Source organism: Trachypithecus francoisi, unplaced genomic scaffold (assembly GCF_009764315.1).
Source record: "Trachypithecus francoisi isolate TF-2019V2 unplaced genomic scaffold, Tfra_2.0 Contig00141, whole genome shotgun sequence".
NCBI lineage: Eukaryota > Metazoa > Chordata > Mammalia > Primates > Cercopithecidae > Trachypithecus > Trachypithecus francoisi.
In genome coordinates this window covers 1-50,826 of record NW_022680489.1, presented here as the reverse complement: position 1 = coordinate 50,826, position 50,826 = coordinate 1, and the positions used below count along the sequence as shown (strand labels likewise).

Below are 50,826 nucleotides of genomic sequence, written 5' to 3'. Positions count from 1 at the left end.
GGAGTTCGAGACCAGCCTGGCCAACATGGTGAAATCCGTCTCTACTAAAAATACAAAAAGTTAGTCAGGCGTGGTAGCAGGCACATGTAATCCCAGCTGCTTGGGAGGCTGAGGCAGGAGAATCGCTTGAACTTGGGAGGCGGAGGTTGCAGTGAGTTGAGACAGTGCCATTGCACTACAGCCTGGGCAACAAGAACGAAACTCCACCTCTCTCTCTCTCTCTCTCTCTCTATATATATATATACGCACACACGTATACACATACATACAAATACATAAAATTAAATGCTCTAGGGAGCTAGAGCTAAGACAGGAGGAACTACTGCCACAGGGAGAACCTCTCACGTGCCCACAGCGGCCCCTGTGATCTCGGGGTCCAGGAAGACCTGCCGCTGGCAGCCTCCCATATGTCAGCAGAAGGGGGAGGCATCCGCAGGGTGGATCTGGCGGTGCCCCAGTGCGCCCTGGACCGGCATCACCTGGGCCCGCTCGCCCTCCGCCTGTGTGGGGAGGAGAGGGGAGCCTGAAGCCATGCACCCCTTATCCCCAGCTGAGCTCCGGGATTGCGAGGTAGATTAAGGGCATTCACTCAGGAGGGCACCTACTTAACCAAGATCCTCCGAAATCCAGGCTGCTCACCAGCAACGACTGAGTATGCTGGGCCCGCAGGAAGCGGAGTGGGACCAGGCGGGACTCCTTCCTCGCCTGCTGACCTCCCGCCTTGCTATCAGCACTGCCGCCAGGGGGCGCGCCCACGCCGCTGGCCTCTGAGTCGACCTCCGCGTGCACCTGTGCTCCTTTGTGTGTTAGATTAACACCTGGTGCTTACCTACTATGCGCTTACTCGGTGCAGGTCAGGGGCTTCCTGCATTTCCAGGATGCAGCCTCTATGCCAGCAAACTGAGCTGGGCAGTAGAAAGAAATCCGATTTACTCCTGTGCCCACCACCCAGGCTAGGGCCTTCCTGCTTTCAGGCTCTGCTGTCCAGCCTTCCAGTGGCCTCTAGGGAGCTCACCTAAAACCACTCTGCGGTTCCTACAGCTCCTAGGAGAAAGTTAAACGCCCTCCTCTCCAGGTCAGAGGCCTTGGACCCCCCTATGTGCTCCCTTCGCACTGTTCCTCCATAAGCCCTGTGGTGTTAGGCCTTTGGCCCTTGGCACTTCCCTGCCTGCTTCCCCGCTGCAATGACTTCGCTTCTCCCTTTATCCCCCCAGGTTGGTCTGGCTCCTGACTCCGCCTGGCAGCCCCAATACCTGTTTCAAGCAAAAATGAATTGCACAGTGCCTGGATCAGAGATTTCCTCCTCCCTCCCTGCGACAGATGGGTAGCCCCATGAGGGCAGGCAGGGGCCTGGCCGGCCAGAGTCTTTGTCTACACGGTGCCTCTGCAGGGGGTCCAGTGGAGCCTCACTGAATACACAGCGGAGGACTCTGAGCCCAGGGGAGTACACAACAAAAGGAACCTCAGGGCCAACCAGAGAGAGGGGTTGGGCTGGGGCTGGGGTCCCCTTCCCAAGTCTAAGGTCCCACACATTCACACACACAACAAAAAGTGTTTCCCATGTGCCACGCCATGTCCCCACGTCCCTGGCCCTTGCTGCCTCTTCTGCCCTCTTCCAAGAGACCACTCTTCCATTCAGGGCGATGGCCTCCTAGTCCACTGGCTGTTGCCTCCACCCCGGCCACCCTTCCTGGTCTTGGAGTGAATTTAACCCTTTCTCCACCAAGTGAAACCACCGTGGGGCTTGGGGTACCTATTAGAGAGAGGGTGTTTCTATCTGTGACGTGTGGTCAGGGGCACTCGCCCTCCTCTGACAGAAACCATTCCTGCGTTTCCACCGTCGGCAGCGCAAGGCTTGCAGGAGGAAGGAAATTAAACCTGTGTTGAAGGAAGGACACCTGGCGAAAAGGAAAGGGCTCAGACTCCTCTCCTCTGAGGAGCTTTCAAGTGGGGGAAATCCCCACACACACCTCCATTCTCTAGGGCACCTCGCAGGGCCACTGGTAGGCTCCAGTCCTCTCCTCTGTCACTTCCCAGGTGCACATGGCCAGCTCCTGGATTCCACCCTACAACCCACTTGTTTCCCACCTGATGCACATGACCTGGGGCTCTGAGTGCTCCAGGCTGCCTGGAGGAGGCATTCAGCTACACAGGGCCCCTCAGGGAATGATTGTCTTGTTCACAGCACCCAGGATGCTGGCTGGGCATATCTCAGCCAACACACACCCCCACCGACAGCCCCGGATCTTTTGCCCCCACCTCACAGCATTGGCACCTGTGGAGTCTTGCGGCCCAGCAATGACCCCAAGAGGCCATCAAGTCCAGGCCCTGTCGCCCCACCACACTGCATCCACAGTGGTGTCTGACTGGCCAGGGAAGGTAGCCCTCTCCAGCTCTCAGCACCACTGTCATGGGGCTCTGGAACTCCCCAGCACTTGGGCAGGACTCCAGCAGGCAGCTCTGATTAGAAAGCCACCTGGGAGCCCTGTGGGTGGGACAGGACTCCAGGTAGGAACTAGCAGGCCTCCATCCAAGAGGGATGTATGTGGAAAGCTCTCCACTCCCAGAGCCTTGTTCCTGAGGCTCTGCATTCATGACAATGGCAACCCCCTTTCCAGGTGAATCAGAAACAAGGTGCCCCAGAATCAGCCCAGCCATGAGGAGCATCTCTAGGGATCCCCATCTCTTCAGCCCCCACCAGGTTCACCACTCCTGGGCAGGTTCACGATTTGTCTTCGCCTTGCAGCTCCTTGGTCCTCTCCGCCTCACCCCTGCCCCTTTCTTCCTCAGGCTGGTGGCTCAGCCTCTCCCGCCACCCTTTTCTTGGTTTCTGTCTCAGCATCTCTCTCATCTCTGAGCCCCTCTCTCTCTCCTCCTCCTCTCGGTCTCTCCTTTTCCTCCCCTTCCCTCCTCTCTTTCAACCACCCCTCCCACTCCCTCCAGTCCAGCACTGGGCTAGGAACGCAGCAGAAGCCTTGACAAGCCCAGGCGGCTCTCCCGACCCTTGGTGCCCCCGGGGCCATTTCCCCGCGCTCCCTGTGCCGGCAGCAGCCGCGTGCGGAGAGGGCTCGGCGACCAGAAGAGGCAGCAGGTTCGAGCTGTGGGTACGGGCGCTCAGATCAAAGGCCAGGAATGGCCTCCTGGCCTGAGACTTCCTCCAGCCGTGGCCCCCACCTCGTGGAACGCCCGCCGTTCCAGGCCTCTGTGGGACTCGGGTCGGCTCATTCTCTGCTCTTTCTGCCACGGTTCCCTACACAGCGGTCCCCGCTCCCCACCGGCAGTTCTTCCTTCACCCCAGACGCGGGCTGCGCAGAGCCCTGGTGCCTCAGGTGGTCTGGGAGGGGCCCTAGGGGAAGGCACCCAGGTGACCGGGCGTGAGTCCCCAAAACCTGACCACGATGTCAATACCACCCAGGGCTGAGACCGAATTCCTCGCTCTGGAGAGGGAGAGGAGAGGAAGCAAGCCCCGAGGGGCCTGGAAGGACTCCTTTCCTGTGGGGAGGGGTGGGTATCTGGAAGCATTTGGTGTCCGCACAGCGCTAGAGCCTTTATCGTCAAACCCCAGTCTGGAGCTCCCTATCAGTAGAACCGGGGCCTCAGGCGGGACAGTCAGGCAGTGAGGGGCGCTCCCGAGGGCAGCAAGGTCCTCCAAGGACCTGGGCCGCCCTCGGCCAGAGCTGCGCGTTTCACCGGTCCCTGATGGTCCAACTAAGAATCCCAGTGAGGCTGTGGGTCATACCTCCGACCCTGGCCAGAGGTCGGGCCTGAACCCCTCAAGGAGGAGAAAGTGACCCGACTCTGAGAGCAGGAAATGCGACTGGCCGCTGGTGTCAGTTGCAGGAAATGCAAAGGCAGCAGGAGGTCCCGATACCGATCTGATCCCTGACAAAAGACTCAAATGACACTCGGCTCCGTCCCCCGGCGCCGCCCGCAGCCAGACCTTCGAGCCTCAGCGGACTTTTCCGCACGTTCCTCGGACACCCGGGAAGCGACCTCCCGCGGCCACGACTAGAGGCCGGCGGGCAGGCGGACTCTGGAGGCTGGAAGCTGGGAGGGGGTGCGTTCCCCCACCCCCTGATCCTGGCCTGCCCGAGAGGGGCTTCTGGAAACATCCCTGTGCTTTCTACCCTCGATTCCTCGCGGGCCCACGTCCCAACGGGTCACGGTCCCCGCCAGCAGAGGAGCCACCCGTTCATGCCCACGCCAAGCCCTCGCCACGTGAACACCTGGTTCAGAACCCCGGCGCCCTAACCCTGGCCAGCGGGGGGCCGCGGCGGTAGCAGAGGGTCCGGCCCACCGCATCCTCCCGAAGCCCCGCGGCGTCCGGGGCGCGGGCTTTGCCCAAGTTTGCTGGGCGATGCCCTTCCCGGAGCCCGAGTTGTGGGCCGGGCGGGAGGGGCGCGTGATTGACAGGCTGAACTACAGACTCATCTCTTACCTTAGGCCGCGGGCGCTGATTGGCTGCTCGCTGACATCCTCAAACCCGGCTGCTCCGCGCTGGGCTCGGGAGGGGGGCGGCTGCGGGTGGAGGTGCGCTTCTGACAAGCCCGAAAGTCATTTCCAATCTCAAGTGGACTTTGTTCCAACTATTGGGGGCGTCGCTCCCCCTCTTCATGGTCGCGGGCAAACTTCCTCCTCGGCGCCGCTTCTAATGGAGCCCCACCTGCTCGGGCTGCTCCTCGGCCTTCTGCTCGGTGGCACCAGGGTCCTCGCTGGCTACCCAATTTGGTGGTAAGACTCGCCTCTTGTCTGCCCGCGGCCCGGTTTCTCCGCCGCGTCCGGGGAAGGTGGGGGCGCCGGCTGGGGGTGGGCCGCGGCAGGGCTGGGGCTCCTCTCCTCGCCTCCCTCCAGCCCCCCACCCACCCACCCCTCCTGGATTTTCTGCTGGTGTCGCCTTCAGAATCCAACTCCTGGCTCCTCTGATAATCACCATTTTCCCTGCTCCCCGCTGCAGGGGCTGGAGGACTTTCCCATCTCAGAAGGTTTCTTATTCTTAGATCCTAACCCTCTGCCCGTCCCAATCTAGAGGCCCCCGAAGACCCCCCATTTGCTTGCAGTTGGGTTTCTGGAAATCCAGCACTGTCCCTGGGGCCCAGCCACTCCTCTTCTCCATTTTGGGGTCTTCATGGGCAAAACCATCCTGTTCCTTCACTGCCACCCCACCTCTGCTGGCGCCTCCATCAAGAGATTCCCCCACAATAACCCCCCTTTGCCTTCCTATTTCAGACCCCAAAGGCTTCAGGGCTCCTCCCGGGGCAGGGGAGTGGGTGGGGGGTATTTCATCAGATTCTCCCCACTGCTCTAGATTCATCTTGAGCCTCTGAAGTGAATATGGTATTTGCTGATCCGGGATGCCATTGAATTCGGATTTTATTCATTTCTTGCTTGGCCACCCTGGCAAAAGGGGGGTTCCTTGAAAATGGGTTGTCTGGGAGGGGTAGGCTTGTTATTCTTTGACCAAAAATCCAATTCTCCATGTCACATTTGTTCCTTTTGGAAAACCGAGGACCGAGGAGAAAGGGAGAGGAAAAGGAGAATTCCGTCCCTGAGAAATGCAGATACAAAAGACATTTTAGTAAATAAGGCTGGGAAGCCGGGCGCAGTGCTTGGGGGGCTGTGCATGTCTGGGGGGCCGGGGTGAGGAATAAACATCCCTTTGGGAGCCCCAGCTCCAAGAGTCCCCTTGTTTTCCGAGAGGCCCCATCGCCGCTCTCCCACCCTCCGCAGGTCCCAGGGGCCAGAGGGGAAGACACTGAAACCAGTTCTCTAAATTACACCCCGCCTCTCCCCAGTCTCCAGCCCCCTGCATTCCGGAAAACTTTAATTAAAGAATCTTCCCCTCCTGGATGCAGGAGAGCCTCGGCCTGGGGGTGGGAGGTGAGGAGGAAGAATTTAGGATCTGTGAGTGAGAAATGGGCTGTGGCCCCCGGGGCGAAAGTCAGAGAGAAGTGCCACCATGGTGCGGTACTGCCTGCAGGTCCCCAGACTCCCTGCCTTTCACCAACCCAGAGCCTAGGGTAGGAGGAGCAGAGACAGCGAGAGTTGGGGGCCACACCCCGAGTCTTCCAGTTGTTTGGGGGTGGTAGCATTTGTGTCTGGGTGTTTGGGGCCCCTGGGAGAGAGGGTGGGGACATGGCCAAGGGTCTCTGTTTAGAGGGTACTAGGAGTTGCTCCCAGGACAGCCAGCCAAGGGGAAGTCTTTCTTCTGCCCAACCCACACTTTTCCGTGGGGCTGGGCTAACCTGAGGCTTCCAGCACATAAAGAAGCCTATGGAGTGGCCAGGGCAGCCAGGGACCTCAGGAAGGAGGTTTGGCCAGTCTAGGGAAAGACTGCTGCCGACACCCGTCTAGCCTCACCCGGCCATTCCTGACCCTCTTCCCATTCTCGGGCCAAGGCCATGCCGTTTTTTGCCTTGCCTTCGCAGAGACTCTGGTGGGTTGGGGGAGGGTAGGAAGGAAAGGCTTGGCAGCCCATAGGTGGCAGGGACTGAGGAAGAGAGACCAGGCTCTCCAGCGCTGTGAGCTAGAAGAGGGCACTCTTCCAGTTGGTGGAGATTCTGGTGTTAAATGGTGTCTTGGGGACCATCTGGATAGGGGCTGCCCAATAGGAGGAAACACTGGGGAAACCTGGAAGGTCAAGATATTGGCCCTAACATAATGCTAGACACATGGCTTGTTTGGGAATTTGGTGGGGGACAGGAATGCTGCTTTGTCTAAGCCGAGGAGAGAGATGTGTGTGTGTGTGTGTGTGTGTGTGTGTGTGTTGTGTGTGTGTATGTGTTCTGGGTCTATGACCCCGAGAGGTGTTTTCTATACACTAGTGTGTCTCTATGTGCAAAAGTGTTTGTGCCTGCAACTGGGCTACTGTGGATGTGAAATCGTGTGGGTGTGTTGGGGAATCCATGGCCCATGACAGGTTGTGCTGTGTCTCTGCACACAAGTGTTAGCAAGTGACTGATGCTGTGATGTGTGTATGTACGTGTGTGAGAGACAGAGAGAAGTCTAGAAGTATCTTTGCCCATGTAAAGGTCAGAGCCTGTGTCTGCTTGTGACGCTGGGCTTGACTGTGTTCATGACTGGGCATGTGAGTGAGTGTGTGTGTGTGTGTGTCTATACGTCCGCGCGCATGCCTTCATGACAGTGTGGGGAAAGCCCCACAGATGTCTTTGTGCGTGAATATCAGTGCTCATGGCCATGACCTGATTGTGCTTGTAAGGAGGGGAGCGATACTCAAGCCCATAGCTGTGTGAGGGCTGTGTCTGAGTCTGCCCGTGATCCTGTCCCCAGGTGCTGGGCCCGGGGCTGTGTGGCTGTGAACATGTTTGCAGACATCTACCTGTGGGTATGAATGACACCTGAGCTTGGGTGTGTGGTGGGCAGCCATGGGCCCGGAGGGAACGTCCAACAGGAAGCAAAAGTCTCACAAGGTGGCTTCAGGGGCACAGCTGGCCAGGGATGGCACGCTAGAGAGGCAGGGGCAGAGGCTTCCTTGACACCAGCTTGTCCTGTCTGTCCAGGCGCTAGAGTCACTGGCCCTTCTCTCTGAGGTTGTTTTCCTTTAGTCTTGGAGCTGGGGTGGAGGGTGAGTCACCTTCTCAGGGCTAGGGCTGGGGCTGTAGGGTAGATGAGCCTCTGCTTCCTGATCCCATTTGTGCCCCCACTCCCCAACCTAGCCCCTGCCAAGCAGTCAGATTCCAGCATTGAGCATCTAAGCCCATCTTAGCCTGCCCTCTTTGGACCACCCAGCTCACTCATTCCCCAGGAAGGATTTACAGGGGAAGTCATGTAGCTGGGATTTCCGTCCATGCGGACCCTCAAGCACAACACCCTGAGCCCGCACTGCTCAGACCCCAGTCCTGAGAGAAGGTTGACCAGAAGGGACAGCTCTAAGGGGCCTCAGACTGACATCCTTGGGAGGAAGAGATGTTCTCCAGGTAGTGACAGAGGCGGGACAGGAAACAGCAGCATTGATTTCTCAAATTCCCCTTGTCAGTCCCAGTTAGCTCCTGCTGGAGAAACTTGTCTTTCTTCTCCTTCTTGGGGAGGCGTGGGGTGGGGAGATGAACCCATGTTATTAGGGCCTAGCCCAGCACCTGCTACATTCCAGCAGTGGATGCGTAGATGGAGGGGCCTGCTGGAGATCAGGAGCTCACCCTGCCGCTGTGTGACTGAGGACCAGTGGCCACCCATCTGGGTCTGCTTCCTTACACTTCACCCAGGGGTCCCCGGACTGCCCTGCCTCACAGCTTGGGTGAAAGTGTTTTGCAGAGGACAAGGGCAGTGAGCTGGGAAATAGGATACCTGAGTTCTAGTCATCCTGGGACCCATCGTTCCACTCGAGCACCTGCCTAGGACCTACCTCAGTTTCCCCATTTGTCACATGTCCTGCTGCCTCTCCCACCCACTCCCACCTCCACCCGCCTTTCAGAGGCCTGTGAACATGTTCAGTCAAACCCCGCGGGGGTCAGTGGGCTGGGCTCAGGGAGGCACCTGGAGACTGCGGGGGAGGAAGGCCCCAGGCCAGGTGTTAACACTTGTAACAGGCAGGAATTACAGCTCACTGGGGCTGGGCTGGCTGGGGCTGGTGAGTAGCTCAGCTAGCTGGAGGCTGTTGATCCCACAGACAGACAGACAGACAGATGGGCAGATACCAGATCGGATGGCCAGGCTTTAACCGGGTGGTCTCCCTTCCAGGGCAGACCTTTCCCTGGGGGGATATGGTGGGGAAATTAGTCCAGGTCTCTTGGAAGTGAGTTAACAGCCCCCCTGCTCACCCCGCCCCCATCATGGGTGGGGCTTCGGAGTCTAGAGGGAGCAAAATTGGTGGCTGATCTGTTGGTATTCTTCTGATAGGATCACATTTTGCTTAAAAAGAAAAAAACAGGTCAAACGTTATAATAATACCAAGAGCCTGAGCTGAGTTATGTCCTTAGAAGAACCTGCTTTAGGCCGGGCGCGGTGGCTCAAGCCTGTAATCCCAGCACTTTGGGAGGCCGAGACGGGCGGATCACGAGGTCTGGAGTTCGAGATCATCCTGGCTAACACGGTGAAACCCCGTCTCTACTAAAAAATACAAAAAGCTAGCCGGGCGAGGTGGCTGGCGCCTGTAGTCCCAGCTACTCGGGAGGCTGAGGCAGGAGAATGGCGTAAACCGGAAGGCGGAGCTTGCAGTGAGCTGAGATCCGGCCACTGCACTCCAACCTGGGTGACAGAGCGAGACTCCGCCTCAAAAAAAAAAAAAAAAAAGAAGAACCTGCTTTAATATGTGTGGGGACGGCATGGGGGAAGGGGATGCTCTCAGGAAAGTTCTAGACTCTCAGAGCATTTTGTCAACAGCTCTGGGGCCAAGAGGTGAGTGATGGGTGGAGTCTGAGTATCACCCCCACCTCCACCCCAGGGAACCTGAGGGCTTGGGTCTGTGATGTCTGCCCTGCAATTAATCCTGGCCTGGTGGGAAGACCTTTGGCGAGGAGGTCAAAAGAGGCAGGAGCTGGACTTTGGTGCCAAGTTCTTTAGGAGGTACTTGCTGCAGCTTCACCAGTGGCAAACCCAGCCAAGCCCTACCAGAGCCCACACTCTGGCATCTGGGTACATGCTCAGTCACTGACAAAGGTGGAGAAACTGAGGCAGAGAGGGCTCTGGTTAGCAATCTCCAAAGAATGGACTCAGCCCAGCAAGCATCTCTCATCCTGTTCACTACAGAACTTAATGCTAATAAACATGAATGGTACTTGGGCAGATGTAGACTTGGAAGAAGTCTCTCCTTGGTCTGGGCAGGAGACAAGAAGCCAGGGGATGGCACAGGAAAGATGACTTATCTCACAGGAGGATGCAGCTAACAGACCCTTCAAGGGAAAAAGAAGTGGGAAAAAGGAAGACTTTTTTGGTCTCAGAACGTCATGAGCCAGGAGTTGAGCAGAACCTTTTCCACCCACCTTGATGTGAGCCACAGAAACCTTCTCCAGCTGCCAAGGAGGGCAAGACATCCTCCACCCCTCATTCCTAACACAGGTAGGAGGAATGCCTAGCCCCACCCACACCCCCTGCAAAGGTTAGAGCCATCCTGAGTTACATCTGTACATCCATGTTATCTTGTATGCTGGAAAATGGTTAGAGTTGGGTGTTGGAGAGACCTAGGTCTGAATTCCAAGTTTAATACTAATGGACCCTGTGGCCTAGGATGAGTCCCTTCCCTTCTCTGGGCTTCATTCAAGTCCCTGCCTCCTTCTGGGCTTCATTTTCCTCAACCATATGGAGGGGTCCCTTCTGCCTCTCAGAGTCACAGGGCTATGACAGGTTCTGGGCTCATTGCTGTGAAGCATGACACTCCACTGCACACATTCCGGGCCTGTATTAGACAGTCCACCCCTTTCTTTTTGTGACTCCATCTGACCTAAATCCCAAAGAGCTGGCTGCCCCACTCCCGCCAAACCAACCTGCTTGCACTTCCAAACCTCGCCTCAAACACTCCCACTTCTCTGGAGCCAGGCCGTCTGCATTCACATCTGGCTTTTTCATGTACTACCTGGGTAACCTAGGGCAAGTTAACCTCTACAAGCCTCAGTTTCCTTATCTGTAAAATGAGTATAATGATTGCCTCTATTTCATAGGGTTTCAAAAATGATTGAGTGAATACTTCTTAGAATGATACCTTGCGTACAGGAAATATATCGATGTTAGCTGTTTTCACCTCCTATCTGCAAGCTATTGGCTCACTGAAGCCCTGAAGCCAAACTTGCCTCTTCCAAGAAGCCCTCCCAGATTTGCCACACCTGGCTCTGTTTTCCCCTTTTCTTCTTTTTGCCTGTTTGCCCCACAGTGCTGTAGCTTTATTCTTAAGTTGAGGGCACTGGGCCAGGCTAACCCCACTGCAGCTCTTTGCCTGCCCAGGAAGGGGAGGGCAGGGTAGAGAAGGTTACTGGAGTGTCCCCTAATCCTTCCCCGACCCCCAGAGTCTGCCAGACTCTTGCTAGGACCTAGAGCCAGGGGACTGGGCACAGGAGGGGTGGGGGAGGCAGGCTTCCTAGGGGGAGTGGCACCAGGCCGCCTGGAGCAGCCTGAGCAGAAGTTCCTTCTCTAGGAGCTGAGAGATGATTCAGAAGGTGATTTATAGTCGGAAGGCAGAAAGCTTGGCTCCTGGCAGAAGCTGCTGCTTAATTACATTCTTGGGGCGGGGGTAAGGGGGTGGAGGTATGTGGGCCGGGGGCAGCAGGGGCCAGACTTTTACCTCCTTCCCGTCCAGGCCCTGTCCCTTTGGCTGTCCCAGCTCCAAGCAGGGTCCTTCTTTATCCTGCTGCCAGAGAGGGAATTCCTGCTCTCAATGAGAGGCTATGCCAGGAGTGCAGGAATAGCTTCTGGGAGTGGAGAAGGTGGGAAAAGAGGGAGGAGGCCGGATCCCATCTCCCAGGACTTCTCCAAGAGAGACTGGATGGTGACGTGCTAGAAAATGGGCCTTCTGGGAAGGAACACTGGGTCTCCTCCCTGCTTCTGGGCAGGGTAATAGCTAAGGCACCTGGGCAGAGTTGAGTTTCTTGAGTTTCTTTTGAGACAGAGTCTTGCTCTGTTGCCCAGGCTGGAGTGCAGTGGCACAACCTTGGCTCACTGCAACCTCTGCCTCCCGAGTTCAAGCGATTCTCCTGCCTCAGCCTCCCAAGTAGCTGGGATTACAGGTGTGCGCCACAATGCCTGGCTAATTTTTGTATTTTTTAGTAGAGACGGGGATTTCAGCACGTTGGCCAGACTGGTCTCGAACTCCTGACCTCAGGTAATCCACCTGCCTCGGCTTCCCAAAGTGCTGGGATTACAGGTGTGAGCCACCGCACCCGACCAGAGTTTCTAGAATCTTTTGGGTGGCAACTCCACACTCTCCTTTGGGCATCCTGTCCTGCTGCTGCCTGGGAGGGCCTGCCTGCCCGTTTGCTCCTTTTCTGTCGCTCGGGTCTCAGTGGGCCACGGGGGCTGGAGAGAAGGTCCTGCGCTCAGAGGCTGCAACCCGGCTCTTCAGCGTTAGGCAGCCTATCTCTCGTGAGCAGAGCGGCTACCCCAGGTGCACAACGGTTCTGCCAGCAGGCACGGCCCCATACCCTCATGTCAAAGTAATATCTCAGAGAGTCACACCAATGCCACTGGGTGCAGCTATAATCACTTCCACGCCATTGATAGGAGCCCCCGTTCTGTTTCCATACCTGCTAAGCTGACATCAGCATTTCCCATATTAATACTGACCCATGCAGCAACCCGCCTGATGACACCTAAGGCCGCTTCGTTCCCTGCATGGCAGCGGTGAATCCCAAATCCCTCACTGCTAGTTCTTAAGGCTGGAAAGGTGTAGGGCGAGCAGGGGGTAGGGTTGCTGAAGCCGGTAGTGTCGATTTATCTGTTTGCAGCCTGGCTTGTACAGCCGGGAGGAGTTGGCAGGGGTCAGGATGGGGACACTAGACAGCTCTCTGGTTCCCCCTGAGGCGGGCCTTCTCAAAATGGCCTCATTATGTGTGTGGAGTGAATTCCAGAAATGTCAGGCACACCCATACATCTAGGGAATGAAGGAGACGCCAGAGCGGGCTCTGGGGTGAGAGGGGCCAGTGTGAGGAGGTGGTCAGCTTCCAGGCAGGGAGTCAGGGCACCTGAGACCTGGCTCTGCCACCATCTTGATATTAGGCAACTCCCTTAACTGTTCTGAGTCTCAATAAATAGGAGAGTTGGGTAAGCTGCTGGCCAAGGACTTCTAGCTCTGAGATTGCAGTCCTGCAGGCTGTGTTCCACGTTCAGGTGGCCCAGCTATTTGAACCATCTGTGCCTGGTGGAGAGGGTAGTCACTGAAAGCTGATCTCAGGGAAGGGTGGGGGGTGCAGAGCCCTAAACTCTACACACAAAGAGCTGTGATACCGTCGATGAGTCTCCTCCCCCCTTCAGTTTTCTCATCTGCAAATTGGATGATGATAATAACACAACCACCTGCCCTGCCTGCTGCAGGGCCATGAAGAACTTCAGGTGGAATAATCTTTGTGAAAGCACTTTGGGAAGTGTCAGGTTCTTTCTAGAGAAGTTAACTATCATTGTGAGTCCTAGAAAAGAGGAATAAGAAGGCTGGGTGTGGTGGCCATAATCCCAGCACCTTAGGAGGCTGATGGGGGTGGATCACCTGAGGTCAGGAGTTCGAGACTAGCCTGGCCAACGTGGTGAAACCCCCGTCTCTACTAAAAATACAAAAAATTAGCTGGGCGTGGTGGTGGGCGCCTGTAATCCCAGCTACTCGGGAGGCTGAGACAGGAGAATTGATTGAACCTGGGAGGCGGAGGTTGCAGTGAGCCGAGATTGCACCACTGCACTCCAGCCTGGGCAACAAGACATGTCTCAAAAAAAAAAAAAAAAAAGAGGAATAAGAGCTAGACCCTGCTCAGACAGTGCAAAGAATGAACCCTGAGCCTCTGAGCTTGAGGAGTTGCTATTTCTAGCAGAGGAAGAAGCGGGGCTGGACAGCGGAGTCCTCAGTTCCTTCCTGTAGGGGTCCTGATGCTCAATGGAGAGCCCCCGGGAGAGGGCATAGAGGCCTCAGGTCTGAGGCCAACTGGTCACGGGGCATGTCCAGGTTCACAGCTCAGAGCATGGGGCTTGGTTATCCTCCTGGCCTAATGCAAAAAAATGCAAAAACCACCGGCCAGACCCAGAGTGAGATTTCCAACCAGGGACACATGGGAAGATGTAGGTGGAGGTGAGGGGGGCAAGGGCAAAGGGCCGCCAGCTGGAAGGGGCTCTGCTGAGGCCTGTAGTCATCAGGGAATCCTAATGGCCTGGGTAAGGCCTAGCAAACTAGGAGACAGACACAAGCCTTTCCCTCCAGCTAGGCTGGAAAAACTGGGAGGACTGAGTGTGTGTACATGTGTGTTGGGGAGGGGGATGGGAGCAAAAGGACCCAAGCACCCAGGTCTGTCTGGAAGACCTTTCTGGGAAACCTGCCCCTGGGCACAGAGTCCCACTTATCTGCCAGAGCCAGCTGGGCCAGCAAGGAAAACCAATCGTATTAGTAATGCAAATAGGGGCTTGTGCCATGAGTGAGCAGGCATCCCGCCTCCTCTCCAGCTCCCACCAATCATCTTCACAAGGTGGATTGCTGAGGGTGCCACTCCCCTGCTCTAAAACCTCCCATGGCTCCCCTCTTCCTATCTGGCACTGAGGCTCCCTATGATTTCGCTTCTGTCCACCTGCGCAGTTGTACCTTTCACAAACCTCCCCCCAACATCCCTCTTCACCTGGAGCACTCACCTTTTTGCTTGTTCGTTGAAATACTTCCACGTCCTCTCTCTGACTTTAAAACGCAGCCCAACCCAGGGCCTGTTGACCAGGGGTCAGTCCGCTCTGCGCTGTTCAGCTTGGACCCCACTTGGCTTAGGTCATGTAGCCCTGAACTATGAAGGGTCCTTAGAGGGTCTCCCAAGATGGATGGGCCCCTCGACCAGAGCAGGCTGCTGTCCCAGAAGCGGAGATGAGCCTTTTCTCCACAGTGTCAATTCCCCTGGGTTTCTTTTTTCTATGTTTTTAAATCCCAGTTCCATTTGCAAACGTTTCCTATTCGTATACTATTTCCCCCTCCACGCTCACCAGCTCACACTACGCTTAAGTGTCTAAGTCATTAATTTTAAGATTGCAATTGGTGGAAGTTGTTTCTCTCTCCAGGAACAGGTTAATATGTTTGTTGACTGTGTGCTATGTGCTGGTCCCCATACAGACACCATGATCTATCTGAATCTAATTCTTGCCAGTTTATCGATAGGGAGTCCCATAGTGCAGCCTGGCTATGGCGTGGGAAGCCCTGAGCCCACATCCTGGTGGACCTAAAGCCCTTTTTCCTTCTGCCACCATTCAAGCTCAGTTGTGGACTTGTTACTGGTGTAAAAATTTGCTTGTTCATATTCTACTTGTTCCCCAAAGGATGGTTTTGAGGCAAGTTTACACTTGACCTTCCACTCAAAGGCTGATACTTTGGGCTTATAGATACTATTTGTGAACGTCTGGGAAGTCTCTTATTTGGGGATGTGCCCTCCTCACTGGCCACCTTTCCACAAGTCTTCAGACTGTCCTTAAGCTGGGACTGCACAGTTGCTGACAGCAGTGGCCATGTGAGCATTTTGTTGCCCCTGGGATGGGTAAGAGGCGACCTTGATCAAATCACTGCCTCCAGGGCCTCAGTTTCCTCATCTGCGAAACCGAAAGGATAGCGTAAATGACCTCTCAGATTCCTTCCAGCACTAAGCTCTTTCCTTCTACTTAGTCCTTTTTGCTGCTTTGCATCTGGTCTCCATCATATAAGTGCCAGAAAGCAGCCGGGCGGAATCTTCTTTCTTACCCTAGTCCAATTCTTGTGTTGGTATCTCTGACACAGCCAATTGTTCATTTCACTTTTACAATTCGACCTTCAGCTTTATTTCTCCCCGAGGAGCCAGCATGCTTTCTCCTTTCTGATAAAGCACGCTTCCCTTTATGTCCTGGATGTGAGAAAACGTAGAGGTCCACCTGAAGCCGCATCCTTGCACCCGTGTGGACCTTGACCCTGACCCTGCTCTTCTGTTTTCATTTTGTTATTGAATCTGATGTGTTTTCCGTCATCAGCCTCTTGAGGGCAGGCATGTTGGAGTCTTTGTACCTGGCCTGGGCATAGTGGATCCTCAATAAAGACTTGTCTTTAGGATACACATTTGCTTCTACCTCTTCAAATCCTTTCTGGAAGGAAGCAAGGCACATGTGAATTAAAAAGCAAAATAACATTGCTCTGGGAGGGCGTTGGTCCTGACTGGATAGTTTTGAGTTGTGAGAATTCCAGTCCACTTCTGTTTCTTTTTTTTTCTATTTACTTATTTATTTAGAGACAGAGTTTTGCTCTTGTTGCCCAGGCTGGAGTGCAGTAGTGTGACCTTGACTTACTGCAAACTCCATCTCCTGGGTTCAAGCAATTCTGCCTCAGCCTCCCAAGTACCTGGGATTACAGGCACGTGCCACCACGCCCAGCTAATTTTGTATTTTCAGTAGAGATAGGGTTTCACCATGTTGGTCAGGATGGTATCAAACTCCTGACCTCAAGTGATCCACCTGCCTCGGCCTCCCAAAGTGCTAGGATGACAGGCGTAAGCCACCATGCCCAGCCTTCTTGCTGTTTCTTTACTGTCAGCTTTTCCCCAAGTCTACAAAAATCTTGTCTTCAGAGAAGTCGCCTCTTTTCTTTCCTTCATGATCTTCTCCATTCTAAAGCTAAGGTTGATTCCTAATCTTCCTCTAGGGACTGTCTCTTGTTCCTGGCCAGTGACTGTGTCCACCCCTTCCCCTGGCTCCCTTCACGTCTGGTTCCTCCCACCCTCCCTTGCCTTGAAAGCCCACAGTGCTATTGCCACCTTTCCACAGGTGACAGAGTGCCCAGGTGGCACCCACCCTCTCTCCAACGGAGCTGCTCCTGTCCCCAGCAGCCTTCATGAGGGCCAAGCCCCACTCTGCAGATGGAACCCCAAGGAGAAGCAGAGGGGAGTGACTGGCTAGGGATCTCCCCATTCATCCAGCGAGTGTCCTCACAACTCAGACTGGCTCTCCCCTCCCCTCCGCTTCTGCCCTTGGGCAGCACATCTGCACATCACCCCACCTAGCCCCTGACTTCAGGGGAGAGAATGTCTAGCCTCAGGCTGGGCGGTCCTCCATCTTAACTGAAGCTTCTCTAGGGGATTCCGGAGCCTTTCTCTGCTACCAGTAAGGATGGAGTCTGTGACCTCTGCACTGTCCTGGAAGCTAAAGCAGCCTCAGGAAAGCAGCCTCTTCATCCCCAAGTTACCTGTGAGAAAACTGAGGCTCAGCTGGGCACGATGGCTCATGCCTGTAATCCCAGCACTTTGGGAAGTCAAGGCGGGTGGATTACCTGAGGTCGGGAGTTCGAGACCAGCCTGGCCAACATGGAGAAACCCCATCTCTACTAAAAATACAAAATTAGCTGGACGTGATGGCACGTGCCTGTAATCCCAGCTACTGCAAAGGCTGAGACAGGAGAATCGCTTCAACCGAGAGGCAGAAGTTGCGATGAGCTGAGATCTGGCCATTGCACTCCAGCCTGGGCAATAAAAGTGAAACTCCGTCTCAAAAAAAAAAAAAAAAAAAAGAAAACTGAGACTTACGGGACCCAACCGGGAGCTGTAAGGAGCTCAGAAGCAAGTGGGCAGGCTCCAGTGGCAGCTAGTAATTCCTTGCTTATGACGTCCCAGGTATCACATACATTGAGGAAACAAAGCACACACATTAGCTCATCCTCCCGACAACCCCAGGAGGCAGAGACTCTAGTTATCCCCATTCTACAGATGAGAAACTGAGGCCCTGAGGCACCATTCTGTTGCCCAGGGCTCCATGGTTGGTAAACCCCAGAGCACTGAACAAGAGACAAACTGCCTAAAGCCAGGCCCTTCAGTGACACCACACCACAGCCAGGAAGTTCCTCCTTAGATCTGGCTTCAGTCTTTCCTTAATCCAGACCCAGGTTTTCTTCCTGGGGAGGTGAATTTCATTGTCAAGTTTCAGTTTGGTTTGGTTTGAGACAGCATCTTGCTCTGTTGCCCAGGCTGGAGTACAGTGGTACAATCACAGCCCATTGTAGCCTCAACCTCCTGGGGTCAAGCGATCCTCCTGCCTTAGCTTGCCAAATCGCTAAGACTACAGGCAAGCACTGTATGTGGCTAATTTTTTTAATTTTAATTTTTATTTATTTTTGAGACAGAGTTTTCACTCTTATCGCCCAGTCTGGAGTGCAATGGCAAGATCTTGGCTCACTGCAACCTCTACCTCCCAGGTTCAAACGATTCTCCTGCCTCAGCCTCCCACGTAGCTGGGATTATAGGCGCCTGCCACCACGCCTGGCTAATTTTTGTATTTGTAATAGAAATGGGGTTTCACCATGTCGGCCAGGCTGGTCCTGAACTCCTGACCTCAGGTGACCCGCCCACCTCGACCTCCCAAAGTGCTGGGATTACAGGCGTGAGCCACGGGGCCCGGCCTTTTTTTTTTTTTTTTTTTTTTTTTTTTTTTTTTTGTAGAGATGGCATCTCCTTACATTACTTTTGCTTGAACTCCTGGGCTCAAACAATCCTCCTGCCTCAATCACCCAAAGTGCTGGGATTCCAGGGTTATGGTTCCAGTTTGCACTTGAGGACCAGGATTTGTCTCATCTCTGAATTTTCCTGTCTGGAGTTGGTTCCTTCCGGTGGGTTCGTGGTCTCGCAGTGAGTCTTACAGCTCTTAAGGACCCCAAGGGTGAGCAACAGCAAGAGTTATTGTGAAGAGCCGAAGAACAAAACTTCCACAGCACGGAAGGAGACACAAGCGGGGTTGCTGCTGCTGGGGGGCGGGGTGGGGTGCAGCTTTTATTCCCTTTTTGTCCGCCCTCCCCCGTGTCCTGCTGATTGGTCCATTTTACAGAGTGCTGATTGGTCCATTTTACAAAGTGCTGATTGGTCCATTTTACAAACCTCTAGCTAGCCACAGAGCACTGATTCGTGCGTTCTTACAGAGCACTGATTGGTGCATTTTGCAAACCTCTTGTAAGAAAAGTTCTCCAAGTTCCCAGTTGACCCAGGAAGTCCAGCTGGCTTCACCTCTCATTCCTTCTCTAGAACAATTTCTTCCAGTTAACCCATCCTCTACTCACCTTTAACTACTTGTTCTCCCTCTTCTGATCTCTCACCTGCTTTTCTACAACTTCCTGCAAGTCCTATAGCCACATGATTGCCTTTAAATCAGGGAAAGAGGAGGCCTGCCCCCAGTTCTCTGATTTAGAGGCTTCCCTCTGGCGTCTTACAGCGTTTCCCTTCCCCATAGGGCAGGGAGTCTGGAATCCAGCATGCCTGCCCTCAAGAGGCTTATGACGGAAAACACATCAAATTAAATAACAAAATAAAAACAGGCTAGTTGCGGTGCCTTGCGCCTGTAATCCCAGCACTTTGGGAGGCCGAGGCTGGCAGATCACTTGAGGTCAGGAGTTCAAGATCAGCCTGGCCAACATGGTGAAACCCCGTTTCTACTAAAAATACAAAAATTAGCCTGGCATAGTGATGCATGCCTATAATCCCAGCTACTCAGGAGGCTGAGGCAGGAGAATTGCTTGAACTCAGGAGGTGGAAATTGCAGTGAGCCGAGATCACACCACTGCACTCCAGCCTGGGCAACAGAGTGAGACTCCATCTCAAAAAATAAAAATAAATAACAAAAACAGAAGAGTAGGATCAAGGTCAAGGAGAAGACAAATATGCAAGTCAAGGTCAATGCGGGTGCAAGGATGGAGCTTTAAGGATGGAGCTTCCCCTGAGTTTCCTCACAGCCAGGACATAAGGGAAAACACACTTTACCTGAAAGGAGAAGGCATGCTGGGTCCTCAGGGAGAAACGCCCACCTACAGCCCGTGCCCACCCTCTTCAGCCGCATCATGAGAATTTAGGCTCCTGGGATTTCTGGCCCAGACAGCTGTGAGCCTGCTTCCCGGCCCTGCAGGCCTCTGCCTGGGGCTCATCCTGCCAGGGCAGGCTGCACTACTGGTGGCGAAGGGCTGGTCCAGGGAGATTTATTTGCAAGGACTGTGGCTGGAGTTTGAGGGTGTGGCTGGGGCGTCCAGTGTGGGATGCAGAAGGGATGGGCAGGCTGCAGGCTTGGGGCTGGATCTCCCAGGTCACCACTGTCTAGTGTGAACTTTATGGGACAATCTAGTCCTCTAGGTGGCAAATACGGTTTTTGCCAAGATAGGAGGATAGAATGATTGTTTAACTTTTTTTTTTTTTTTTTTTTTTTTTTTAAACATAGTCTTCCACTGTTGCCCAGGCTGGATTGCAGTGACCTGATCTCGGCTCACGATAACCTCGCCTCCCAGGTTCAAGCAATTATCCTGCCTCAGCCTCCTGAGTAGCTGGAATCACAGGCGTGTGCCGCCACACCTGGCTAAGTTTTGTAATTTTAGTAGAGACAAGGTTTTGCCATGTTGGCAAGGCTGGTCTCAAACTCCTGAGCTCAGGTGATCCACCTGCCTGGGCCTCCCAAAGTGCTGGGATTACAGGTGTGAGCCACTGTGCCTGGCTGAATGATTAACTTTTTAATGAAAGTATAGGAAAAGATGAAAACTGTCTTTCCTCTGCTTTCACCCTGCAATAATCAGTACAGAAGACTTCTGTGACCAAATGCGTGCACACACCAAGTAAGCCATCAATTCTGTGGCCGACGTCAGTCAGCGTCCTCCAATCCAATTCAATTCTGACGCTCTCCACCTGGACATAGTATCTCATCCCATAGGTTGAGGTCTTAGTCCCCAGGACAGCCCCCCACTTCCAGTGTCAATCCCACGCCCCAGGCTGCTTTACATGTGCTCCTGACTGACCTGCTATAAATCAGAGTTCCCATGACTCCCTCCTTGGGTTCCATTAATTTGCTAGAGTGGCTCGCAGAACACAGGAACACACGTTTACTGGTTTGTTATAAAGGATATTACAAAGGATACAGATGAAGAGGTGCATAGGGCGAGGTATGGGAGAAGCTGTACTGAGCTTCCATGCCTTCCCCAGGCACACCACCTTCCAGGAACCTCCACGTGTTCAACTATCCGGAAGCACTTGAACCCTGTCCTTTTGGGTTTGTGTGGGGGCTTCATTCCATAGGTTTTATTGATTAAACTATTGGCCACTAGGGATCAACTTAACCTTCAGCCCCTCTCCCCTTCCCGAAGGATGGGGTTGGGGTTGGGGTTGAAAGTCCAACCCTCTAATCTTGGCTGGGCGTGGTGGCTCACACCTGTAATCGCAGCACTTTGGGAGGCCGAGGCAGGTGGATCACCTGAGGTCAGGAGTTCGAGATCAGCCTGACCAACATGGTGAAACCCCATCTCTACTAAAAATACAAAAAAATTAGCTGGGCGTGGTGGCAGGCACCTGTAATCCCAGTTACTGGGGAGGCTGAGGCAGCAGAATCACTTGAATCCAGGAGGCGGAAGTTGCAGTGAGCTGAGATCACAACACTACACTCCAGCCAGGGAGACAGAGTCAAACTCCGTTAAAAAAAAAAAGAAAGAAAGAAAGAAAGAAAAGAAAGTCCAACCCTTTAATCCTGCCTGGGTATTTTGGTGTAACCAGCCCCCATCCTGAAGCTCCCTAGGGGCTGCCAGCTCTCCGTCAGCTCATTAGCATACAAAAAGACATCACTTTGGAGATTCTAAGGATTTTAGGAGTTGTACGCTGGGAAACTAGGTCGAAGACCAAATATATATTTTGCAATATCACAAACATGCGTACAGGCGAGCACACAACTTGTCAGTGTACAGCTTAATGAGCTGGATAGAATATCTTACCTTTAACAGTTTGTAAACCTGGCATGAAACTTTCAATACTTGGCACATGGTGGATGAGGCTTCATTGAGTGGTCTCACTCCAGGCAGGATCAATGCTGCAGTGAGTCCCCAGGGCTTGGCGGGGAAATGGTTCCACCAGGGTCGAACTGGCACAGCATCGGGAAGAAGGCTTGCCTCCTCTAGTGTGGCTGCATCATCTCCATGCCTCCCTCGGCAGACCCACACTGGCACTGCCCTCCCTCATAGCTGTGGTCACTTACCTCCAAGTCCCTTTTTGTTAAACTTGGACCATGTTTTAACCTTTCTCAGCCTCAAAGGATCTTCTTTTCTGATCAGTTTAGTCAGTCTTAATTTAATTTAATTTAATTTGTTTTTCAAGATGGAGTCTCACTCTGTTGCCCAGACTGCAGTGCAATGGCACAATCATGGCTCACTGCAGCCTCCGCCTCCCAGGTTCAAGTGATTCTCCTGCCTCAGCCTCCCAAGTAGCTGGAATTACAGGCGCCCGCCACCATGCCCGACTAATTTTTGTATTTTTAGTAGAGACGGGCTTTCCCATGTTGGCCAGGCTGGTCTCCAGCTCCTGACCTCAGGTGATGTGCCTACCTCAGCCTCCCAAAGTGCTGGGATTATAGGCATGAGCCACTGTGCCCGGCCACTTTGGTCATTTTTAAACAGTCTAATTAGGAGTGCAGCAGCAGCAGATATGACTGTGTTGTTGTACACTCCTCAGCCTGGCCCCTGCCGCCCTACACCCGCTCCTCTCCCAGCCCCAACATGGGTAAGCACATGGGCCTGGGTACAGCAGTCCTGGACTCTAGATGGTTCTGCCTTTTTATCTGGGTGGACTTAACCTCTCCGAGCCTCGGTTTTCTCTCTGTAAAATGGGGATAATGAGGGCTATTGTGAGGATGAAAGGATATAACACATGTGAGACTAGCACAGGGTCAGGTGTGTACTCAGTGAGTTAGCCACACATTTTTCTGACATTAATTTCGTGTTACGGTCTACGTTGTTCTTCTGAGCATCTCACTTCTCCGTGCCTCTGCGCTACCGCCTGCCTTCTCTTGGGATGACTACAAACCCCTGTTCAGTCTTGAAATCATAGTTCAGGCATCACTTCCTCTGTGCAGCCTTCCCTCAGCACCGCGGCCCCAGCAAAGCCCCTTCTGAGCACATCTATTTCATGGACTAGACTGTAAGTCACCTGTGGGCAGGACCAGGTCTCCATCATCTTTCAACCCACACCACCAAACATAGCACAGGGCACACAGCGGATCCTCAAAGACAGGTTGTGGGATGAAAGGACACTGTTGAGAGCCCTGCTAGTCCCAGACTCTTGTCTCCCTGCTCCAGCTAGATTCTCATTGCCTCTGTGATGCTCTGCCAGGAAGACCAGCTGCTACTTGTTGTGTATTTTCCTGTATTCTCAGATACCTCTTCATGTGCATCTGTCTTGTCTTCCCAGTGCAAGAGTCAGCCCCTGAGGGCAGGGATTCTGCTCTGTAGGCCTCTGCATCACTAGCGAGCCTCACACATCATCCTGATTGTTGCAGGAGCACGGTTAGGAATTCTGTTATTAGACCAGACACGGTGGCTCACACTTGTAATCCCAGCACTTTGGGAGGCCGAGGTGGGCGGATCACCTGAGGTCCCCTCTCCCCTTCCCGAAGGATGGGGTTGGGGTTGGGGTTGAAAGTCCAACCCTCTAATCTTGGCTGGGCGTGGTGGCTCACACCTGTAATCGCAGCACTTTGGGAGGCCGAGGCAGGTGGATCACCTGAGGTCAGGAGTTCGAGATCAGCCTGACCAACATGGTGAAACCCCGTCTCTACTAAAAGTACAAAAAAATCACCTGAGGTCAGGAGTTTGAGACCAGCCTGGCCAACACAGCAAAATCCCATCTCTACTAAAAATACAAAATGAGCTGGGTGTGGTGGCGGGCACCTGTAATCCCAGCTACTCGGGAGGCTAAGGCAGGAGAATCACTTGAACCTGGGAGGCAGAGGTTGCAGTGAGCCGAGATCGTGCCACTGCACTCCAGCCTAGGCGACAGAGTGAGACTCCATCTCCAATAAATAAATAAATAAGAATTCTGTTAGCACTTGGCCCAGGAATCAGACTCCTTCCCAAGCAGGTTGTAGTCCAGGCTCAGCTGGTCCCCACTCTCTGGGAGAGCACTCCCCTCGCTCTGTGATCTCCCAGGAAGTCCAGCTGTGGGCATCTACCCTTGCTGAGGGGAGGCAACATAGCACTCCAGAAAGAGGGTAGGCTATGTGACAGAAGCACCTGTTGTGTAAATCCCAGATGTCCACTTCATAGCTCTAGAACTTTGCTTTGGGTGGTTTTTTAAAAATCTGAGTGTCGGTGTCTTCCTCTGTACAATGGGGATAAAAAATATGATCTCAAGGTAGTTGTGAGGTTGAAATGAAATAATAGACAGAAACTGGCCAGGCGCAGTGGTTCATGCCTGTAATCCCTACATTTTGGGAGGCCAAGGCAGACAGATAATTTGAGGTCAGGAGTTTAAGACCAGCCTGACCAACATAGTGAAACGCTGTCTCTACTAAAAATACAAAAATTAGCCAGGCATGGTGGCGGGCACCTGTAATCCCAGCTACTCAGGAGGCTGAGATGGGAGAATTGCTTGAACCTGGGAGGCGGAGGTTGCAGTTAGCCAAGATCACGCCACTGCACTACAGCCTGGGCAGCAGAGCAAGACTCCATCTCAAAAAAAAAAAAAAAGTAGAAATAATAAAGTAGAAATAATAGAAACTGAGATGAAGGTGAGCAATTAAGGATGTTCTACAGGTCATCTAATGTAGCAGGGTTATAAAAATATTCTATCCCAGGCCAGACTTCTTTAGAGCAGAAAGATCTGAATTCCTTCCAAAACAGAAAAGGCTGGCTTCAGGGAATCCCACACACTTTACACTGGTTTGTCCCAACCAGTAAGCCTATCTGAAGAAAGAAGCAGGTGGGGAGGCATGTGGCAGAAGTCTGTGATTTGGTGGACAAAAGGCAACGCAGACTCTGGCATGACCTTGTGTTCTGGTGTCCTGTTCGGCCAGAATACTCACAAAGGCCTCCAGTTCTCAGGAAGGGGAAGGGTGAATGAATTAAATGTGGTTAGTTATCAGGGACTTTTTTTTTTTTTTTTTTGGAGTCTCGCTCTGTTGCCAGGCTGGAGTGCAGTGGTGTAATCTTGACTCACTGCAACCTCCGCCTCCTGGGTTCAAGCGATTCTCCTGTCTCAGCCTCCTAAGTAGCTGGGACTGCAGGCGCGCACCACCATGCCTGGCTAATTTTTTGTATTTTTAGTAGAGACGGGGTTTCACCATGTTAGCCAGGATGGTCTCGATCTCCTGACCTTGTGATCCACCCGCCTCGGCCTCCCAAAGTGCTGGGATTACAGGCATGAGCCACTGCGCCTGGCCTATCAGAGGTTTTTATGGGGGTTCCAAGGAGTGGTCTGTGTAGGTTTAATATCACCCTAGTTAATGGTTGAGGCACTGACTGTGTAAGCCCTGATAAGCACAGTGAGTAAATGTGGCTGGAAGTGTTGGAGGCCTGGGTGGGAGGCAGGCTGATCCAGGGTTGGCAGTCACTCTGTGCATCCAACCTTTAGGCGAGAGAGGGCTGCTAAACTCTGAGAAGGAATTCATGGGAAGAACGGCTGATGTGCCAATGGTGCGGCTGGCACAAGCCTAAGCAGATACCAGCTGTTCTCCTGCAAGCTGATAAAAAATATTTTTATTACATAATACTTGACATATACAAGAGAGCAATCATATATATTAGATATGGTAACAGAATGAAAACTTGAGCCTCACCATATCCCTGAAGGACCAGACCATGACTAGGCCATTGTGTCTATCTGTAGGTCCTCCTCAGCCCTTTCCCGTCTCCCTCCAGAAGTGACCACATCCTGAATTTTACATATTTATTCCATTACTTAAAAATACTGGTTTTTGGCTGGGCATGGTGGCTTATGCCTGTGATCCCAGCACTCTGGGAGGCCGAGGCAGGAGGATCACCTGAGGTCAGGAGTTTGAGACCTGGCCAACATGGTGAAACCCTGTCTCTACTAAAAATACAAAAATTAGCTGGGCGTGGTGGCGCATGCCTGTGGTCCCAGCTACTTGAGAGGCTGAGGCAGGAGAATCGCTTGAATCCAGGAGGCAGAGGTTGCAGAGAGCCAGGATCACGCCACTGCACTCCAGCCTGGGTGACAGAGCAAGACCCCATCTCAAAAAAACAATAACAAAAAAAACAAGCAAAAAAACTGGTTTTCCCAGGTAATAATACCTAAATGAAATGTTTTATTTTGCATATTTTTAGCATTATAAAAATGGTATTATACTGTTTGTGGTCCTCTATGTTGAGCTCTTCTCTCTCTGCATTGTGTTTCTAAGTTTCAGACTGTTCCTGGATCTTGCTGTAGTTCTCACATGCTCACAGCGGCATAATGGTCCATCATTAGAATATACAGTTTATCTATTTTGTCTCCTGGCCATGGATGTGCATCTCGCTGTGCACAGCAGGGAAAGGTGTTCATGGAGGTACCTGCCTAGGCGTGGAACTTTAGGTTGCAGGATGTGTGAATGTTCGGCTTTACAAGATGATGCCAAACTGTTTTCCAAAGAGCTTGTGCCCATCTGTGCTCTCACCTTTGCGATTGCTTTTCCCATAGCCCAAGGCCCTCCTTCCCACCTGGGGCAAGCCCACTCCTGAGGACTCCACCGCCTTGGGCCTTTACCATCTTTCTCTCAGGACCCTGTTCCCTACTGGAAAACTCTTTCCTTTCCCTCCTCCACCTGGCCCTGAACTTCCCAGGATTTTTCGAAACCCAGCCTGGAGCTGCCATCTTCCTGGGAGTCCTCCCAGCCTCACTTCCACTCTCTCCCAGCTTTTTGTTTGTTTGTTTTGAGACGGAGTCTCGCTCTGTGGCCCAGGCTGGAGTGCAGTGGCCAGATCTCAGCTCACTGCAAGCTCCGCCTCCTGGATTTACGCCATTCTCCTGCCTCAGCCTCCCGAGTAGCTGGGACTACAGGCGCCCGCCACCTCGCCTGGCTAGTTTTTTGTATTTTTTTTAGTAGAGACAGGGTTTCACCGTGTTAGCCAGGATGGTCTTGATCTCCTGACCGCGTGATCTGCTCGTCTCAGCGTCCCAAAGTGCTGGGATTACAGGCGTGAGCCACCGCGCCTGGCCTCTCCCAGCTTTTTGGAACAGCTTTTCCAAACAGCTTTTGGGCCAGAGCAGGACATCACATAGTATGTTTCTTATAACATCAGCCCCACATAATCCTGTTGAGAAAAGCTTCTGGAGTCATAAACTTAGGAATCGCCACAGGCAACTTGGAGCCTCTTGGTGTTTACTGTGCTCATTTGAATATTAGCAGCTCATTAGCATAGTCGCGGCACTGACAGGCCCTGCCAGTGTGACCCATTTTTGTTTGTTTAACTTGTTTTCCAAAAGTATTTAACCTCGGAGCCCTTTTCCCCCAACAAGTAACAACCATTACCCACTTGGAAGATGGGATCGAGAAGAGTCTTCTGCCTATTTCAGTCAGTTTGGTTTTGTGGTCTTACTTTCCTCGGTAACCAAGCTGAGAGTCCTCTGACTTCTGTTGTAATCATCCTGTGTGAACCCGTTCAGTCCAGACTATCCTTTCTGGAGGGGCTTGAGTTGAAGGAATGAACCAATGCACTCAGGAATGAATGAATGAAGCAGTCAGCTACTCAGTCAGCCATCCAGCTGAGCCCCCTCTCCTATGCAGCAGTCAGGAACCAGGGACTGATCAGGCACCGCTCATCTTGTACCAGGGGACACCCGGGCTGTCTGGCCGTGAATCACTCTCCCGTCTTAGGCCCCCTGTAGTTGCATTTTTTAGGATCTGTCACCCATTGAGGCTGGGAGCCCCTGCGGGGCAGGAACCAAGTTGCACTTGCCTCTCTGTGTGCTCCGAGTGGGACATACAGATGGGATCTCTCATCCAATTCCTTCTGAGAGGGGCAGGCGAACATTGTGGTTAAGTCTTCAGCCTCTGGAGCCAGACCAGATGTGCCCCTAATTAGCTGGGTAATGTGGGCCAATCTCTGCCTCAGTTTCCCCACCGATAGGCGTGATGATAACATACCTTCCTAAAGGAATTATTATGGAGTTAATATGCGGCAAGCACACAAACAGTGCCTGGCACAGAGGATGTCACTGGTCTTTATTAACACTATGACAATGGCAACCACTATTTATTGTGCACCTACTACATGCCAGGGACTGTGATAAGCGCTTTAGCTACATCATTTCCATTATTCCTCCCCACAGCCTCTTTGAAGTGGGTGAATTTTCCTCATTAGGAAGTTGTTAGTCCTCCTAAGGAGACATGGTAATGGGTGGTAGCAATATGATGAGGATTCAGGTCAGCCAGATCACAAAGCCCTGGCCTGTGGGCATGGAGGGTGCCACCTACCACCTGCCACCTACCACCTGCGGATGGGGCAGCTTCTCTGTTTCTTTTTACTGATAATTACCCTGCCAACAACCTGATCAGTTTTTTTTTTAATCCTCTATTCATCTCAACAAAATGGAAATCCATGGGACTGCAGGGTTGGATTTAACATGTATGCGCACGTGTGTGTGTGTGTGTGCATGTGTGTGTGTGTGAGAGAGAGACAGAGACAGAGAGCAAGAGTGCACAAGTGAAGGAGAAGGAGTTATCTGAGAGGCCTGGGGGTTACCAGCACCTTCATGATAGACCCAGGAAGACAAAGATCCCCAGGTGGGGCTGGCTTTGAGGCTGCACAGCCACAGAATTGCTTGTGAGTCAACAGTGCTGCAGAACAGCAGGGCACTCCTGGAACTGGGCTTGGTGTCGTCACCCACTGCCCCTTGCACAGGGCCCTGTGTACCGGGAAATGTTTGCAGGCTGGACACCCGCGGCTGCTTTCAACCAGGCAAGTGAGCTGGGTTAGAAGTAGCCACATGTTCCTGAGGGCTCATAGCTTCAGATCTGAGAGGGTTAGACAGGGCATCAGGGACTGAGGGTCACGGGAGAAGAATTTGCTCTCATCCCTTTGCCCACGTGCCAGCAGGTCTTCTCAGACCTCAGAGGCCAGCTCTTCTGTTCTTCCCCACCTCGGAGGGGAGCCCCAGAAGTCACAGAGTCAGCTGTCTGCTTTCCACACTGCTCAGGGCTTTATTCTTGCACCATCCCCAGTTCTGGCCACACCAGGGAAGTGAGACATCGGGCATGAGCAGAGGGGCCAAACGCGCTGGTGTGGGGTAGGAGGTTTTGAATACACATTCCAGAGGGTGTTTATGGGGGAACAGACAAGGCTGGAGCTTCATTCCTGGCAGGGAACAGCTCCAGCCCCCGAGGGCAGGAAATGAGGGCCAAAATGGTGGCTCAGAGGGACACAGGTGAGGTAAGCAGGGAAGAATTCCCACCAGGTGTCTCAGAAATGTCCTGGGAATGACCTGGCATGGTGGCTCACACCTGTAATCCCAGCACTTTGGGAGGCTGAGGCAGGCGGTCACCTGAGGTCAGGAGTTCAAGACCAGCCTGGCCAACAGGGTGAAACCCTGTCTCTACTAAAAATACAAAAATTAGCCAGGCATGGTTGTGGGTGCTTATAATTCCAGCTACTTGGGAGGCTGAGGCAGAAGAATCACTTGAACCTGGGAGGTGGAGGTTGCAGTGAGCTGAGATCGCACCTCTGCACTCCAGCCTGGGCGACAGAGCAAGAATCTGTCAAAAAAGGGGGGAAAAAAAGAAAAGGAAAGAAAGAAAAAGAAAAGAAAAAAGTCCTGGGAAGCTGGTAGAAGGAGGCTGAGATCTTCCTGACCTGGGAAAAGGAGGAATTCCCAGGCATCTACAGACTAATAGGACTGTTGAAAGTTTGGTGTGAGGATGGGTTAAGGTGCTGAATTTTAGATTTTTATCCTCTCCACGGTGGTACAGTGTGTTCTGCAAACAAAGGAGAGCCTGAGCCTTGAAGAGCCCTTCTCAGAGCTCGCTACATTCTTTGGCTCCTTAGCCCAGTGAGATGGCCTTAGTTCTGAGCCCTGTACAATATGCAGGCTGGGTCAGAAGACCCCCAAGGCTCCTTCCAGCTCTGACAGGTCCTGTCGGGGGATCCAGCCTGCACACAGGGACTGGGCTTCTTTCAGCCCCACAGATGGTGACCCCTCTTCACCGCTGGTAAGATCGAAGCTCATCAGCAGGACCTTAGGCCCTGGCCTCCTTCCTTTTTGGTCCCTTGGGTTTTGGAGTTTTATGTGACATCAGTGTCCCAGAAATGCCCATCTTCTTCCTTTTCTCTCAGGGCACAGTTCCCTGAGGTCTTGTGGTTTATCCACCCCCACTCCTGTTCTATGTCCTCCTTCACTTGCTCTCCCCCACGCCCCTCCCACCAGAGAGTTTATAAGCTGGCTGTCCCCTTGGTAACCTCCTGCTGTTCCCTACGAACATGGCCTGCCTGTTAGATTTCACTGCGTGACACTGCCTTGGTTATCTCCCTGTCGTGCCTAGTTCAGTGAAGAACACACAGCAGGTGCCGCATAAATGCACTCTGCTGGAATAAACTGGTTATTTCCAGAGGGTGGGGTCTGGACAGAGCGGCAAAGTAGCGATAGCATGGGATGCTGATGGCAGTCTGTCATTGGTAAAGCAGAGCCGGCATCTCTACTCTCAGGGCTGTTGAGAGGATTTGTAGCGAAGCTGTGTGGGGAAATGCTTTGCAGATTGGAAGGTGCTGGGAATGTGTGTCATCTACCCTGGCCTCTCGCTCGGGAACTCTTGCCCACATTGTCAACATCTGCTAGGGGTGTTGTCTTGGGAGAGGTCTCATTAACCCTCTGCCACCTTGAATTCTCTGGTCCCCAGAAATTCTGTCCTGTCTCACATACAAATGCCTCCAGCCCTTAGATCAGGGGTCTCCTCTCCTCCTGCAATACCTTGGGCGTGGGTCCAGCCTTGTCTGGCCCAAGAAATGGACCGTCAGCGAGGAATATCCGCACCAACATTCAAAAGTAAAAAGAATGATAGGCGGGAGCCCAGCATTTCAATTTGCGGGGTTGTTAACCCCGACAGTAACCAGAGCAGCAGAGCAGGACCTGAGTGCTTCCTTCCCTTCCTCCTTAGCCCTCCGTGAACATGCTCCCTACAAATCCTGTCCTGGTAAATGTCTCCCCTCATTTATTTTTATTTTTATGTTTATTTTTATTTTAGACAGGGTCTCGCTCTGTTGCCCAGGCTGGAGTAAAATGGCTTGATCTTGGCTCCCTGCAGCCTCGACCTCCTGGGCTCAAGCAATCCTCCCAACTCAGCCTCTCAAGTAACTGGGACTACAGGTGGGCACCACCATGCCCAGCTAATTTTTGTTTTGTTAATTTTAATAGAAACAAGGTCTTGCTCTGTCTTGTCTAGGCTGGTCTTGAACACCTGAGCTCAAATGATCCTCCTGCCTCAGCCTCTCAAAATGCTGGATTTGCAAGTGTGAGCCACCTCCCTCAGCCCTCACTGCTTTATTTGTCATCTCAGTGCCACCATTTCCTAGCTGTGTGACTTTAGACAAGTCACTTAGCCTCTCTGAGCCCATGTCATCATCCGTCAAATTGGGTTCTTTGGCAAATTAAAGGATGTATTCTATGTAAAGTGCTTTACATGGCAACTGGCACATAGTCAGGGCTCAATAAATGTTAATTATTATTATTAATAATGGCCACTGGCCGGGCGCAGTGGCTCCCGCCTGTAATCTCAGCACTTTGGGAGGTAGAGGCGGGCAAATCACATGATCAGGAATTTGAGACTAGCCTGGCCAACATAGTGAAACTCTGTCTCTACTAAAAATACAAAAATTAGCCAGGTGTGGTGGCATGCACCTATAGTCCCAGCTACTCGGGAGGCTGAGGCAGGAGAATCGCTTGAACCCGGGAGGCAGAGGTTGCGGTGAGCCGAGACAGCACCATTGCACTCCAGCCTGGGTGACAGAGCAAGACTGTGTCTCAAAAAATAATAATGGCCACTCTGAGTGTCCCAGTAAATAGGGTCCCTTACTACCTTACTTAGAGCAGAGTTGAGGAAATTAGTGGAGTTCTTCACTACCTTATTAGCCACTCTCTGCCCAAATAAATGTACCCCACCTTATCTTATTCATCGTGAGTATGCACCTATAAAAGCGTTCTTTATTTCATTCACAGCCTGAGTGTCCCCATAAAGGTGCTCCATGATGTCATCACCCCCTCTGTGTGGAGGACAGCTCCTCCCACCCATGGTGATTTGGGCCTTCTCTTAGGCAAGGGTGACTCCTGGGGGAACCTTAACTGGAGCTAATGTGCATTGACATTTTGCCTTCTATGTTGAACACACATCCCATTTGTAGAGAATTATAATTTTTTGACGTTAAATGTTTGCTGTTTCTGTGTGTGTATGTGTAAGAGAGAGTTATTTTCTTTTGTTTTGTTAAGAGACAGGATCTCACGCTGTTGCCCAGGCTGGAGTGCAGTGGTGCAAGCATGGCTTAACAGCCTCGAACTCCTCGGCTCAAGTGATCCTCCTGCCTCAGTCTCCCTAGTAGCTGGGACTACAAGTGTGCACCACCGTGCCCAGCTAATTTTTCTGTGTTTTGTAGAGACAGGGTCTCGCTGTGTTGCCCAGGCTGGTCTCAAACTCCTGGCCTCAGGTGATCCCCCTGCCTCAAAATTCTGAAGTGCTGAGATTACAGGTGTAAGCCACCATGCCAGCCAGAGAGAGCTTTTATCTTTTCTACACAAAGTGTGTTTCCCCCAGAAGAAATGCCTTCCTACTTTTGTGATGAATGTGAATAGAATGCAGACAGAAATTACAGAAATTCCCTGTGCCCCAGCACCTTACCAGGACATGCCTGGCCTGGTGGGGTGACGGGGTGTTGTACACAGTGAGGGGAGGGAAGGGAGTGGGAGAGGAGGTGAGCAGAGGGGACCATTCCTGGTCAGAAAACAGTGAGGAGGCCGGACACCGTGGCTCACGTCTGCAATATACCCAGAACTTTGGGAGGCTGAGTCAGGCGGATCACTTGGGGTCAGGAGCTTGAGACCAGCCTGGCCAACATGTTGAAACCCCGTCTCCACTAAAAATACAAAAAATTAGCCAGGCGTGGTGGTCCTCCTCTGTAATCTCAGCTACTAAGGAGGAGAATCGCTTGAACCTGGAAGACTGAGGTTGCAGTGAGCTGAGATCGCGCCACTGCGCTCCGGTCTGGGTGACAGGGCAAGACTCTGTCTCAGAAAAAAAAAAAAAAAAAAAAAAGAGTAAGGAAAGTGAAGTCCTCAGGTGGGGGGAAATGTAGCTGCAGGCAAGAACCAAGGAAGGTGTGGAGCCCCTAACCCAGTAGGGGAAAGGCTTGCTACCTTGAGCCCCGAGAGTGTCAGCATCCTGTACCTTTGCAGAGAGAACTTCCATCTACTCACAACGAGATACACCCCACTGCACGGTTAAGAAAACTAAGAGGGGAAATCAGGAAGAAGGGAAAAGAAAAGAGGAAAACCCCAGAGGAGACGAGGAGTCAGGCCTGGGCAGGGGTCTCCAGATGACGCATGAGGCTGTTGAGGAAAGATTTCCTTTGAAACACGTCTTTTATCTTGTCCTTTTCCATGTATGTGAGCGTGTGTTTTGGAACACACATAAAATGCGAGCACAGTAGCTGGCGTCTGATTTCTGCCAAGGTGCACAGAAATGGAGGGGCATGCCCAAACACTTCTTCATGGCTGCTGGATCAGGAAAGTGTTGCTTCTGTGGCCGTGAAGATGGAGATTTGCTGAGAGGCCAGGAGAGCGATGATGGGGGAGGGCTACTTCGGGAGAGGAAGTGGACAAGACCAGAGGTTGGAAAACAGGGGATGGGTTGATCCTAACAACTTGGAAAGGAGGGACTGGTACTGGGAGTAGGAGGTGGGGCCCAGGGGGAGGGCAGAGGACCCAGGAGCTTCAGCGGTGGACCCGGGGTGTGGCCGTGGGCAGGTCCCCAGCCCTGTCTGCAACTAGGGCAGTGCTTCTCAACCTTGAGGGAGCGGGGGAGGACACCACAGAGGGGAGGGGCATCTGGACCATTTAAATCCCTTTCTCCGCAGGGGGCCCAGGCAGCCTTGTTTCTAAGCTCAGCAGGGCCACTTACTATGCAGCCAGGGATGAGAACCAATGGCCCACCCTGCTGGGTGCTGGAATATGTAATGAAGTCCTGTGTGGGTCTGTCATGAACTCAGATTTGGCTCCTAACAGGTGCTGAGTGCATGTTTGCAAACCCAGGCACCTGTTATAAGGACAGAGCTAAAGCAAGGACCCTGCGGAAGAATGGGCGGAAGGGACTGATGAAGTTGGGGGAAGGAGGTGCAGAGGAAAATGTTGAGGCTCGCTCTGGACTGCCTCGCCTGGGGATGGGGAACAGGGCTGCGAGGGAGGGGCAGCCAACGCTTTGAACTTGGGTGGGGCCTCCCTAAATAGAGCAGGGGAAGTCCAGGTGCTGGGCAGGGCTGTCTTCACCTGCCCATCCTCAGCGCCGTGGGGGGACGCGGCGCAAAGAAGCCCTCCTGGGACTGTGGTGGAAATACCCACCTTGAAAGGCAGAGAGTGGGATCGTTGCCCTGAGCACCCGGGTGTGGTCGCAGCACCTCCTGTGAGGCCTCCCGACCTGCAGCTGGCTCCTGCATGTGCACCTGCCACTGCTGGCTCCAGGCCCAGGCCCAGCTGGAGGTCCAAGCTGGAACCCTGGGCAGTGTCCAGTGCACTGTGGCCTCAAAGTGCCAAGCCATGGTTTGGTACTCCAACTGGCAAGGCCCTGGGTTCAAACCCTGCTCTGAATTGTCCTGTTGCTTCCCCATGGTGTCATTTGGTTTGTTCCTCTGTCCCTTGTGTTCCCTGATAACCAGAAGTTACCTCTCAAAGCTTGGTTAGATCAGATGAAACATCTTTGGCCAAAGAACGTCACAGGGAAGGTTGGGGTCTTCCTGCTGCATCATCTCATACCATTCTGCTGTCACACTTCTGGCGGAGGTTTTTAACGATCCAGTTTCCTGGACCCCTCCCCAGAGGCTCTGATCCTGCCATGCTGATATTGGAGCCCAGGTATCTGTATTTTTTAAAACCACCCCAAGTGATCTGCTGTAGTGCATCGCCTGCATCCCTGACCCCAGTAGCCAGCTGGTCAGGGACTGTCCTTGGTTTTCTGAAGGGCATAGAATAAGGGAGTGGGTGGGACAGTCCAGGTAGGTGCCAGCCCTGGTGGCCAGTGCTGTCAGGTGTGAGGCAGGATGGGTGGCCTCTGGGCTACCATAAAGAGGGGGATGGGTTCCCTCGGGGCAGCTCCAGGTTCAGCTGGGAGTCCTTGCAAGACCAGGAGTGCCCCACGCACTGTGCTCCCAGCGTCCAGCATAAGGCCTGACTCAGCATGAATGTTTATAGGCACAGCGCTTCCCTGGGCCTTAATTCCCCTAAGGAGCTGAACTAGGTGATGTCAAAAGTCCCCCTTAGCTTTGACATTTTATGACCTAACATTGTAATGGAATCACTAACATGCATGGTCATTTACAGAATGCTCCTAAGGCCTTTCCAGGACACTCCTATTGTTCCCCCCACCTCGCCCCCACCCACTGCCTCCACCCTACTCAAATAGTAAGAAAACATTCACAGGTGGAGACTTTTCTTCAACAGGTCTTTAGTGGCTGGGCACGGTGGCTCACGCCTGCAATCCCAGCACTTGGGGAGGCTGAGGTGGGAGGATTGCTTGGGCCCAGGAGTTTGAAACCCAGCCTGGGCAATATAGCAAGACTCTATCTCCACAAAATTTTTTAAAAACTTAGTAGAGCATAGTGGCATGTACCTATAGTCTCAGCTACTCAGGAGGCTGAGGTGGGAGGATCAGCTGAGCCAAGTAGTTCGAGGCTACAGTGAGCTGTGATTGTGCCACTGCACTGCAGCCTGTGTGACAGAGTGAGACCCTGTCTCAGAAAAAAAAAAAGAAAGAAAGAAAGAAGGAAAAAAAAAAGAAAAGAAAAATGGTCTTTATTGAACATCTATCTTTGTACTGATGAGCACCCCAGAGACACCTGGGCCCATCAGGGTTTCTAGAATGTTCTAGAATGTTCAGGATCCCCTGAGTTGGCAAGACTAGACATTTAGGGGGAACTGTATGACAATCACCCAAAACTGATGGGCAGAAATGCTGTGACCCCAAATAGGCCTCTGGGCCTTGATGGCATCCTCAGTAACATAGACAGCGTGGCACCCCTTTGCGTGTCTGAACGCAGAGGGCTGGGACTCTACCTGAGCAAGCACAGGGCGTCTGGGCTCACCTGTGAGTCCTGAACTGCACAGCAAAGTGGAGAAACTGACCCAGCTCTCGGCATGTGTCCTTGGGAGCTACTTCCCTCTGTGGTCACCAGGCAGCATGTGCCAACCTGTGGGCTTGGTGCCTCTCAGGGAGACTCTCTGGGGTCTGAAGAGTGAGGTCCCTGCCTTTTACCCGTCTCTGGACACCCCTCTGGGCCTAGGCCCTTCCCTGTGAATCCCCTGCTTGAAGGAAGAGACCCACAGCCCTGGGGTTCCTCTGGGGTGCCAAGTGGGGGACTGTGTTTGGTCCTGGGGAGGATGGGCTGCAGCTCCTGAGCAGGCCAGGGGTGCAGGACCCCTCCCTACCCCGCTTCTCCTGTCCTCCTCCTTCTTGCCCCCTCTTCCCTCCTGTTCCCACTCTCTTTCCTCCTCCCCAGGTCCCACCAGACTGCTCCATGCCCCGGCCCACAATTTGGCTGAAGGCAACAATCCCTCTCTCGCACCCTCCTCCCTTTTTCCAGTCTTATCAACTTCACTTCCCTGTGAAATGAAGGGGTGGGGTGGGGTGGCAGGTAAGAAAGAAAGAAAAAGCACTTCATGCTCACAACACAACAAAAAACAGGTTTAAACATTTTACAGGTTTCAACAGTTTTCAGGCCGTCTTGTCACATCTTATCAGATCAGCCAGAGCCGCAGGTAGGCGCTCCGGGAGCTGCTTTGGAGAACAGAAGCTGCAACATTCCAGCCCAGGCACTGCCCCGCCCTCCACACCCCTTCCCTCCCTTCCCTTTTCTCCCCAAAGAAACATCCCACAGGGCTCCCTGGGATGAAGCGCAGGGCCCGCAGCCTCTTCCCTCTGACTGGGGTATAGTCTGTGGCCAAACCCTTGGCTTTGAGCTTCTGCCTGCATCCTTTCCTTCTTCCCATGGCTGTCCAGAACCATGGTCCTCCTGGACTCTCAGGTGGTCCCTGGCAGCGGAGCTGTGCCACCTCCTCGGATGGCACCTCGTGGTCCTGAAAGGGAACCTTTAGAAGCGAGTTGCTAAAGTCGCTCACAGAATGTAGAAGTGGTCATTTGGCCAGCAGGGCTAGTGTGTTTCCCACGCTCCTAGGGCCTGTCGTCAGGGGCTCCTGCCTGAGGGGAAGGAATAGCTTTTTACTTGGTTATCTTTTCTCGGCGTGCGTGGGTTTTTCTCCTGTGGTGTGGATCACTGCCTGGGATATCCCTTTCCACTCAGAGTCACCCCCAGACCTCACCTTTCTGTTCCTGCTGCACTCACGGTGACATTAGTGACACAATGCAGGGTGACAGATCCAGGAAGGGCTGGCCAAAGCCCAAAGGCTCAGAGTTTAGCCGAGCCAACCTGAGGGACAGACCCAGAACCTGGGTCCCAGGACAACAGGGATGAGCTGGCTTTGTAGCTTGTAATAGGAGCAGGGTTAGGGCTGGGAGGTCCCACTGTGTGGTCAGAGAGGGGTCCCCAAGGGAAGGCAGCTGTACACTGAAGGCTTAGGATGCATCATAAGAAAAGCAAAAGGGGGAAGCGCAGAGGAGGGAGGGGCCCTCTGCGTAGGTATGTTGGCTGTGCATCTCTTGGGGACTTCGTCCGGAATACGGAAAACACGAGCCAGACCTGGGCGCCTGCTGCCAGTGTTGGCTGGGCAGGGGCTGAGGTGTTGGGAGAACCCACCTTTCCAGCCTCCTAGTGTGAGGTTCAGGCCCTGAAGCTGGGCTGGCTGGCCCTCGGCCCCTAGCCCCTCCCTGGTGACCTCACCCCTTGGCATATGGCATCACTGCTCCCACCGTGAGGCTCAGTGTCCCCCCACCCGTGTGCCCACAGCCAAGATCGGGCCTAAAGTATAATTCAACTTTTAGCTCCTAGGCAAACATCCCCAGATGGATTTCTAGCTTCTGTTTCCCTCTTGGGCCCAGTTCTATCTCTATGTGGTGCCTGGAGGTCTCTCTGGCCCCACACACTTCCTCGTCTTGTTCCCAAAGCTGCTTTGCTTCTTACCTTCCCATCTTGGTGGACACCATCTCCATCTTCCTGGTCATCCTGGCTCAAAACCTTGGCCATACTTCCTCCTTCCTCCTGTTTCGCATGGGATCAAATGGCTACCAGTCCTTATTCACAGCTTCCTGTCTGTTCCTGAAGCCACTGTCCTGAGATGGCCAGGGGGCACATCCCCTGCCACAGACCCTGGTGACCTAGGCGCATGGGTCTTGGTCCAGCTGCACAATGAGAGCTGGGCCCTGGGAGGTTGCAATGGATCCCCAGGCCCCAGAGTCTCCTTAGCATGCACGCAGCCCTGCCTCCCAGCCGCTTTCCCAGCACCCACCTCTTGTCTCATTTTGCACATGACTGACAGGACAATATTCCAAAGCCCAGCTAAGGAACGTGCTGGTTTGTCTGATAATGCCTGGCACTCAGGGCCCCTCCCTAGCTGCTTCCCTTCCTCTGCTCCTCTATGTGGCTCCTAGACCCTGGCGTGGGGGGACATGCCACCTTGTCTGGAGCTGTCCCCCTGCCACCTGTCACCACCTGAGGGCCCCTAGCCATCCTTCTCCAGCTCAGTAACTGCTCCACTTGGAGCCCTCCAGAGGTAGTGAGGACCCACTTGCCCCCGTTCCTGCAGATCGCTCGCCCTGACCATGCACCCTCTGGCCCGGAGGTTACTGGAGCTGAAAGTTACAAGTGCCTTGGGACCATGTCTCACTCATTTAAGTGCCCAGACCTAGTAGGTGCTCAAGAAATGCTTGTTGGTCTGTTACTGACAGCAGCTTCCTGGGCTGGGTGCTCCTCGGGTGTGGATTCATTCATCTCCACGTTCCCAGACCTGGAACCCTGCCAGGCTGAGAGTCATCACTCAGTTCGTGTGTGTTGAGTGAATAGGCAGTGAATGATTTTGTTTACCAAAGCCAGACTTTAACCTGCTCTCTGAAGGACAGGCACTTCCTCTGACTCCACAAATCACCAGGCCCCAATCTTGACAGCTGGGGCTAAATCAAGACAGGAGCCCACTGGGCTTGGAGCCCGGGCAGCTGCTCCTTCAAGGTTTCATCTCAAGACCATGGGTCCCAGCTCAGGGCCTGCACCCACTCCACCCTCACCCTTCCTTCCTGTCCTAGACATAGGCAAGGGTGCTCCCACCCCTGCTGGAGATGCAGGGGAGCCAGAGGGCCCCTGCCCCCTGTTGAGAGAATGAACTAGCCCCTCATGGCAAGGCCCGGAGACATCTCCCACTTCTTCGATGAAAGGCACCCCCTGAGGCACCTCGGCACTCTCCCAGAGCCACAGGACACAGCCCCACCGGAGCCCCTTTGGGCTCAGAAGAAACCCCCTACCCTTGGCCCTGTACTGAAATGTCGACAAGGTCCAGACCTGTGCTCAGTACCTGCAGGGTGCACTTGTGTTCCAGGAGGGCGAGGAACAGTGGCAGCTGGAATCCTGAGCTAGGTTTCTCTGACTTTGTCACAAGCCCCCTGCCAAGCAGCCAGGTGAGCGCCTCCAGTCCAGGCCTGTGGCCTCCCTCATCCTCAGCAGTGATTGCCTCGTCACTACGGGTGTAAGCTTCTTGGAAGCTCCAGGAGTTGGGTGTGTCAGAGCCCACCAGGCCCAGCCCCACGGCATGCACATGTGCCCCTGAACTGGCTGGGCTTCCTGTCCTGACATCTGCCAATCCTGAACGGCTTCTTGACCTAAGTGGAAAGGTAGTGGCCTGAGTTCCAAAGCCAACGCTTGGTTCCTTACTTCCTGCTCTTTCCTCAAACCTTTCCTTTCCCTTCTAGAAGTTTCCGTGGAGGGTGGAGCCCCTCTGGGCCCAGGAACAGGTTGGGCCTTTTTCCAGTACTGCCCAGGAGCCAGCAGGTGGAGCACCTGGCCCTGGGCTGTTGTGGGGTTGACAGGAGCACTGTGGCCCCCACTGCAGGGAGAGAAAAATGACCACAGGAGAGGTGGTTTCTGACTCCCTCTCCTCACCTTCCCTCCTCCTCTCCCTCTCAGCAGCCATGTCAGTCGTTTTAAGAGACACCAGATCTTCAGATCAGAGTCTTCAGATGCCTTCCCTTTGAGGCTGGCAGAGATGGTTAGGTTTCCGCATGGAAAAAGGTGAGGGCAAAGGGCCCACTTCTGCAAAGAAGGCATGACTGGGAGAGGCTTGGCCCTGGAGGGCATCCTGAGACCAGAGGGAAGAGGGGAGCCTTTCCCTGGGCCGCAGCTCCTGGGTCCACCTTCTACAGCCCCACCCATGTGGAGCCAGGTGGGTCCCTTTTGTGCCCAGCCCCAGAGAAGCCTCTGAGAATGTGCATTCATCACCCCCAGGTTAGGAGCCTGGTGGGTAAAAGAATCGTGAGCCCTGGGTTCTCCTCCCACCTCCCGGGCAGCCAGCTGTGTGACCCCGGAAAACGACAAACCCTCTCTGGGTCTCAATCCTCCCATACAGAGGAAGAGGGAATTAGACTAGACCCGGGGCTCTGGAATTTCGTCCTGCAGAGGGGCTCTAGGTGGGGAGTTGGAGGTTGGGGATGCAAACACCTCCCCTCCTTTTATTTTTTTAAATTTTGCTATTTAACTATTTTAAAGTGTACTATTCAGTGGCATTAAGTACATTCCAATGCTGTGCGGCCATCACCACTGTCTGTTTTCATCACTCCTAACACTGTACTTATTAAGCAGTAACTTCCCACTTTGTCCCTTCCAGAGCCCCTGGCAACCTCTGTTCTACTTTTTGTCCCTATGAATTACCTAGACACCTCATGTAAGTGGAATCATACAGTGTTTGTCCGTCTGTGTCTGGCTGCTGTCACTTAGCTTGTTTTCAAGGTTTTTCTACGTTGTAGCTTGCATCAGAATTTCATTCCTTTTTTTTTTTTTTTTTTGAGATAGAGTCTTACTCTGTTGCCCAAGCTGGAGTGTCTTTACCTAGAACCTTATGTAAGTGAAATCATATAGCATTTGTCCTTCTGTGTGTGGCTGCTATCACTTAGCTTGTTTTCAAGTTTCCTCTACATTGCAGCTTGCATCAGAAGCATCAGAATTTCGGCCGGGCGCAGTAGCTCAAGCCTGTAATCCCAGCACTTTGGGAGGCCGAGACGGGCGGATCACGAGGTCAGGAGATCGAGACCATCCTGGCTAACACGGTGAAACCCTGTCTCTACTAAAAAATACAAAAAAAAAAAAAACTAGCTGGGCGAGGTGGCGGGCGCCTGTAGTCCCAGCTACTCCGGAGGCTGAGGCAGGAGAATGGCTAAGCCTGGGAGGCGGAGCTTGCAGTAGGCGACTGCACTCCAGCATGGGCGACAGAGGGAGACTCCATCTCAAAAAAAAAAAAAAAGAAGCATCAGAATTTCATTCCTTTTTTTGGGGGCCGGGGGACAGAGTCTTGCTCTGTTGCCCAGGCTAGAGAACAGTGGCGCAATTGGCTCACTGTGACCTCTGCCTCCCAGGTTCTAGCAATTCTCCTGCCTCAGCCTCCCGAGTAGCTGGGATTACAGGCATGTGCCACCAGGCCCGGCTAATTTTTGTATTTTTAGTAGAGATGGGGTTTCATCATGTTGTCCAGGCTGGTCTTGAACTCCTGACCTTAGGTGATCCACCCACCTCGACTTCCCAGAGTGCTGGGATTACCACCACCACACCCGCTTCCTTCCTTTTTCTGGCTGAATAAGGTCCCGTTGTATGGATGGGCCACCTGTTGTTTATCCATTCGTCTGCTGAGGACTCTTGGATTGTTTCTACCTTTTGGCTGCTGTGAGTAGCACTGCCATGAACACTGGTGTACAGGTGTCTGTTGGAGTCCCCATTTTCAACTCTTTTGGGTGTATACCAGGTATGGCATTGCTGGATTATAGGATGATTCTCTGTTTAACTTTTTGAGGGACAGGGCTCTCTTTTCCTGTGTTCTGTATGTAGGGTAGAGGAGGGAGATTGTGTGTGATTCCCTCTGGGAGGCCACCTGGGTGGGTGCAGGGCTGCATACCCTAATGGATCACTCAGGGAGTGGGCGCTGGCAGCACAGTGGGGGTCCCTGGCAGCAGCCAGACCCCCATCCGCAGGGGATTGGCCGTCACTGGGTGGATGGCAGCATCTGAGGCCAGCAATCCCAGTATCAGACCAGGCGGGATGCCCTGCACAGGGTGCCTTTAGGTGTCTCACCATATGTTAGGTGCATAAGTCAATGCAGAATCCAGGCTGACCTGAATTCACTGATTAGAAATGCTCTCTATGGCCGGGCGCGGTGGCTCACACCTGTAATCCCAGCACTTTGGGAGGCAGAGGCAGGTGGATCACTTGGTCAGGAGTTTGAGACCAGCCTGGCCAATATTGCAAAAATCTACTGAAAATACAAAAATTAGCCAGGCATGGTGGCACATGCCTCTTTTTTTTTTTTTTTTTTTTGAGACGGAGTCTCACTCTGTGGCCCAGGCTGGAGTGCAGTGGCCGGATCTCAGCTCACTGCAAGCTCCGCCTCCCGGGTTACACCATTCTCCTGCCTCAGCCACCTGAGTAGCTGGGACTACAGGCCCCGCCACCTCGCCCGGCTAGTTTTTTGTATTTTTTAGTAGAGACGGGGTTTCACTGTGTTAGCCAGGATGGTCTCGATCTCCTGACGTCGTGATCCGCCTGTCTCGGCCTCCCAAAGTGCTGGGATTACAGGCTTGAGCCACCGCGCCCGGCCAGCACATGCCTCTTATCCCAGCTACTTGAGAGGCTGAGGCAGGCGAATCACTTGAACTCAGGAGGTGGAGGTTGCAGTGAGCCTAGATCACGCTTTTGCACTCCAGCCTGGGCAACAGAGCAAGACTCTGTCTCAAAAATAGAAAAACAAATGTCCTCTCTGCCTTGTGCTCACCATGCAGGCCCCGGGCAGCCCTCTGGCCACAGCAGGCATCATCAGGGTAGAGGCACAGAACTGGGGTAAGGGGTGGGAGTTAGATGAGGCCACGCATGAGGTTTAGGTCTGGCTTATTTGGAGAGGAATATTTCACTCCAAGGGGTCAATACCAAAGTTTCCACAAGCAGCCTGTTGTGCAGTGCACCCACAGCCCATCCGCCTGGCTGCCCGTGTCTGTCCTCAGCCCAGCTGGGCAGTGGGTGGTCAGGGTGGAGGATGAGCCAGCTTCAGGAGGAGGGTGGCAGGGCCCTAGGGAAGGGAAGGACCAGGCCAGGAGTTGGGTATAAATAGCCCCTGACCCAGCTGCGAAGGCCTGGCAGGGTCCTCTGCCCTCCCCCTCACCAGCTGCCAGTGCCAGGCAGGTCTCTATCCCCCTTGGGAGCCTGGCCATCATCTCAGATCCTAAACGTAGGAACTTCCTCAGCGGAACCAAGGAGTCTTGTCCTGTGTGTAGGCGGAAGCTCCGGATGCCGGGAGGTCTGGCGAGTGAGGGGCATCAGGCTGGTCCTTTGGAAGAGTTCTTCATTCCTTTCCTCCAGAATCAGCGAATACCTAGCATGTGCCTGGCCCTTTGGAAGGCCGAGTGGGCGGGTGTGTGTGTGTGTGTGTGTGTGTGTGATGGGGGAGGGACTGGGGAATAACTGGAGAACATACTACCTCTCTTCTTGGACACGGAGACCGGCACAGCCAGATGGAATTGGAAACAAATCAATTCAGCACTTTGGGATAAGAAGGTTTGAATTAGGTATAGGAAAGACTCAGGCGGAGGAGAGGTGACTTCTGTCTGGGAGCTCACAGAAGCCTTTAGAATGGTGGTGACCTAGGAATCAGGTTTCGAAGGATGGGCAGGATATTTCCTGGGGGCCTGGCAGTGGAGAGGTGCTCTGGGCCGAGGGCTCAGCATGCGCAAAGGTGTGGAAGTGTGAAACGGCCCCACTGCAGTTGTTCAGCTGGCTAGGCAAATCCGTCAAAGCCACGCGCACTTTGGCACAAAGAATCCAGGAGCATGAGACTCACTGTGCCGCCTCCCTCAATGGAACGTGTACTTCAATAATGGGGAATAGGAGTGGCGAGTTAAAGTAATGTGTCCCCGATGGTGGAATTTCAGCAATGTGGGGGCAGGAGGCTCAGGGTGGGGGTGGCCAGGCATGTTTGGGGGAGGGCAGCCATCCTGCAGAAATCAGTCCCATGGCCACTGCCTCATTAGTCTCTGACACCGGCCCAGGAGCTAAGCCCCATTGCCAGAGGCCTTGCTAATTACTCGCAGGATGTCCCCATCTGAACTGAAGCCTTTGAATGGAGCATCCTGAAAATGTCCTTTTGCCTGCACTCTTTGCGTGACCTTGAACTCTCAGCCAGATCACAACTGTCTTTGTTCCGCCACCCCTGTGAGGACTGAGGTCTGATCCAGGCATCCTTCCCAGTGTTGGATGGGAAGGGGCTGAGATTTCTGATGTGTTCTACCAAGTCAGGGATGCAAGGATGGAAGAAATGAGGTTGGTGACAAGGCAGGGAACAAAGTGCTGGGGACAGCTCCAAACACACCGTAACCATAGCAACCACCATCTAGCAAGGGCTCCCCACGTGCCACACACTGGATTGTGTCACTTATTCCTCCTGTCATGTCTATTTTACTGATAAAGAAACTGAGGTATAGAGAAGTTAAGAAAATTGCTGAGATCAGCAGCTAGGAAGTGGTAGAGCTGGATGGGACCCTGGCACCATGGCTCCTAGGTCCACAGTTGGTGGGACCTGGGCAACAGGAAGGAGACAGGGTTTGGTGGAAAGAGGGAAAACAGCTCATCATGTCTGAGGCTCAGGAATTATTCTCAGAGGACATCACACTGGAAGTCAGACAAACCCAGGGCTTGAATTCTGGCTCAGCCACTTCCTTGCATAAGTCACCCAACTTCTCCATGCCTGTTTCCTCATCTGTAAAACGGGGATGACAATACTGACCTCTCAGAGTTGCTGTGAGGATTCAGTGAGATCATGTATTTGAAGTGTCTGGCACAGAGCAAGTACTACATAAATAGTTGTCATTAGTATTGCCAGTGTCCATGTAACTGCGGGGACAGAAGGAAATCCCCGTGGGGCAGAGGAGAGACTAAGTCTGCACAGCAGGAAGGGCTCAGTGGCGTCTCCTTCCTGGAGATGTCTGGGGAGCACTCTGTCCTTTGCGGCCAATCAAGCCATGCCAGGCAGTGTGCCAGAGCTCAGGTGCTCTGCTGGGCTGTGAAGACCCACCTGGGAGGAAGCAGGGAAGCCCTTGGAGAGCTGGGTGAGGAGCCGCCTTGCCAGCGTGGGCCCCCCGACTCCTCAGTCCCCTGAGCCAGCCGGCCTGGCTCTGTGGATATGGCTGTGTGGCCTTGCACAAGTTGCTCCTCTTTGATGGTCTGTGCTCTGTGCTTTTTCTTTTTCTTTTTCTTTATTTCTTTTTTTTTTTTGAGATGAAGTGTTGCTCTGTCACCCAAGCTGGAGTGCAGTGGCGTGATCTTGGCTCACGGAAACCTCCACCTCCCAGGTTCAAGCGATTCTCCTGCCTCAGCCTCCTGGGTAGCTGGGATCACAGGCGTGGGCCACCTGGCCTGGTCGGCCTCTGTTTTTCATCTGTATAATGGGCTTAGTGCTCCTTTTGGGCTCCTCCTGTGGGTTCCGCTGTTGGACCAGGGCTCGGCCTCCAGAAGGTGTAAAGCAAGGGCTGGGAGAGGGGGAGGAAGGAGGAGGCAGGAAGGCAACGGGAAGGGGAGGAGGAGGGCAGAGGAAGGGTCTCTGAGTGCCTCTCACTCCTGTCTCAGCTCCTCGCTGCAGCGGTCCTGCATAGGGCTTTGGGTCCCAAACACCAGAGGAAGGAGCGGGGACAGTCCAGCCTTCTTCCCTGTATCTTGTTCCTGAGCTGCCCATCTAGGATGGTGCAAGGCCAAGTTGTCTGCACTGAACCCTCCCTCAGTTTCCCCTTCAGTGATTGCAGGGCTGTGGGGACAGCTGGACTGGACGTGCTGCTCAAGAGCATGGGAGGGGCAGCCTGAGCCCGGAGGGAGGCTCAACGGGGACATTTGCAGCCCTGCAGACAGGGCACGGTACCAAAAAGCCTTAAGCAAGCTAATTTACTCTCTAAACCTCAGTTTCCTCATCCAGGAGATAGTGATGTTCTTCACGTTCGGGAATTGATCAGAAATGTTGCCTATAAAGTGCCTGGCAAGCAGTAACAGTTGCTAAATGGCAGATGTTTGACTTGGCCCTGCCTCCAGCCCAGAAGTTTTGTGTACTAAAAAGTACACAAAAAAGCTGAACCCTGCCCCATGGGGTCTTCTCCCGGCCCCTCTTTCCGAGGCTTTTGCTCATCGCTTTTTGTGGGAAACTTGACTTAGGCCAATGCTGGACCAAAGCCTTGGTCAGTGCTGGACACACTGGGAGAGGAGATGGGCCCCTTCTTCCAGCTCACACTGCCCCTGGTCATACGGCAGATTGCAATTGTCCTTGAAGGCCACTGACACTCACGGGTCATTTTCTCAGGTTCTCCCACAAAATGTCATTTCTGCTGTTACTGTGCTGAGGGGAGGGAATGGAAAAGTATCAATTCCAACCTTGGTTTTCTAGTATTTTAAACTCTTCTGCCCCACCCCATAAAGTCATTCTTTCTGTCGCTGACTCTTTATAAAACCTGAGAGAGTTGATGGAATATTGATTGAAAACTGAGGGGCAGAGGAATGGAGTGAATTGACCAGTCACCTGCTGTTGGGTGTGGGCAGTGAGATCTGCGATCTCCCTTCTGACTCTGTGCTAAACTTGTTTTGAAACAAAGCCAAGCTCCAGTCTCTCATGAGAAAAGAGGTGGAGCTCTAGAAACTTTTAGGGAACTGGAAAGATGGTCATGGAGGCCCTGGTAGACAAAGGGCTTGGTGCAAGCCAGTGATTCCTTGGGCAGACACTGGGAGGCTCTGGGCTGGGCTGGCAGCATCATGGGGAAGAGGCTGAGGGCATTGCCAAGGGTGGTGTGTGTGTGTGCGCGCGCGCGCTCACGCACACGTGCGTGTCCCATGAGTCACTGAAAGTGTCCATGTGGCCCCAGTATCCTGGACTGCCTTGGAAATTGCCCAGCCTGATCTCTTCAATGCCCATTAGGGAAGCTGGACCCAGAACCTAGAAAGGACTGGATCTGGGCCCCAAATACCATCTTTCTAGTCCAAACCTCTTTTCATGGCTTTGCATTGCCCCCATGGGCCCCCACAAGCAGTTTCTGCTGGTCCCATCCCCCCGCAAGCTGGATACAGCCAGAGGGCTGACTTGCCTGGGTCAGAGCTCTGCACCTTGAGGGGTGGCACGCTCCCAAGGTCAAAGGTAGCACATTCAGGTGCCAGGGCACAGGCCCTCTGCCTCTCCACCTACGCCAGGGGGTTCACAAAGCGTCCATGGAGCCCAGGATGGGCTCTGCGCTTTGTGCCCGCAGTGTCACTACCCTCTGTCTGCCTGCAGGTCCCTGGCCCTGGGCCAGCAGTACACATCTCTGGGCTCACAGCCCCTGCTCTGCGGCTCCATCCCAGGCCTGGTCCCCAAGCAACTGCGCTTCTGCCGCAATTACATCGAGATCATGCCCAGCGTGGCCGAGGGCGTGAAACTGGGCATCCAGGAGTGCCAGCACCAGTTCCGGGGCCGCCGCTGGAACTGCACCACCATAGATGACAGCCTGGCCATCTTTGGGCCCGTCCTCGACAAAGGTACTGCCTCAGGGCTGAGGGGGAGGGGGGTAAGGAGATGGGTGGGGGGAGGGATCAGGACTGTATGCCCTTCCACCCCAGTAAGGGTGCCTCTTCTCTGAAGCCAGGGTCCCTCTGGGAGGGTGATAAATTTTGTTGCATAGCTGCCACACCTTCCCAGGTGCTGCTGGGGGCTGGGCTGCCTTGAGATGCACCAGGATCCTGAGGTTTGAGGGCCGACACCAAGAAGGCCACAGACTTCCTTCCTGGCTTTTGCACAGTGGGAGCCTCAGGCTCCCGCTGTGGACATTTGTGACATTTTCCCAATGCTGTGTTAAGTGCTATGCAAATACCGCTTTGGGGTGGGACTGACAGCACTGCCACCCCCAGGTCCCTCCCATCTAAAAAGTCCTCAGGAGCCGAGGAAGCTGCTTGGTGCTGTCATAGCATTGCGTTGCCCCCCAAGAGCCCTTCTGGCTTTCCTGTTCATCCTCATGCACTGTCAGCTGGATACGCCCAGGAATCATGGTGGGGCTAGAGGGTGCACTGGCCTCTGGGTAACTTTCCAGCTATCTTGCAGCCCGGGAGTCTAACTGGCTGTACCTCAAGTGGACAGGGAACCACGTGATTTGACTTTGAACCTGGAGGCCCTGGGAGGGAGGCTAAGTGGGACAACTGCTCCCAAGAAGGGGACTTTGGGGCTCACGGACTGGGTGGAAGATGGGCAGCTCTTTGTGGAACGGCAGTGTCCAGGAATTTCACGATCCCGGCAGGGCTGGCCATCGCCAGAGTTGCTCTGCCACCCAAACTGCTGAGCCTAGCCCTCCCTCCTATTAGAAGCTAGGGAATTAATGGGAGCTGCCTGTACAGCCAGAAAGAAAAGGGATCTGACATTCGGGTGAAGGGGTAGGGTGCTGGGTGGGGTGGGGGGAAACTGACCACCCCCATTTTAGAGTGCAGTTCTCCTTTACCGGTGCCTCAGGTGCACAGGGTCTGTCCCATCTACAGGCAGAGTGCGGGCTATTGTCATGGGACAGGAGGATAATTAGCAAATCAATGGATGATGATTCTGTTTACGCTTCTATTACCAAAACTAATTATTCCTTGTTGACACAAAAGATTTGGCCTCTTAATTGGGGCCAAGTGGCGGCGGTTTGCATTTCAAACTCGATCTTGTTGGTGTGTTGGTCTCAGCGCTTTCCGGTGCCCCTTCTGGGGCCAGGTAGCGCTGGATCAAACAGCTTGCATCTAGGCGCACTCCCCAAAAGCGAGTCACCTCTGATCGCTCTTCCCGTCTCCGGCCAAGAACCAGGGGAAAGCGGGTCTGGGTGCGCTGCCCATTCACTCCGCGTTGAACGTTTTAAGTCACCGCCGTAGGTTCTGGCACACGCCCCGGTCCCTAGAGGGCCCGAGGACAGGTTTGGGTTGCGGCGGGAGGGGCGATGTGTGCCCGAGAGTTTAGGAATTTGCTGGTGGCAGCGAGGAGAGCATCCCGGAAGACGCCGCGAGCGCATACGCGCCCCAGTCGGTGCCCAGAGCCCGGGCCTTGAACCCAGGTTCGCGCCCAGCTCCGGCTCCATGTTTGCACCCCGCCCCCGGCGAGTCCCTACACCCCAGCCGCGTGGACGGCCAAGGGTTAATCTCTGCCCCCCGCTTTGAGACCGGGGAGCAGAGGCTCTGGCAGCCCGGGGCGCGCGTCTTCCGCGAGTCTGGGGGCGGCTGGGTCGGCGGCCGGAAGGGGCGAGGCGCGGCGGCTGCGCGGTTGGCCCTAGGCGCTTCCCCGGGCGGGGCGGGGGCGGGGGCGGGGGCGGGGGCGGGGGCGGGCGCCGGAGGGGCCGGGGCGGCCTGAAAAGCGCCCGAGCGCCGCCCCCCACCGCGCGGCCCGGGCCCCGCGCCCGCTGCGGTCGCAGTGCCATTCACACGCCCTCTGGCCATTCGGCGCGGCGCGGGGGCGGGGGGCGCCGCTTCAATGGGGATTTCGCGGCCCGGCGCCGGGGCCGGGGGCGCGGCCCGGCCGCGGGAGCCGCCCGTTGCTACGCGGTGGCGGCCGGCACGGCGGCCCGGGCCCGGCGGCCGCATTATGCGGGTAATGCGGTGTGACACCGCGCGAACAAAGGCGGATTGAGCGGCCCAGCGGGCCCCGCCGGACGGGGAAGGCACAGCGGGGCTGTCAGCGCCGCTCCCAGGCTAATCCCCGCCCCGCCCCCGCCGCCCCCGCGTTCCAGGGGCTGGGAACCCAGCGCGGCCCGGGGCCCAGGCGCCGCTGCTGCCGCGGGCCGACCGGAAATGAGGGGCGCCTGCCCTCGGCCCCTCTTCCCCGGGGCGCCCCGAGGGCTAGGGCGGCTGGGATTGGGGCGAGTGAGCGGCGCGGCGGGGACCCCGGGGTCGGGAGCACAATTGGACGCGGGACCTCCGGCCCCGTTGCCGCAGTCGTAGGTCGGGCTTGGCAGCGCAAGCGCGGGGCGCGGGCGGCACCGGCTCTGCACTCTCCGCCCTCCCGCCGGTGGAACTGGGACGGGCCCCTCTGTAGGTGGCGCAGGAGGGCGTGGGGGCCGCGGAGAGCGGCCGTGGGAGCCACGAGGGGTCCCGGGTTTCCTTCTTGCAGCTCTCGGCCCACAGCCCAGGAGAGGAGGTGGGCGCCTGGCTTCTAAATAAATTTGGTCACATTTATGACCAATTTTGCCGACTAGGCCGACCCGGTGTTTCGCAGCCTGTGCCAGGTGGCGGGTCACCTCCGGCTCCGGGGTCCTGCCGTGAGGAGAGAGATGGTTGGGCTGCAGGTCTTGCAGGCCTTGGCCTCCGTAATCGTCAATGTCCACATCTATAAGATGAGTAAAACTTTCTATGTGAATGAAGCACATGCAGAGATGATGACCGTTGTGAGGAGGTTGGAGCACACCCCTGACAGTCTCCCCTTGCCCTGCGCTGGACCCTGGGATAGAACCAGTGGAATTGCCCCGTGTCTCTCCCCTTCTGGGTGGGGCATGGCCGTGTCTGGGCGTGAGGGCAGGAGAATGGGGATGGGGAGACTGAGGCACGGGCCATTACCCTCCTGGTGAGAGGCGCTAGGGGCAGAGGGAAGCCGTGTCCATTTTTTTACAAAAAGGGCGACAGAGACCGAGAAAATGAGAGGGGTCGCCCCTATGCATCTAGGTGCGGAAGGGGTGGGCCTGGGCAGGTTTAGGCTATAGATTCCCAGGCCTCCCTCCTCGCAGACCTGGAGCTCACTCAGGCGTGGGAGGGCTAAGGCCTGTGCTGGGTGGTCTCTGGACTTCGGGAAGGTGGAGGGCAGGGGGTGTGTGACCAGCTCAGAAGTGGCTTCTGTTAAGGTTGCTGCCTTATCTCTGCAGCAACCTGCCAGAGCTTTGGTGTTGGCCCCTGTTTCTAACAGGCACTGCTCTGCCCTGTGGCATTTGAGGCCCTGGGCTAATCAGCAGCCTGGGGCCTCAGTTTGCTCATCTGTGAAGTGGGGATACCCAACTGGGTCTAAACCAGCCAAAGAGGGTGGCGAAGCTGCCTCCCTCTTGCCTCAGGGCTGGTGAGCTCTTCAACTCTTCCTGGTCTCCTTCCCCTAACGTCCTGGCCTGGGA

The 50,826-nt window shown here is 54.1% G+C and overlaps 1 protein-coding gene across 1 annotated transcript; it reads left to right on the top strand.

Moving 5' to 3' along the window:
• Positions 1-4,357: 4,357 nt before the first annotated feature.
• LOC117067034 lies at positions 4,358-48,488 on the top strand. Its single transcript, XM_033183121.1, has 3 exons — positions 4,358-4,731; positions 47,016-47,286; positions 48,459-48,488. Exons 1-3 carry the CDS (start codon positions 4,358-4,360, stop codon positions 48,486-48,488), a joined length of 675 nt encoding a protein of 224 aa, XP_033039012.1.
• The last annotated feature ends 2,338 nt before the right edge of the window (positions 48,489-50,826 follow it).

What these genes read in the sequence shown, in the direction of transcription:
- LOC117067034 (XM_033183121.1), top strand. Translation starts at nt 4,358, where the DNA reads ATGCCCTTCCCGGAGCCCGAGTTGTGGGCCGGGCGGGAGGGGCGCGTG. An exon ending in GCTGGCTACCCAATTTGGTG is followed by an intron (nt 4,732 to 47,015) that starts GTAAGACTCGCC and finishes GTCTGCCTGCAG; the next exon opens with GTCCCTGGCCCTGGGCCAGC. An exon ending in CAGGGCTGAGGGGGAGGGGG is followed by an intron (nt 47,287 to 48,458) that starts GTAAGGAGATGG and finishes TTCTGGGGCCAG; the next exon opens with GTAGCGCTGGATCAAACAGC.